The sequence below is a fragment of the Hevea brasiliensis genome, unplaced genomic scaffold (genome assembly GCF_030052815.1).
Source record: "Hevea brasiliensis isolate MT/VB/25A 57/8 unplaced genomic scaffold, ASM3005281v1 Scaf295, whole genome shotgun sequence".
Lineage (NCBI taxonomy): Eukaryota > Viridiplantae > Streptophyta > Magnoliopsida > Malpighiales > Euphorbiaceae > Hevea > Hevea brasiliensis.
The window spans coordinates 35,601-107,689 of record NW_026614801.1 but is presented as its reverse complement, the minus strand read 5'-3'; the positions used below and the strand labels follow the sequence as shown (position 1 = coordinate 107,689).

General features: G+C 32.4%; 1 protein-coding gene across 1 annotated transcript; it reads left to right on the top strand.

Annotated features, from left to right (window-relative positions):
• The first annotated feature begins 16,838 nt into the window (after positions 1-16,838).
• Positions 16,839-47,840, top strand: LOC131176955 (lysine-specific demethylase JMJ26-like). Its single transcript, XM_058141968.1, has 19 exons — positions 16,839-16,958; positions 17,883-18,296; positions 18,526-18,612; positions 18,727-18,845; positions 40,772-40,787; positions 41,046-41,306; positions 43,157-43,235; positions 43,381-43,934; positions 44,068-44,183; positions 44,277-44,376; positions 44,606-44,738; positions 44,831-44,885; positions 44,982-45,675; positions 45,847-46,176; positions 46,531-46,947; positions 47,021-47,093; positions 47,182-47,267; positions 47,384-47,503; positions 47,602-47,840. The coding sequence occupies exons 1-19, from the start codon at positions 16,839-16,841 to the stop codon at positions 47,665-47,667; spliced, it is 3,840 nt and encodes a 1,279-aa protein (XP_057997951.1). The 3' UTR covers positions 47,668-47,840.
• Positions 47,841-72,089: the final 24,249 nt, after the last annotated feature.

The window sequence follows — 72,089 nt, the reverse complement described above, 5'->3', positions numbered from 1 at the left end:
GCCAAGGGACCCACTCTTTCCAGAACCTCATATGGTCCACTGAAACGTGGACTCAGTTTCTCCTTTCTGCCAAATCTCATAATTTTCTTCCAAGGGAAAACCTTGAGGAATACTTTCTTACCCACTGCATATTTAATATTTCTCCTCTTCAGATCGATGTAGGACTCCTGACGGTCTGATGCAGCCTTGAGTCGATCTCTGATCAGTCTGATTTTCTCCTCTGTTTGCTGAACAATCTCTGGCCTAATCATCTTTCTTTCACCTACTTCATCCCAGCACAGGGGAGTTCTGCACTTTCTGCCATACAAAGCTTCATATGGAGGCATATCAATGCTTGATTGGTAGCTGTTGTTATAAGCAAACTCAATCAGAGGCAAGTGTGTGTCCCAACTTCCCTCAAACTCAATCACACAAGCCCGTAGCATGTCCTCCAAGATCTAAATTACCCTCTCAAACTGGCCATCTGTCTGTGGGTGGAATGCCGTGCTGAAGTTCAATCTAGTTCATAGGGCTCTTTGAAGACTACCCCATAATCTAGAAGTGAACCTAAGGTCTCTGTCTGATACAATTGATACTGGCACTTCGTGCAGTCTCACAATCTCTTCTATGTACAATTTGGCCAATTTCTCTAAGCTATAGTCCATCCGGACTGGCAGAAAATGAGCAGACTTGGTTAGTCTGTCCACTATGACCCATACTGCATCATGACTCTTCTGTGTTCTCGAAAGTCCCATCACAAAATCCATAGTTATTTGTTCCCATTTCCATTCAGGCACTGGTAATAGATGTAACAAACCAACTGGTACTTGATGTTCTGCCTTCACTTGCTGATAAGTTAGGCATTTTACGACAAAATCAGCTACATCCCTTTTCATACCCATCCACTAGTAATGCTCCTTTAACCCTCTGTACATTTTAGTGCCACCAGGATGCATAGCAAAAGGAGACCCATGTGTTTCCTTCATAATGATCTGTCTCAAGTCAATGTTATTAGGAACGCACATTCTGCACTGGTGTAGTAGTAGGCCATCTTCTCACACTGAAAATTCAGGTTTCTTGCCCTGTCAGACTTCTCCCACTAGCTTTTGATATTTATGATAATTCTGAGCAGCCATTCTAATCTGATCAATCAACACTGGCTGTATATGCCATGCAATTACTGTCTGCCCCTCATCATTAATCTCTAAGCTAGCATGCAATGCTCTCAACTCATGTACCATAGATAAAGGAGAAACTCTCAGACTTGCCATAGTCTTGTGACTTAAGGCTTCAGCCACCACATTAACTTTCCCTGGCTGATAGTCTATCAGATAATCATAGTCTTTTATCAACTCTAACCATCTCCTCTGTCTCAAATTCAACTCCTTCTAAGTACCAAAATACTTCAAACTCTTATGATCTGTGTAGATGTAACACTTCTCCCCATATAAGTAGTGTCTCCAGATCTTAAGAGCAAATACAATAGCTGCAAGCTCCAAGTCATGTGTCGGATAGTTCCTCTCATGCGGTTTCAGCTGGCGTGATGCATAAGCAATGACATTCCGATCTTGCATCAATACACAGCCTAACCCATTATGAGAAGCGTCACTGTAAAACTGATATTATTTACCCGGTGTAGGTAAAGTAAGGACTAGAGCTTCTATTAAACATCTCTTCAGTTCATCAAAACTCACGGCATTTATCCGTGCACTAAAATTTCACATCCTTCCGAAGCAGCTTGATCAGTGTAGAAGCCAACATAGAGAACCCTTTCACAAAACAGCGGTAGTATCCAGCTAAACCCAGAAAACTGTGAATTTTTGTGACATTCCTGGGTGGCTTCCAATTAAGGACAACTTCTATCTTGCTGGGATCTACCTTAATGCCTTCTGCCGATACTATGTGCCCCAAGAAGGATATTTCCTTTAGCCAAAATTCACACTTTAACGATTTTGCATATAATTGTTTCTCCCCTAAAGTCTGTAGTACAATCCGTAGATGTCTATCATGCTCCTCTGCACTCCTCGAATAGACCAATATATCATCAATGAATACCACCACAAACTGATTGAGGTATGGTCTGAAGATAGTGTTCATCAGATCCATAAATGCAGCTGAAACATTGGTTAACCCGAATGGCATGACCAGGAACTCATAATGGCCATATCGAGTTCTAAAGGCAGTTTTAGGGATACTCTGCTCTTGCACCTTCAGCTGATAATAACCCGATCTCAGGTCAATTTTAGAGAACACAGTTACACCACTTAACTGATCAAACAAGTCATCAATGCGGGGCAATGGATATCTATTCTTTATTATCACCTTATTCAACTGCCGATAGTCAATACATAAATGGAGAGTGCCATCTTTCTTCTTAACAAACAGCCCTAGCTTTCCCCAAGGTGACACACTAGGGCAAATAAAGTCCTTATCAAGCAGCTCTTGCAATTGCACTTTCAATTCTTTCAATTCTGCTGGTGCCATTCTATATGGTGTTATGGAGATTGGGTCCACACTAGGCATGACATCAATCTCAAACTGCACCTCTCTTTCTAGAGGTAACCCTGGCAACTCATCAGAGAACACATCCGAAAAGTCACATACTGTAGGGATGTCCCTCAATGCTAGACTCCCCACTTGGGTGTCTAGCACATGTGCCAAGTATGCTTCACACCCCTTTCTAATAATCTTTATGGCTAGTACAATTAAATGATATTTGATGGCAATAACTACCTCTCCCATGTATTACCACATCACCGCATGCAGGAGACCAAAAGTAACTATTTTCTACCATACCAATCATGGCATGATGCTCAAGCTAACCAATCCATGCCCAAGATGACATCATAATCTCTGAAGGGCATTTCAATCAGATCTGACAGAAAAACATGTTCTTGGATCACCAAAGGACAATCTCTATACATTCTGTTCACCCTGACCTCTTGTCCTGACGGACTTGTTACTAGCACCTCAAAATCCATTTTGGCACACAGAATCGTAAGGGAACTAACAATGCTAGCACTAGCATATGAGTGGGTAGAACTCGGATCAAACAACACAAATACATCTTGATCAAAGATAGAGAATGTACCAATCACAATGTCAGAAGTTTTAGCTTCTTCCAGCTGTCTCATAGTGTAGACTCTAGCCGGAGCATTACCTTGTTCTGACTAGTTTATCGCACTCGATCGCTGAAGTCGCTCGACGCCCGCCTCTACCGTTAATCGGTTGTGAACCTCTAGTAGCAGAACTCTGAATGGATCCTTCTGCAGTGGTAGGAGCTGGCCCAAATCTACGGGCACTGGTGCGGTCCTTGGCCAGATGGCCCGTGCCTCCGCAGTTAAAACAGGCTCTTGAAGCCCAATAACATATCCCACTATGGGTCTTGCCACATGTCTCACAAGGGCGGGGAGGGTGAGAACTCCTAGATGTCTGCTAACCAGACCAAGGGGGTCTCTGCCTAGAAAATCTACCTCTACCAGACCTTCCACCTCTGCCTGATCCCCCAAATTTCTTTCTTTTTCCAAGATTACCATCAAACTTTGATCCACTGCTTTTCCACTTTTCTCTTTTTCTGATTTCTCTGTCTTCTCTGTTTTCTCTTTCATTGGTGCCCCTTCTGACTCAATTCTTTTTAACTCAAGTGCTTGAGAGATGAGCTTAGAGAAGTTATTATGTCTGAATCCAACTACTTGCATCCTTAAACTGGGTTTCAAGCTGGTTTCAAACCTCTTACATCTTTCTCTGCTGGTAGATAGGAGACTCCCTGCATAGTGGCTTAAGCGGGAGAACTCCCTTTCATGACATCGTAGTTTAAAACTATCTTAACTTTTACTAACCATTTATTGACAATTCAAACACATATAATTAAATTCCAACAATTTAGGTCAAAAGCATAATATTTATTTCATTCACAAATTTGCAATAAAAATAAATCACAATTTATTCATCAAAATAAATTGTCAAGATAATTTACAGAAAAATTTTATGTTGTGCACAAACTTTGTGCGAGTCGCCTCTAGGCCTTGACTCGATGTCTCGGGTTCTTTTCCGGTATTTTTTTCAATTGAAACACACAATTTTACAGTGTTTCAGCATTATAACGTATAATAAATTCAATAATAAATTCATAATTATTTATGTCTAGCTCTAATATGCTTAATTTAATGTTCTTTGAAATTTGCATTTCGGAGTTACTATTCATGATACTATTCAAGTCAAATTGTTGACTTTCTTATGCTTAATAGGTATGTGAATTTCAATTTAACCCACATACCACATTTTGGTTGCTTAATTTGTTGATTTTGGTTGCCCCTTCAAATTTTTAGGACTCCTAGGCACAATTTCAAATTTTCAGTTTTTTTATACCCTGTTTTATACTATTCCATTGGCCTGGTTACATTGAGAATTTGGCTAAGTGTCCTTCATAAACGTTGTTTCTTATTGTCTTATCTTTAATTCACTCTTTGAATGACTCCTTTTGGGGTTTCGTAGCCCAAGATATGGCCATTTGAATATGGCTAGCTGGATTGGTCTAACCCAGATTTCTGAGCACCTAATTTGGTTCTGACAGTTTTGGACTACTAATTTTAAGTGGCAAAATGATTGGGTTATGGGTAGAATTTGGGTTGGTGTTCTTCATAGAAGTTGTAGTGCTATGTCATACCTTTCCAATGCCACAAACATTAGGTCATTTGTACCTGTATAGCCTGTTATGGCCAAATGAACAAATACTGTTCATTTGGTCATTTTGGTACAGTGGCAGTGCACTACAATCGGGTTTGACCTAATTGTTCACTATCCTAATGTCATTTTCTGGGCATGGTTCCTAAATGAAAAATGTGCCATTATGTGTCTATTTTCATTCCCAATTGACCTCATACCCATTGGGTTGGTAAATTTTCAGTTTTAGTCTCTGAAACAGACCTAGTGCAAGCTGCCAGAATAGTGACCCTAACCAATCCGAATTGCACTTGGTTTCTACCAATTCAAACATACCACAAATGGTCCCAATTGACCATTTCTCACTTCAATTAGGGTCATTTGTACTAATTGACCATCTCCCCAATTTTTCCCTAATCTTCAAGATGCTTAAGAACCCTAATTACACAATTGTGCAATCTAAAACAATTAAAGTTTATAATCAACTTCTATACACCCAATTCAACTTAACTAACACTTCAATTCCATTAAAATCATGAAATTTCAAAAAACCCTTAATGCTGGCCGAATTTCCTATCTAGTCCCCCATAGTTGTTTTCTTTTGATTTTAAGTTAATTTCTAAGTTAAATGAACAAAAAGCACAAGTATTAAACTAGAATTTCAAATTAAACTACTAACATTAACTTTGATGTTCCACTTCCACAATTTCTTCAATTTCTCCTTTCTTCTTCTTCTTAAATCTTCTTGTCTAGTTGAGATAACAAGGTTTTTGGGGGAAATTTTGAAAAATTAGGGTTAATTTATGGAGATGAAGAGCTTAGATCAAGCTTTAATGGAGGAATTTTAATGGAGATGGGGTGGAGTGTTTCGGCCAAGATTGATAAGGAAGAAGAAATGGTTTTGCTTTTTTAAATTTTTTATGTTTTTATGTGTGTAATAATTGTATTTGACTTAGTAAAAAAATGTGGGAAAATTAAAATTAATTTTGACATCGTATGTGATGTCATCATCATGATGTAATAAGTCCCATTTTATTTTTTTTCTTTTTCTTTAATTTTTAATAGTTCTTTAACCTAATTCCCGATTCCGAAATTTTGGTTTCTCCAATTTTATTGGATAGTTAGGTCAGAAATCACCTCTAGGGGTGAATTGACTAAATTGCCCCTCGTCAGTCTGATCCGTTTTGCAAGTAATTCAAGATTTCTTCCGGATCTCTGACCTAATTATTTGACCTGCTTAACAATTCTTTTCTGTGATTTTCTTTTTTCCACTATGTTCGCAATAATCCTTAGGACCGCGGTGTCACAATTTTCAGTTCAAAATTAGGGTTAGGACTGACCTCGCAGTCACTTCCCGGTAAGGTCACCCATTGCTGTGATCCGGCTCATTTAACTTTTTATGCATTGTTTTTCTTATTTATACTTACCTATCTGGTAATCACCATTAATTTTCATTCAAGGCTTTTCTGGGTGTCTTAAACGTGGTTCTAATCCTCTTAATTGTCCAAACTGACACCGGTCCCCGGAACAGTGAAATATACCAAGCTATGCATATAGGGGTGTTACAGATAAGGGGCTTTTACCTATTGTAGTCTCATGGAGGAAAAGAGGCTTCGACCTAAGATGGAGAAAGGACATAATCCAAGAGAAAGGGATTATTGTCCATTATAGTTGAAGACACCCTTTGTAGTGCAGCAGTTAAAATAATAAATATATTAGATTATGTCTAGAGGAGATTGAGAGGACTAACTAATGTATTTACTATGAGCAGTTTTGTAGTATAGGTTATCTTGGGTGTAATTGGGATGATGGGTATTATAGCTTTGAACTTATAATTGATGGTTTATTATTTATAATAATGGCAGATGGCATGCCCATGGATGTAACCCTATGTTGAGAGGGTGAACCACGTAAATATTAATGTTTTGTGCGTTTACTTTATTTCTTTGTAGTTTACACGCTTCCGTGGTACACAATAATTATTGTCAGAGCATGAGGATGATCTTGGTGAATCTGATTAACGGTAAAGCTGCTGCAACATGTAGAAAGTTGCACATGCAATAATGGTGATGATAGATAGTTGAAATTAAGGTAGGGTTCTTCATGCAAAATCAAGAAAGTTGATGACGCAAAAAATTTTTTGAAGAAAGAAGCAAGTTACACCCAATATGAAGATTGAAGATTTGAAGGGATCAAGTCAAGCATGGAGATTTGATGATATGAAGACACCCAAGAATTCAAGATATGCAATGATTGATGGATTTTGAGTCAAGTTGGAGATTGTTAGAATTATGACTTAAAATCCTAATGGGATTTGGAGAGAGACCTTTTCCTATATAGAGTAGAACTCTTATTTTAGTGTTATTCTTAAATTGAGTAGGACTAATCAAATTAGGATTGAGGGAATTAATACTATAAATAAGAGTATAGTAAAAAGATTATTTAGCTTCATCCATAGAAAGTGGCTTTATCGATTGAAAAGAGTAGCTTTCAGCTCATAGAGTGGGGCTGTCACCCATTGTAGAGATGAGCTTTTCCAATTGCTGAGGATTTGGCTTTACCCATTGATAATGAGCTTTTGCCCATTGCAGTCTCATGAAGGGAAAGAGGCTTCGGCCTAAGATAGAGAAAAACCATAATCCAAGAGGAAGGGATTATTGTCTATTATAGTTGAAGACACTCTTTATAGTGTAGCAGTAAAAATAGTAAATATATAGAGCTATGTCTAGAAAAAATTGAGAAGACTAACTAATGTATTTATTATAAGCAGTTTTGTAGTGTGGATTATTTTGGGTGTAATTGGGATGATGGGTGGTATAGCTTTGAGCTTATAATTGATGATTTATTATTTATGATACTGAAAGATGGTATGCCCATGGATGTAATCCTATGTTGAGAGGGTGAACCATGCAAATATTAGTGCTTTATGTATTTACATTATTTCTTTGTAGTTTACACGCTTCTGAGGTACACAACACAAGTACTAGAGCGGTGCAGCATTTTGGCCCGATGTTCATGGACGCGTTATCATTGCATTTATAATCTCACAGGTGCTTATGATTGGATTATTGAGTACAAAGGAAGCTGCTCAGTCAATACCATTTCTCATTGCCCAGCTAATACTCACTCTATGGTTCAATAATTTCTGCAAAGGCCGCTATGAACCTACATTTAGAAGATATCCATTACAGGTTTGTTGCTATCTTCCAATTGCAAAATTAACAGTCTTTGTTTGTTGGGTTTCAAGAAGCAATGATGAAAGATTCCCTGGAACGTGCAAGGGAGCCAAACCTAAATTTGAAAACCTATCTCCAAAATGCATATATGCATCCAGTTTTCAAAGGTGATGATGACGAGGAGGATGAAGATATAAGTGAAAAATTGGAGACTGAGAGTGTGCTAGTCCCTACAAAATGCCAATCTCGAAGAAATACACCTATGCCTAGCAGAATTAGTGGTGCATCTTCACCATTATCTTTGACAGATGTTATTAAGGAACATCCAGAGCCTTAACAACATGAGACTTCAAATCTCACTATACATTTAGGCACATTGCAACTTACTAGGCCAACGTAGCGACACTGTAGATTAAAGGAAGGAGAAAGAAAAGAGGCCAAGTTACAATCATTCAAATATGCCAACAAGAAATGGAAGCTCTGGATTTTGTGGTAAAGTTATATCTACTCAAGGATGAATATATATTATTTTTAGTGTATGATACAAAGTAGAATTTTTGTTTGCATTTCTCATATTGTTTTGTATTGTACCATTGGAAAAATAACATTTGTATACAATTTTTTTTTTTACTTCAATAGTATCACTGAACTAATTTTATTAATTATTTACAAATTAATCAATACTTACACTGCGTTAGGAGGAGTGTAAGGAGGTAAGGTAAAGTTAAATAAATAATGGTTTACTAGTCTTACCTTATTTGGATGAGACATGAGAAGATAAAGATTGATAATAACTAATATTTAATATATAAAAATATTCCCAACACTCCAATTTAGTTAGTTGAGAAACTGAAAGTTTTGGGCTCTCGGAAACCTCACCTTCCCCATAAAATCTTCCTCCCAAATAAGTTATTATATCTCAACAAAAATTTTATTATATCTTATAACATATTTATAAAAAAATTAGTGAGTGTATTATAATTAATTTAGAAAAGAAAGTAACAAATTCCTCATAAATGGTTTCTCAAATCATGTCAAAGTTTGATGCATTTAATATGAATCTCTTCAATAGAGTTGAACTCGCTTAAAATAAGGAAGGAGAGCTTCTATCCTTATCAACTAAGTATTAACAACTAAGCATAGTCTAGTGATGCAACTTGAAGTTGAACACCCCTTCCCCTGCTACTTTATAATAAATATTAATTTTTAAATAAGTTAATTTCTGTTTAATTCTAGGCTTGAGCATTATTCGGTTCAAATTGAATAAATTGAACTAAACCACCTTAATTCAGTAATTTGGTTCGATTTTTAAGATAATTCGGTTCGGTTTTATATTATAAAAATTTCAGTTATTTTAGTTCAGTTTGGTTTTAAAGAGAAAAAAAAATCAATTAAACCGAACCGAATAGTTTTATTAATTTTTGAATTGATTTATTTTTATGGAAATTTTATGAATTATATGTAATTATATATTTATATATAAATATTGTTTAATTTCATTGATTAGTGGTTATTAGGTTCAAACCGATGTCAAAATCAGATAAAATAACCTGAAAATCAAGTCTAACTTAAAAAATCAATTAAAAATAAAACTGATCGGTTCGAACCGAACATAACCAAAATAGAGTAGTTCGATTTGATTTTTCATCCATTTCGATTCGATTTTTAAACTATATAACTCGTTTTTTATGATTTGATTTTGTTCGGTTTGATTCGATTTGATTTGAACCGAATGCTCATCCCAATTTAATTCTTGAAATCAAAGGAACCGAGAAAAAGATTGCATCACACGGTTTCCAAAAGAGAGTGGGATAACATCATCAAAAGGAGTTGAGGTCGGTTCACGTCTATAACGGAAATTCCCATGCCACTTGTGTGTCTTCACGCACAAGGCACTTTTCTCTCCACTACATAATTACTCTTCTTCGATTTCATTTATCATCGTTCGCTTCTTCAATCTAAATTTTCTATAGAGATTTTTTCCCCGATTAGTTCACGTGTTCGTTTTGGGTTTCTCTGTTTCTTTTGAATTTATATGTTTTTCAAATTATAATTTGTATTTGATAGCTTTGTAAGTCTCTGGTTTTGCTTTATATGTATTCTGTTTGTCTCGATTATTTCTTTTCAATGGGGATGATTTCTTTGTTTTAAATGAGTTCACTGAGTTTATCATTCAACCGCAACTCTTTTGGTCATGGTCTTCGACTATATGGTTATTGTTTTTAATGCGTAATTCATTGGCGTTTAATCTGTTAATTGCTTATTGAATTTATGTTTCCCTATAAATCGTAGTTCATGGTGGAAGAACAATCATGCAATATGAATTTTTATTCTATTTTTGTTTGGTATTTATCTCTCGGTTCTTTCTTGCGGTGAGGATGGATGCTTTTATTTCTAAGCAAGACCGCACAGAGGTGATGGTGATCATAATGTGCAGAAGATGAGAAGAATCTCGAATGTTTCTTGGCTTGCATCGAAGAGACAAGTTCACAAAACCCTTACGAATAGAGTTAATGGCAAGATATGGAAACGGGAAGAGGACGATGATGATGATGAGTGGTCACTCCCAACAAGAACAAAAATTCATCCAATAAAGTGAAATCGACTCGCTTTTGAATTCTCGAAAGGCAATGGAATTCCAAAGAAGCGGCTGAATAAGAGAAGTAGTTTTGTAGTTGTAGACTCGGAGGGTGATTCGAGAAGATGAAGTTTTAGAGCAAGCGTGTATTATGAATATAAGAGCGCAAAAGAGCTAGAACTTCAGATAGTGAGGCGATCAAAAGAAATCACATGTATACAAGGCTAGAAAATGGAGATTTTGCAAATGCTTCTTTAGGTACTTCATCTTCTTCTCCTCGTCCTTCGACGGATATGAAGAGTAATGGCGAGTGCAGGACACGCATAATGAGAAATTTAAAGGTTATTTACCTGGTCATTTTTTTTTATCCGCTATAGTGGAATTATACATGTTCCCTTGACATTGAAAGGAATAGTTTCTTTCTTTATTTACTCGGTAACTAAAGTTGTCGCTTTTTCTTTCTTCAAGCAGGCCAAAATAGAAGCACGCCCAAAGTGTCATCGATGCATGAAAACGAAAGAAAAATTGTTGTCCCTTGCAAGAAGTGTAAAAGCAAAATATATTGTGTCCAATGTATCAAACAATGGTAAATTTTTGGCTACACTATTTGACATTGTTTTAGTATAACAAGCTTAGAAGCTTAATTGGCATATGCATTTTCTGTGTGATGTATGTAGGTATCCACGGATGAGAAGAAGAAATTGCGAACAATGTCCTTATTGTCGTAGAAATTGCAACCGCAATACGTGTTTGCACTCGATGGTTTGATTAAGGTTTGTTTTATTCTGTCCCTCTTCTATCCTATTGATTGTGAGGACATTAATAAAGAAGCAAAAGCTCCATTAGGCTAGTTTTTGAAATTTAGAGTTGGCTTTTAAACTTGTAAGTTGACAAATAAGCATCTTATATTACATTGGCGGTTGGAGCACCTATTCTGAAATGAAATTCGAATGCAAGCATTTCTTCTAACTAGCTCATAATATTGATCACGCCCAGACATCAAAAGGGACATCACCGAGCGGTGAGAAGATTCAGCATCTAAAATATTTGATAAAGTCTCGCTTCCTTTCGGAACAAATCGTGAAGAACAAACTCAAGAGATGCAAATTGAGGCTAGCATTCAAGGTACATCCTCGTTTTCTTTTTAGCTTCGGTATGAGTTTTTATGTTTAAATTCATTTCTGCTAATAAATTATGAATTGTTCTTGTAATCAGTTCCTCTCTGAGATAGCAGAGAACTTGTAATAATGATGAGCGTGTCTATTGGTAAGAATCTCTTATTGTCTTTGAAGGGTGGAAACTATGTGATTTTATTGTTTGAACTTAAAGCTTATTTATTGAATTTTTGGGTCTTAGTGCGAACCATTGTGCGACTTCTATTGTTGACCTCCACCATGTTGCCCAAAATGTGCTTATGAACTGTGTCTCAGTTGTTGTCACGAAATTCGTGAAGGAAGCTTGTCAAGTCGTGCTGAAATGAAGTTTCTGTTAAAATCTGATTCAAAGTTTGACCGAGTATTTCTGTGATTTGTTAGTTTGTTTCCTTTATTTAAGCAAGTTTCTTACTGTTGAGAATAAATAGTAGTCGTGGGATTTGATGCCCAGATTTTTTGCTTTATTTGTTTTATTAAAGCCTATAAATAAAGGCACTTCTTGCTTGTTTTCAATGTAGCATTAAATGAAATAAAGTCTTCTAGTCTTTATGTGCTCTGTTTATCTCTGTTTTTATTCACTTTTTCCAACAATTTTGGTATCAGAGCATGGTTTGATCCTTTGGGCAATAAAGTGAAACGTGAGGTTTGGGTCTATTGGGTATTAAACAAAACACTTTTCTTTGGGGCACTAAAAGGGAAACACGAGAGGAGTGTGAGAGGAAGAGCAAAGATGGCAACAAATGCTTTTTCATCATCTTCACAACCACTCGTACCGATTTTTACAGGAGAAAAGTATGAGTTTTGGAGTATTAAGATGAAAACTCTTTTTAGGTCTCAAGACCTTTGGGATCTAGTTGAATATGGCTTCGTGGATTTAGAAGATCCAGATGAAGAGGCAGAAGAAAGACTGAAAGAAGCTAAAAGGAAGGATGCCAAAGCTTTATTCCTAATTCAACAAGCTGTCCATGAAACAATTTTCTCAAGAATTGCAGCAGCAACAACATCATTAGAGGCTTGGCAAATTTTGAAGAAGGAGTTCCAAGGTTCTACAAAGGTAATGACGGTAAAATTGCAGACTTACCGCCGTGACTTTGAAACTTTGTCTATGAAAAGCAATGAATCTGTTCAAACTTATTTGTCTAGAGTTTCTTCTCTTGTTAATCAAATGAAGTCGTATGGTGAGGATATTTCTGAAGAAACTGTTGTTGCAAAAGTTTTAAGGAGTCTTACTCCAAAGTTTGAACATATTGTTGCTGCTATTGAGGAAGCCCATGATTTATCAAATTATTCATTTGATGAACTAATGAGTTCTTTGCAAGCTCATGAAGATAGGTTGCTCAGGTCACAAGAAAAGAACGAAGAAAAAGCTTTTCAGGTGAAGGGGGAGACGTACGAAAACGGTGCTGGATGTGGTAGTGGCAGAGGTGGTATCCGCGGAAGAGGTCGAGGAAGAGGTGGAGGCGTAACGGATCTAGTGAAGAGAGGCAGAATAAGGTCTTTAAATGTTACTACTGTGACAAGCCAGGTCATAGAGAGGCTAATTGCTGGAAAAAACAGAAGGATGAGAAAAACCAAGCAAGCTTTGCAGAGGAACCAGATGAAGAAAGTAAGCTGTTTATGGCCCTTTTTTGTGAGAAGGAGCAATCTAACGATGTTTGGTTTTTGGACAGCGGTTGTTCTAATCACATGTGTGGAACAAAGTCATTATTTAAGGAGCTCGATGAGTCTGATAAAACAGATGTGATGCTAGGAGACAAGAAGATTCGAGTTGAAGCGGAGGTACCATTAGCATTAAAACTAGTCAAGGTAGTGCTAAGATTTTACAAGATGTGATGTTTGTTCCTGGTTTATCTCATAATCTTCTTAGCATTGGGCAATTAATGATTAGTGGATATTCAATTTTGTTTGATGATGGTTTTTGCATTATTAAAGATAAAAAATCAGGGCAAATCACTGCTAAAGTTCCAATGGCTAAAAATAAAATGTTTCCACTGGAAGTTTCAATGATTGAGAATTATGCTATGGTTGCTAATGTTGATAGTGAGACTCAATTGTGGCATTTACGTTATGGGCACTTAAATATTAATGGGTTAAAGCTGTTGAGTGAAAAAGAAATGGTTTTTGGCTTGCCCAAACTTGAGAGTCTTGTTTTTTGTGAAGGATGTGTTTATGGAAAACAAAGTAGAAAGTCTTTCTGTTGGAAAGGCTTGGAGAGCCTCTAAGTGTCTTGAGTTAGTGCATGCGATTTGTGTGGGCCTATGAATATAGAGTCTCTTGGTGGTAGTCGATATTTTTATTGTTTACAGATGATTGCAGCCGTATGAGTTGGGTTTATTTTCTAGAAAACAAGTCAAGTTTTGATAGATTTAAGAAGTTCAAAGCGGTTGTGGAAAGAGCCGGTGGTTTGTTAATAAAGACATTGAGCAGACAGAGGAGGTGAATTTGTTTCGTGAGTTTTATGTTTTTGTGAGGAAAATGGGATTTGCAGGAACTTCTGACACCATACACACCAGAGCGAGAATGGTGTAGTGAAAGAAAGAACCGAAGGCAGTGGTAGAGATGGCGAAGCATGATTCAAGCAAAAGGCCTTCCTATTTATTTTTGGCGCGTAGTCGCCGCAATAGCGATGTACCTTCTCAATTTGTCTCCTACAAAAGTCTGTTCGTAATCAAACACCCTTTGAGGCTTGGACAGGTAGAAAACCAACGGTAAGCCACTTAAAGGTTTTTGGTTGTATAGCTTATGCTTTGGTCAAAACTTACTCTAGAAAATTTGATGAAAGGTCTGAGAAATATATTTTTGTTGGCTATTCTTCTCAATCCAAAGCATTTAAGCTTTATAATCCTATTAGTGGCAAGCTAACCATCAGCAGGGATGTAGTTTTTAATGAAGATGCAACATGGATTTGGAATGAAGAAAATAAGGAGGGGCATATACAAGTGTTAGAAGATAATATTGAACCACCACTGAATCCAACACCAGCAATTTCCAGCCTTGATACTGTTGGAAGTAGCAATCCATCTGTCCCTACAAGCAATGAATCATCATCTTCAAGTTCATCAAGTGAAACTCCTCCAAGGAAGTACAAATCCTTGCAGGAAATTTATGCTTCTTGTACTTTTGCTTTGCTTGTTTCAGATCCTATTTGCTTTGAAGAAGCTGTAAAAGAGAAAGAATGGTGCAAAGCTATGGAAGAGGAGCTGTTGGCTATCCAGAAAAATCAGACTTGGGATTTGGTAGACTTACCAGAAGGAAAGAATGTTATTGGGCTCAAATGGGTGTTCAAAACCAAGTATCATGCAGATGGGAGCATTCAAAAACACAAGGCGAGGCTGGTTGTAAAGGGTTATTCTCAACAACAAGATGTCGACTTCTATGAAACATTTTCTCCAGTTGCACGCTTTGAAACAGTGAGAACCTTTTTAGCCTTAGCTGCTCAATTAAATTGGCCAATATACCAATTTGATGTTAAATCTGCTTTTTTGAATGGTGACTTGGAGGAAGAAGTTTATGTCTTACAACCTGAAGGTTTTGTAGCTAATGGCAATGAAGATAAAGTGTACAGGTTAAAAAAGGCGCTTTATGGCTTAAAGCAAGCACCACGAGCATGGTACTTCAAAATTGATTCCTATTTTCAGGAGAGTGGATTTAAAAGAAGTGAAAATGAGCCAACACTTTATTTGAAGGAAAATGGTAAAGATGAGTTTTTGGTGGTATGTCTTTATGTTGATGATATGATCTATATGGGTTCTAATGAGTTGATTATTGCTGAGTTTAAATCTTACATGATGAAGAAATTTGAAATGACAGACTTAGGTTTATTGCATTATTTTCTTGGTCTTGAAGTGAAACAAGTTTTTGATGGGATCTTTATTTCACAAAGAAAATATGCAATGGATCTTTTAAAAAAATTCAATATGTTGAACTGCAAAGTAGAAGCTACACCCATGAATGTCAATGAAAAGTTGAGTCGAGATGATAATGCTGAATTTGTGAATGCACCATATTTTAGGAGTCTTGTTGGAGGTTTGAACTATTTGTGTCATACTAGACCAGATATTGCTTTCTCGGTTGGAGTTGTGTCCCGGTTTATGCACAATCCAAGCAAGTTGCATCTTGGAGCTGCAAAGAGAATTTTGAGATATGTAGCAGGAACTGCAGAGTTGGGAATTTGGTACTCCAAGGTATCAAATTTTAGACTGACAGGTTACACTGACAGTGATCATGCAGGTTGTATGGATGATAGAAAAAGCACATCTGGTTTTCTGTTCAATCTTGGGTCAGGTGCAATTTCATGGAGTTCAAAGAAGCAAGAAGTGGTAGCTTTATCATCATCAGAGGCAGAATATATTTCTGCAACAGCATCAGCTAGTCAAGCAGTTTGGCTAAGGAGACTTCTTGCAGATTTCAATCAGAAGCAAGTTGGAGCTACAGAGATCTTTTGTGATAGCATGTCAGCTATTGCAATGACGAAGAATCAAGCCTATCATAGCAGAACAAAACACATCGACATTCGTTATCACTTCATTAGGAATCTTGTTACGGTGAAGACATTGTGTTGAAGTTTTGCAATACAAAAGAACAAGTTCCGATATCTCGACAAAGGCACTTCCGCTGGAAAAACATGAGAACTTCAGAAAACATATGGGAGTTTGTAACTTTGAATCAAGGGGGAGTGTTAAAATCTGATTCAAAGTTTGACCGAGTATTTCTGTGATTTGTTAGTTTGTTTCCTTTATTTAAGCAAGTTTCTTACTGTTGAGAATAAATAACAGTCGTGGGATTTGATGCCCAGATTTTTTGCTTTATTTGTTTTATTAAAGCCTATAAATAAAGGCACTTCTTGCTTGTTTTCCTTGTAGCATTAAATGAAATAAAGTTTTCTAGTCTTTATGTGCTCTGTTTATCTCTGTTTTTATTCACTTTTTCCAACAGTTTCGATACGTAGGCCGAGGCTCTAATTACATGCATGGTGGAGATCCACTGCCTTGTGATTTTGAAAATGCTGAGGATCAAGGTGAACCAACGGTTGTGCTGTGGAATGCCAATGATGATGGAAGAATTTCTTGTGCTCCAAAAGAAATGGGTGGTTGTGGTGATTGTGTATTGGAGCTAAAGCGTATCCTTCCAATGGGATGCATTTCCGAGTTGAAAAAGAAGGCGCGAGATTTAGTAGGTTTTGACACGGAAAGGGCAGATTCGATGTGCAACAATTCTGGCAGGAGAGAGATGTCATGAGCGCAGCCTTCTAGAGAAGGATCCAAGGACAATTACTTGTATTGTCCTGCTATGAATGACATTCAAGAGGTTGAAGAGCTTTTTCACTTTCAAAAGCATTGGGTTAAAGGTGAACCTGTTATAGTTCGCGATGCCCTTGAGGTAACAACTCATTTGAGCTGGGAACCAATGGTAATGTGGCGTGCATTATGCGAAAATGTGGACCGAGAGACAAGAGCTAATATGTCCAAGTGAAGGCCATTGATTGCTTGGCTTCTTGTGAGGTTTGGCGCCATTATCCTACCCGGAATTCTTTTTCCATCCCAAAAATATTGCATCATGCATGTGATCAAAAGATATTCTATTTTCCTTTTACGAGTTACATTAATCTATCCTACGCTGATGTATCTTCTTTGCGTTTTACTCACGAGTGCTGATTTTTAAAATATTCAGGTGGAAATTAGTACCATTCAATTTTTCAAGGGCTATACAGAAGGAAGAAAATATGAAAACTTTTGGCCGAGATGCTGAAGTCAAGGATTGGCCCCATCCGATAAGTTTGAAGACCTTCGCCACGCCATTGTGATGAGTTTATCAGTGCATTGCCATTTCAAGAATATAGTGATCCCAAGGTGTATCCTTAACCTTGCTGTGAAATTTCCACCAGATTTGCTCAAACCAGACATGGGTCCAAAACTTACATCGCATATGGTACAACAGAAGAGCTCGGCAGAGGGACTCTGTAACCAAACTTCATTGTGATATGTCGATGCGGTATGCCTAAAATATCCACCATGTTATTACTACGCCTTGCACCTTGTATTCTAGCATAAGTTGCTTAAGCGTCTCCTATTTTTTCTACCCTTTCCACAAACTCTTTAAATTTGACTTAAACGTTTATATCAAGAATGAGTTTCACATGGGCTCTTCCATTTTCAGCAAATGCTTATATAAGTAATGGGTTTTCAAATCTTCTACATTCTCTCCCCACCAACACCACCCCACACCCCCTCCCTTTCTTTTTAAAGACAGAAAATAGCTGCCCCTTTTCACCCCGTGGTTTACCAACTGTTGGTTAGGAGCTCATACTGATCTTAAATTTGTCCAATAATTTAGGTGAATATTTTGACACATACTGCGGAGGTAGCTTTAAGTGAAGAACAACAGATCGCTATTCAACAAATCAAAAGGAAACATTTGGCACAGGATGAGAAAGAACGTTTGGAGCAAGATAAGCTAGACCATCATTCCATTGAACAACTTGGTGACTGCAGCGGTAGCTGGAAAGAGATGGGTGTATCAAAGATTATTGAGACAGAGAAGCAACCCTCCCAAATCAGTGAAAACTTGAGCTTTCCCATAATCACCGAGAGGAGCTACACTCCTGGTTTGCCCAGTGAAGGTGAAACAGATAATATGTGTGGTGCATTGTGGGACATTTTTAGAAGGGAGGATGTCTCCAAGTTAGAAGAATATTTAAGAAAGCACTCCATGGAATTTAGGCACACTTATCGCTCCCCAAGAAAACAGGTAATTTATAATGACTACTTATTTTTCAGACTAGTCGATTATGATTCACTAATAACTAACCTGTTATAAGCGGTCGTCCCATCCAATTCATGACCAGTGTTTCTACTTAACTTGAGCATAAAAAGAAGTTGAAGGAGGAATTTGGTTAGTATATTAAGAAAGTGAATCTCTCTCTCTATTTCTCTCTTTCTAAAATTATTGTGACACTCGAATTGTTTTACACTTCTAGGTATTGAACCTTGGACATTTGAACAAAGAGTTGGAGAAGCCGTATTTATTCCTCGCTGGTTGCCCACACCAAGTTAGGAATCTCAAGGTAAATATTGAGACTTGCATATTTTTCTTTAAATCCTCCTCTAATGTTTCATGAAATAGTGCCTTCATATGTAGATGGAGATTATATTTAATATCTTTTCCTCCATCTAAACAGTCATGTACAAAAGTTGTCAGAGATTTTGTCTCTCCTGAAATGTCCAGAGTGCCTTCGCTTAACCAAAGAGTTCAGACAACTTCCAAAGAACCACAGTGGCTAGAGAAGACAAACTTGAGGTAACACCTTTCTCGCTATCATTTATTTAGAATCAAGCTTAACCGGTAATGCCATTTTTGAGCCTAAAGGTTGTTTTCCTACATTTTATGCAGTACATCAAGAAGATGATAATCTATGCAATTGCGTATAATTAAAGATTTAGAAGAACTGATACAATGACAAAGATTGAGTTCTACACAAAGTGGCAAATCAAGAACAAAGAAGCCAAAGTTAATTGTTCCCTTTTTTCCAATTTTTAACATTGTTGTTACATTAATTGAAGTTGTTTTGAAGGATGTAAATCATCAATTTAATGTTTAACACAGCATTTTTTTTCCCTTTCTTATTTAGTTTGGCATATAAATGATACATTGGGAATTATTATATGAGCTTTGCTTTGTTTAAAGAGAGTTTCTGGATGGGATAATTTAGAAAATTTCATTCTAATATTCCAACTGCATTATTATCTTACTACTTTTATTGTAATCAATATGATTATGAATTTATTATTTGGATTCGCACTTAGTTTTACTGAATTTTGTTATACATGTTTTTCGGTGTTTACAAAGATAATTACAAACTCTACATGATCAAGAATTTCAATGTACCACATTAATGAAGATTTTATTTTCAAACTTATAAATAGTTTTAAAACCTTCACTTTCTTTCAAATAGTAAAAAATTATAAATATATAAAAATTTTATTTTAAAGAAACTTTATTTTAATAACTTAATTTTATTTTATCTCTTAAAAATATTTTTATCTCTTAAGAATAATAATAAGTGTAGATATACTATTGGCATTATAAAATGAAAAAAGAAGTAAAGTAAAACAAAGTCAAAAATCAATTAGGATAGCCTAATCGATTACCTTTGTCTTAACTAGTGTTATTAAATTTGGTTCAGAGGTTGATCCAGCGAAAAGACTGGGTAAATAGATTACTGGTTCAACCAGTGAGTTAATAATTCAACCAATAAGTCATTAAAAATTAATTAAATATATATAAATTAATTAAATATAACATCTAAAATAAATAAATAAATAAAATTAATTAATTAATTAAATTTTTTATTATTTAAAATAAAACTTTAACATTTATTAAGTTATATTTAATAAATTTTAATAGTAGTTTTAAATTTTATATAAAAGTATTAAGTAATATAATGTGTAACTTTCTTTTTAAAATTTATGAAATATTAAATATATGTTAAAAAATAAATATCTTAAAATAAAAAAAATAACTATCAAGTTAGGTCAATTGATTTTCATTTTAAAGATTTTTTTTATGAGATTTGGAGTTTAATTCTCTATACTAACACTAAAAAAAAGATTTTATTGAATAATTTAGTTAGCTAGGTCAACTAGATAACACGGGTTCAATCACCTAGTCAACCGAGTTACACCATGTTTGGTTCAACCATGAATATATATTTCATTTAAATCATAATAATGCTCACATCACCTCCTATACATGTTTTAATAAGACAATAAGAGAATCATCATTATACGATATTAATTGAATCGTAAGGTTTATTTCACAATGACCTAAAATATAGACTGTTGCAACATTATTAAATTTAATGAAAGGTTGAATAGAAGGCCATATCACAACTCAAAATCAAGTAGACAACTTTACCAAACTCAAAGTTAGTGTAAAAAAAATTTGCAGAAAAGCAATATTAAACAGAATACAGCATGGAAAGGATAGGTTTGCAATGAGGAAGGAAGGATGATTCAATGAAGGTTATGGAATTGGGCAAAGAGGGAAGATTGGTTCTTCCAAAGAGAAAAAGGGTCTCCTTTGTAGGTGGGTCTGTTCTTGAGATAGATGGAGTTTTGGAAAACTTTTAAATGAGTTTTTCTCCTATATAAAATGACTGTTCCCCCACTTCAATGAACAATTAAGGGTGGTATTTATAGGAAAATAAAACTCTAAAATTAAGGATGTGGATCTAAAATGCTTAAATTGGAGGGTTGGGATCTAAAATGTATTAAATTTCATTTTTATTTATTTTTTTGTTATCATTATTTTCTTAATCCTAAATCTAATGGTAAAATTAAAGAGTTAAAAGATCAAATATTTAAATTAAATTAGGACTATTTTGTTTTTATTTCTTTTGATCCAAGGGTCAAGAATTCTTTCTTACAAATTCAATTAATGGTAAAGGTCATAAAAAATATTAATTTTGTCTTTATTTTACTTTAATTAATTTTTGATCTAATGGTAGAAATTAAATCTCTAAAAAAAATTAAGGGCTAAGATTTAATGGTACTAAAATTTATTTTTATTACTTTTAATATAAGGGTCAAAAATAAAATAGATAAAAATTAAAGGCTAAGATTGAAAAGTACAAATTTTGTTTTATTTCTTTTAATCAAATGATCTAAAATTATCCTTATAAAAAGTAAGGGCTAAGATTAAAGTATACATTACTTTGTTTTTATTTCTTTAGCCAATTTTGATTCAATTGTGGAAAATTTGTCCTAAAAAAAGATGAATGGTCAAAAATTAAAGGGTATAAGTTAATTTAACTAATTTCAATCTAATGGTTAAAAAATAAACCCTAATAAATTTTAATGGATGAGATTTAATTGTACCATTTTGTTTTATTCTCCTAAATGTAATTGTTGAGAAACAAAGATAAAACGAAAATCAAGGGTGTGGACTAAAAGTAACACTTTGACTTTTTCTCTTCAAAATTTTCAAATTAGATGAAATTAAATCTTCATAAAATTGATCATCAGAACTTTTCATTTTATTTTAAGAAACTAAAATTAAATTACAAATTATAGTTAACATGAAAGTGGAACCTAATTAAAATAACAAACTTAAATAAGTTAGAAAATTAAAATTGAAATCAAAATTAAAATTGAAAATTAAATTAGAATTAAAGTAAGAGTAAAAATAGCAACTCAATTAAACTTGTGTTTATGCATAAATATTTTTAATTAATTTTATTATTATTATTATTATTATTATTATTATTATTATTATTATTATTATTATTATTATTTAAAAAAGTTCTTATAGGTCCAGAAATATGGTGTCTTAAAAAAATTTTTATTGACCCGGATAAAATATGGTGTCTACAAAAGACATTTAAAAAAAAAATTAAATCACATGGAGAAAAGAAATTTAAAAAATTATCCAATTGTTTTAAGTTTAATTTGGAATAAATCATTTAAAAAAAATTAAATTTTCATGCAATCATAATTAATTTTTATTTATTTAAAAATAATTTTTTTATAAGTAAAAAAAAAATGAATTCTCTTCATCCCCAACATGAGAATTGACAAAAAAAAAATTACATTGAATGTTTATAAAATTCAAGATTCCATGCAATAGGGAGTTAGAATTTTTGTGATTAAAATATATCAAATTTAATTTTAAATTAATTTTTAATACCATTTAACAATGTATTTAAGAAAATATTTTAACATAACAAACCAATACTAATAGTATGAAAAATGTAATGAAAGATAAACTATTAAAAACTTTCCAATGTATTAAATTAGTGGAATGAAAAAATTAGAGTTTTTGAATTTTAAAATCTCAAAAAAATTTATATTCCCTAAAAAAATACTTACTCTTAAATATTTATATTATTTTAAAACACTATATCATATTTTCAAAAACTTCATCCAAATATAGTGTAACACTAACTGACTTCACTAACAATGACAGGTAACCCATTGAAAAGAAATAAAGCCAAAATATACATGACATGGGATGATAGGAGATGAAAAATTATAAGGTGCTCTTGATGCACTAGTTTTTAGTGTATCATATAATCACAAGAAATTAGTTATCTCATGGATCATAGGATATGGGTCTCATCTCATAGTGAGAAAAGGAACATATGCTCCTAGAGCACCTAATAAAACCTGGATAAGGGACATCATTTTATAAAAACAAAGTCAACTTTTATATTGTCAATTATTTATCTAAACTTTTCTATTTTGAGTTTTCTATACTCTGTAGATGAAATGCTCATTTAATTTCATAGTTAATAATAATAAAATCTTTTAAAATTTTAACTTTATAATTTTTCTTTTATAATCTTCTTGATCTCCTATTCAAACACAATTTGATTAGCAGAAAAAACATAGGGGCTCATTTAATTTAGTTTTGACAAACACAATTTCCACTAAAAAAAATGAAAATTACCTATAAGAGAATTGAACTTTACCTTTGCTACTTGTAACCTCGGCAATTGGTATGGTATATCTCCCTCTCCCTTCCCATTCATTCATTCAACAAGAGGAACCTCACAACTCATGACCTTCACTTTTGGAAGAAGGGAGACCTATTGTTTTCTCAATTCTTTTCTTTTGGAAGCCACGCATCCCCTTTTATAGTCCAAAATACATCAATTAAGTCTTTATTGGCTCTACATAAAATGACATGATTAGCCCTTTGAGTATAATTGTAAAATAATTAAGTTGGTGGGCTTCTTAGAAGGCTATGTTTTAATGGGGTGAGCAAAGGGTAATTAATGAAAGAGGAAGGAGTGGAAGAGTAAAAAAGTGAATTAATAAAAAGGTATAAAAAAGTAATGTATAATTTTTTATATTTGGAAAGATGTGAAGAAATTGTAAATTTAATAGTGCAATAAATTAAATAGTCATAGCTCTCATATGCCCTCTTTAATAAAAATTAAGATTTGAGGGGTAAAAGAGGGTATGATTTACCTTTGTTTACTCTTACCCTACATTAATTTATCATTTCTTACCTTTATTTACCTATTCTTCTTCCTCATCTAAACAAAATCTAAGTAACTATTAAGTAGCTTTTAACTTGAAAGTTGGAACAAACAAATTATAATTAAATCAAAATCAAAATTTTTAAAAAAAAGTAAAGAATGAAATTTAACTCTAACTGCCTCTATAAATTCTCTCTTTCCTCTCTCTTCTTCTTTCCCTTGCAAGCTATTTGAGGTAGCCACCGATGAGTATTTTAAGCGATAGTTGGCCCTCTCCTTTTCCTTTTTTATTTTTTTTTATTTATTTTATATTTCTCTCAACAATCTCCAGATCTTTATCATTTGAATAAATTTATATTTGTCTTTAGTCTATTTTTTCTTTTTTATCATGAAATTTTGGTGTTATGCTTTGTTATTTAAATAGGAGTGCAATGACAAGAAGTATATATTTTCTCTTCATAAAATATTAGATTTAATGGTTTTCAAATTGGGCTCTTAGAAAACTATGGAGTTGAACTATGATAGATTACCACCAAATGAAGCGTATTTCCACAAATGGCCAAATAATTAACTTAAATACTCTGTTAGCATAATCAAGTTTTTCGATTCAAGATAATAGCTAAAATAATAATCTATTAAGAACAAATAAGAGTGGGATATAGAAGATGACCTCTTGATTTTTATTTTATCATTTGATGAAAGTCTCATTAACATAAGATAATACAAATATTCAATTATTCATTAGTATTTACTAATATGATAAATTAAGTGTAATTAAACTTTATTTAAAAAAAACCTATTTAATTATGATAAGAAAAGTAATTTGAAACCATTATTTAATTAGTTTAAAACTTAATAATTAAAAATATTAAATTTAATTTCCAAATAAAATTTGATTAACCTATTTAACTAATATTTTATTAATATTTCAAGTAGTAATATGAATTCTAGATAACCTTTCTAATATAAGTGCTTATTCTACAATAAAATAGTATTATAGTAAATTGTCTTAGGATGAGAGTTGTTATAATGATGTTAGATGGCATATAATAAAAGGATTACCATATTGATTTAGGAATAATTATAAAAAAATGGAACTAAAAAGCCAATTTTATTTGAAATTTTAATAATTTAAAATATTATAATTTAAATATTGGACCCTAGTGTTGATCATCAGTCTTCACTCTTCATCATACATGTTAAAGCCCATCAAGAAAATGGATGACGACAACAAGAACAATAGCCAGAGCCAAACATTATCAGCAAGAGGGATTTCTTCTCACAAACTCTTCTTCACCTCTTTCTATTACACGCGTTCAAAATGAATGCACCAGCTTTCTATTACTGGTATAAAGAAATTTAGACTATTGAACCAGAAAATTATAAATGGACCCAGTGGATCTTTCTTCAGCTACTGAAGAGATGATTGGCATAGCAGGTGCAAGATTATCTCTAATCCACCATCATATCCTTTCATTTCTTTCTCAAATCTGAATTTGATGATCTGCTCTTGGCACAGTTTTGGGAAACCAAAAGATGCAAGGCCATAAACATAGAGCTCGCAAAACTTCAAACGATTTAAGCCTGCTTGGCATTAAGTTTTAGAGTCAAACTGTTTTCAATAAAAGCATCATTTTAAACGCCGTCGAGAAAACTAGTTTGAAAAAAGCTATTTTGTTAATTTAGTGTTCTTATGACTAAAACTGATAAAATTTAATTTTTAATTATTTTTAAATATTCTCTAACCAGTATATTTAAAAAAGTGATTTTCTTAATGTTAGCTTTTAACAACAAATACAAATGTGCCTTTAGCAATTTTGACAAACAAAGTTAGAGTTCAATATCATGAATCTCAAAAATATCAGCAGTTCTCTCTCTCCAAAAGCCCACTTGAACTATTAGCCATTTTAAGGCTAAGGCCCAACATTATAGAAAGGAAATAGTTATAAAAATTACTGATTACACTACGAGGCCTGATATCATTTTTGGTGTGACGTATTTCTCTTTTTCTATGTTTCTATTGTTATTTATTTGATGAAAATTTTAAGATCATTGTCCTGGATCGAGAATTATTTATCTTCCGAGTAATTTTTTAATTTTGAAAAATTAAAAATTTTCATAATATTATTCTTTTTGAAACTTGTTATTTATGTGACCTATGAAAAAGATTAAATTATTGAATATTAATAAAAGAATAAGATGAATTATCAAGCTTTGTTAATAAATATCATTAAAGATTCAAAGTCTTTGATCAAAGAAATCAACAATCCACGCTATAATTTAAATTGTCAAATAATCTATTTATATACGGCAAAAAAAAAAATAAAAGGAGAGAATAAAACCCCAACAAAGGTGAGAATAGGACTTTAATATTGGAAAGAAAAATCTTTAGATCTGTTCTTAATGGATATAAATATGAGCAGAAAAACTCATATACATAAATAGAATTGAGAATTTATTGAAAAAAAATTAATAAAAAATAATAAAATAAAATAATTGATATATGGATAGCCATAAGTGGAAAATTTACCCATGACCATTCAAGGAAGAGATCTGAAAGAAAAAAGCAAAAAATAACTTATCCTAAAAATAACTTATCCTAATTTAACTTTTTTAAAAATATTTCTATATATTAATTTATGAATTATCAAAGGTAAATCATATATTAAATTAAAGTTTATTGTATAGAAAATGAAACTTAGCAACTTCACGATCTAAAACAATTTTAATTAAGAGAATAAAATTATTTGAAGTTTAATAAATTAATATTTATAGTTATTTATGATGCCAGTAATAATTTTTAAATAATGATATTTAAATTTCAATTAACTCATACTTTATGATTTTTTTTTTGTAATTAATGATTATAAATTATTACAAAGATCAACCAACTAATATTTTTTTAAGCAAGGATCAACACACTAATATTAGAAACTGCAAAAATAGAAAATCTTAATAATGGTTTTTTTTAAAGAGAAGAAAAAAAATATTTTATTAATTAGATCTAACCTATTATATTTTTATATAGATGAAGTTAATAACTCATTAAAAAATAATATAAAGAATTTAAAATATTCAATATTATTAATAAAGTATGTAAATTAGTCAATAAGCGGGCTTGCTCCATCCTTTGACTTTATAATCTTTTTATGAGCTTGTCAAATAACCTTCAAATTTTGATCTTTTATTGAATGAAAGATCTGTACTGCATAAACATATAATAACTCCATTAAAAGAGAAAAAAACACCACAAAAACTCAAAATCTATCAATAAAAATAAATATGAAGATTTATTCACTTAAAAACTATCAATAATGATAAATCTGAGACGATATATCCAAAAACTATTACAAACATGTGCACATATGGGATTTGTGAGAAAGGGAAAAAAAAAAGAGAAAGAGAAAGGATTGCCAACAATGAAAACACTCACCAGTGGCTGTCCAAAGAGGAAATCAAAGAAAACAAAAAGATAAAAAAAAAGTGAGGGAAAAAAAATTGATCATTTAACAAATAAGAAAAACATAACAAACTAATAATGAACCTTCTTTCCTGTCTTCTTAATTATCATCTACATCTCTCTTGCTTTCTTGAGGCTTTGAAAAAGCTGCAGTATCCAATCACACATAAACTCTTTTATACAAATTAAGATGATTTAATGGAAGAAGGGTTGGAACATTATCCAAAAAGAAAACAAAATTCTAATTTTTAACACTAAGTGATATATCTTAGAAGGCCCACATTTTGCCTATATTATTCTAATCTATGGCGCTTAGATTATTGCATAAGGAGTCAAGTTATCTCTGTCAACCATTTAAATTTTTTACATTTGATCTATGATGCTTAGATTATTGCGTAAATAGTTGAAGTTATCTCTGTCAACCATTTAAATTTTTAACACAGTGATAAATGTTCGATCTTAAAATTGAAATTAAAATTAAAGTCATAAATTTAAAATTTTAAACTTTTAGTACAAGAATAAATACTGATCCTATACAATAATTTCCCTAGAGAAGCTTAACTCTAAACAAATCATATATGGTAATCAAAGCATGAACGTATAAGCTTTCTTGCAATTAATTTTTTTTTCACTATTTCTATGTATAGTTGCTCATATTGAATAATGGTACGACCATTTTAAATTTATTAGATTAAATATTCTATGTATAGTTGCTCATCATTTTCATTGATGATTCTTAGTCGTCGAATTCCTAAAACAATTGGTGTGGATATTCCAATGAAGGCAACTTCCTTCTTAACGTAACCTCCTTCTTAACGTACATAATGTTTGATGGATGGTCTGGAATAGCAGAAGTTTTAATTTTGAAAACACTAATAATATTCCACCTGAAGATCTTCCTGGTTAAGATTGAAAAGGATAGGGAAGAGGCAACGGATCCAAGAAGCATTGGTTTCATTACTGGAGAACCTCGTGTACAATTCTATTTTCTATTAGGTCTTGTATATGCAATAGTGACACCAACTCTCCTTCCATTCATAATAATTTTCTTTGCCTTTGCGTACATCATGTTTCACATCGTAAAGACTTAATGTAATATTCATTCTAAATGACAATTTTCTATTGCATGGGGTCAATAGCTTCAACAATTAATAGAGTATGGCCATGTGATTCAAGTTCAACTTAGAACTTTTAGGTCAAAATTCAAAGAGTTTGGATGGCTTTTAGTCTTGCTCTTCTAATGATTCTTTTTGAAATATTTTCAAGTAGTAATGCTGTAGTTTGGATGGAAGAGCTTATTGGAGATACGCATGACAATTAAGTTATTGCCATTAGATGTTACCTTTGTTTCACACAAGAGCTTTGAAAAAACACGTCAAACTGGTAAGAACAAAACTGATCGGATAAATTTCAATAACTGTCCCTGAACTTATATAGTTGTAACACTACAGTCCTTTAACTTTAAAATGTAATATAAAACCCCCTAAAATTTTAAATTTTGCACAGTAAAATCCTTCTGACTTTCAATTACTAATTTATCAGTTAGAAACTGATGTGAATAGCTCCCAAGATGAAACTTAGTCAATATTTATCTCTCCTCCCTTATGCAAAGTGTAAAATTATTCTCTTTACATATAAAAAATTATTCTATCTATGGAGAGAAAAAGGATTCAATTTACACATGGCTTGAGAGAGGAGAGAGAAAAGAGAAATACTGACTGAGCTCCATGCTGAAACTGTCCAGGTTAGCGTCTTACTTAAAAATTGGTAATTTGAGGTTAGAGAGATTTTACTGTGCAAAATTTAAAAGTTGATGGGGTTTTATGTTACATTTTTAAGTTTAGGGACTTTAGTGTTACAATTAGATAAGTTCAAGGATAGTTATTAAAATTTATTCATTTATATAATGAAATTTATTCTAATAATTCGTTGAAGATTAGAAATTTAAAATAAAAAAAAAACATGATAGAAGTTGTTAGCAGCATCTTTTCAATTTAATTGAAGATAATCTTTTATCTCCTTTAAACTTTTTATATGAGGCATCTCCAACATTTACTACCAAGATGTTAGAATTATGACTCAAAATCTTAGAGAGATTTGAAGAGAGACATTTTCCTATATAGAGTAGAACTCTTATGTTAGTGTTACTCCTAAATTGAGTAGGACTCCTAGTCAGATTAAAATTGAGGGAATTAACACTATAAATAAGAGAATGGTAAAAAAGTTATTTGGCTTCACCCGTAGAGAGTGACTTAACCAATTGAAGAGAGTGGCTTGCCCATTGAGAGTGGCTTTCAGTCGATGGAGTGGGGCTGTCACACATTGTAGAGAGGGGCTTTGCCAATTGCTGAGGATTTGGCTTTGCCCATTGATAATGTCACACCTTATCACTCTGTAAGGCATAACATGATTCCGTAGTATACCTAACGAATTACCAACTCCGTCTATCGATAACCCATTAAACACACTACAAGGGATTTTAAAATAATTTTCATACTTTTTGAAAGTGGTGAGCTTTTTCAGCAGGTATTAAAAACAATTACTTGAAGTTTAAAGATTTGATAAAATTTTTGTCCATTTTTATTTTTCCGTAAATTTTGGAAAAATTTCAGCAGAGTGCCGGTGTATTTGAGAAAACCAAAAATTTTACCTGTAGAAAACACTTCCAATATAACACTTCATCAACTCACAATCACCATTATAACTCAAATCAGCACAATTTTCTCCCAACTCTACAATTCAAGTCAATTTTCAACTCAATTATTTTAAAAAATAATGCTAAATAAATTCATTCACAATCCATTAAAGAAAAATTAATTTACATACATCAGATTAAATTTACAGCAGAAAATCCAAAATAATATTATTACAATTTCAGATAACTACTCATGACAACTTTACAAATGTACATACAGTCAATTACATCAAAATAAATATGTACAATAAGGGAATAAAATTATACCTGACAAAAGGTCCAGAAGTAGCTCTGAAATCCTCAGCAGCTCACTCTGCTGCTCTACTAGTCTCTCTATCTACGACAGCAATAAACAGCCATCGCTGAGTACTATGACTCAGTGGTGCACAACATGCTAAAATAATATCTTATGCATAAATCAATTCACGTTTGTTCACATATGGTACTGAAAATGAAAAATAAATACAAAACATAATTTATAATTTTAGTCAAAACAGTCTCATTTCGAAAGTCCCAAAACAGATTTCATAAAAACACACAATTATATCATGCCATTAGTACAATGTTCATCTCAATAACCGGAGGCTTATGAGGAATCTCAAGGCTAGCTAGCTCAATCTATGGGTACCCATTCAATTTCTTCCTCTACTGGCACACACCTCAACACTTCAGCCAGAGAGGGAATTCAAAATTTAAAACTAATTCTTCCCACTAGGCATGCTAGTGAGGCATTAAGATATATGGTCATGACACTGTGGTTTCAAAACTATCTTAATATTTTACTAACTATTTATTGACAATTCAAACACATACAATTAAATTCTAACAATTTAGGTCAAAAGCATAATATTTATTTCATTCACAAATTTTCAATAAAAATAAATCACAATTTATTCATCAAAACAAATTGTCAAGAGAATTTACAGAAAATTTTTATGTTGTGCACAAACCTTGTGCGAGTCGCCTCTAGGCCTTGACTCGATGTCTCGGGTTCTTTTTCGGTATTCATTTCAATTAAAACATACAATTTTATAGTATTTCAGTATCATAACGTATAATAAATTCACAATTACTTATGTCTAGCTCTAATATGCTTAATTTAACGTTCTTTGAATTTTGCATTTTGCAGTTACTATTCACGATACTATTCAAGTCAAATTGTTGACTTTCTTACGCTTAATAGGTATGAGAATTTCAATTTCATCTACATACCACATTTTAGTTGCTTAATTTATTGATTTTGGTTGCCCCTTCAATTTTTTTGGTCTCCTAGGCATAATTTTACATTTTTAGTTTTTTTATGTCCTATTTTGCACTATTCCATTGGCCTGGTTACAGTGAGAATTTGGCTAAGTGTCCTTCATAAAAGTTGTTCCTTATTGTCTTATCTTTAATTCACTTTTTGAATCACTCCATTTAGAGTTTTGTAGCCCAAGATATGGCTATTTGAACATGGCTTGCCGGATTGGTCTAACCCAGATTTCTGGGCACCTAATTTGGTTATGTCAGTTTTGGATTACTAAAATTAAGTAGCAAAATGACTGGGTTATGGGCAGAATTTGGGTTGGTGTTCTTCATGGAAGTTGTAGTGCTATCTCATACCTTTCCAATGCCATAAAAATCAGGTTATTTGTACCTGTATAGCCCAAGTTATAGCCAAATGAATAAACATTGTTCATTTGGTCATTTTGGTACAGTGGCAGTGCACTACACCTACGTTTGACCTAATTGTTCACTATCCTAATGTCCTTTTCTAGGCGTGGTTCCCAAATGAAAAATGTGTCATTATGTGTCTATTTTCATTCCCAATTGACCTCATACAAATTGGGTTAGTAAATTTTCAGTTTTAGTCCCTGAAAAGGACCTAAGTTAAGCTGCCAGAATAGTGACCCTAACCAATCTGAATTGCACTTGGTTTCTACCAATTCAAACATACCATAAATGGTCCCAATTGACCATTTCTCACTTCAATTAGGTCATTTGTACCAATTAACCATTTCTCCAATCTTTCCCTAATCTTCAAGATGCTTAAGAACCCTAATTACACAATTGTGCAATCTAATACAATTAAAGTTTATAATCAACTTCTATACACCCAATTCAACTTAACTAACACTTCAATTCAATCAAAATCATGAAATTTCAATACCCCTTAATACTGGCCGAATTTCCTGTATAGTCCCCCATAATTGTTTTCTTTTGATTTTAAGTTAATTTCTAGGTTAAGTGAACTAAAAGCACAAGTATTAAACCAGAATTTCAAATTAAACTACTAATCTCAACTTTGATGTTCCACTTCCACAATTCCTTCAATTTCTCCTTTCTTCTTCTTTTTAAATCTTCTTGTCTAGTTGAGATAACAAGGTTTTTGGGGGAAATTTTGAGAATTTAGGGTTAATTTATAGAGATGAAGAGCTTAGATCAAGCTTTAATGGAGGAATTTTAATGGAGGTGGGGTGGAGTGTTTCGGCCAAGATTGATAAGGAAGAAGAAATGGTTTTTCTTTTCTAAATTTTTTATGCTTTTATGTGTGAAATAATTGTATTTAACTTAGTCAAAAAAAATGGGAAAATTAAAATTAATTTTGACATCATATGTGATGTCATCATCATGATGTAATAAGTCCCATTTTTATTCTTTTTCTTTTTCTTTAATTTTTCAATAGTTCTTTAATTTAATTCTCGATTCTGAAATTTTCGTTTCTCCGATTTTATTGGACAGTTAGGTCAGAAATCACCTCTAGGGGTGAATTGACGAAATTGTCCCTCGCTGGTCTGATCCAGTTTGCAAGTAATTCAAGATTTCTTCCGGATCTCTGACCTAATTATTTGACCTGCTTAACAATTTTTTTCTATGATTTTCTCTTTTTCACTGTGTTCGCAATAGTCCTTAGGACCTTGGTGTCATAATTTCCCATTCAAAATTAGGGTTAGGATCGACTCACGCCACTTCCCTGAAGGTCACCCATCGTTGTGATCCTCCTCTCATTTAATTTTTTATGCATTATTTTTCTTGTTTATACTTATCTATCTGGTAATCACAATTAATTTTCATTCAAGGCTTTTCTAGGTGTCTTAAACATGGTTCTAATCCTCTTAATTGTCCGGACTGACACCGATCACCGAAACAGTGAAATATACCAGGCTATGCATATAGTGGTGTTATAATTCCACCCCCTTAAAATAAATTTCGTCTCAAAATTTTACCTAGTATCAATCTCTCGAATTGTGGTGCTGTCTCTCATGTCCTCCTCTCGCTCCCAAGTAGCTTCTCGGCCCGAATGATGGTTCTACAGCACTTTAACCAATGGTATCTGCTTGTTCCGTAGTTGCTTCACCTCATATGCTAGAGTTTCAATAGGTTCCTTATATGTGAGGTCTGGATTCAACTCAATCTCTTCTGCTGGTAGTACATGAGATGGTTCTGATCTATACCTCCTCAACATGGACACATGGAAGACATTATGTATCTTCTCTAACTCGAGGTAGTGCTAGCAGATGCCAAGGGACCCACTCTTTCCGTAACCTCATATGGTCCAATGAAACGTGGACTCGCTTTCTCCTTTCTCGCCAAATCTCATAATTTTCTTCCAAGGGAAAACCTTGAGGAATACTTTCTTACCCATCGCATATTTAATATTTCTCCTCTTGATCGATGTAGGACTTCGACGGTCCGATGCAGCCTTGAGTCGATCTCTCGATCACCGATTTTCTCCTCTGTTTGCTGAACAATCTCTGGCCCAATCATCTTTCTTTCACCTACTTCATCCCAGCACAGGGGAGTTCTGCACTTTCTGCCATACAAAGCTTCATATGGAGGCATATCAATGCTTGATTGGTAGCTGTTGTTATAAGCAAACTCAATCAGAGGCAAGTGTGTGTCCCAACTGCCCTCAAACTCAATCACACAAGCCCGTAGCATGTCTTCCAAGATCTAAATTATCCTCTCAAACTGGCCATCTGTCTGTGGGTGGAATGCTGTGCTGAAGTTCAATCTAGTTCATAGGGCTCTTTGAAGACTACCCCATAATCTAGAAGTGAACCTAAGGTCTCTGTCTGATACAATTGATACTGGCACTTCGTGCAGTCTCACAATCTCTTCTATGTACAATTTGGCCAATTTCTCTAAGCTATAGTCCATCCGGACTGGCAGAAAATGAGCAGACTTGGTTAGTCTGTCCACTATGACCCATACTGCATCATGACTCTTCTGTGTCCTCGAAAGTCTCATCACAAAATCCATAGTTATTTGTTCCCATTTCCATTCAGGCACTGGTAATAGATGTAACAAACCAACTGGTACTTGATGTTCTGCCTTCACTTGCTGATAAGTTAGGCATTTTACGACAAAATCAGCTACATCCCTTTTCATACCCATCCACTAGTAATGCTCCTTTAACCCTCTGTACATTTTAGTGCCACCAGGATGCATAGCAAAAGGAGACCCATGTGTTTCCTTCATAATGATCTGTCTCAAGTCAATGTTATTAGGAACGCACATTCTGCACTGGTGTAGTAGTAGGCCATCTTCTCGCACTGAAAATTCAGGTTTCTTGCCCTGTCAGACTTCTCCCACTAGCTTTTGATATTTATGATAATTCTGAGCAGCCATTCTAATCTGATCAATCAACACTGGCTGTATATGCCATGCAATTACTGTCTGCCCCTCATCATTAATCTCTAAGCTAGCATGCAATGCTCTCAACTCATGTACCATAGACAAAGGAGAAACTCTCAGACTTGCCATAGTCTTGTGACTTAAGGCTTCAGCCACCACATTAACTTTCCCTGGCTGATAGTCTATCAGATAATCATAGTCTTTTATCAACTCTAACCATCTCCTCTGTCTCAAATTCAACTCCTTCTAAGTACCAAAATACTTCAAACTCTTATGATCTGTGTAGATGTAACACTTCTCCCCATATAAGTAGTGTCTCCAGATCTTAAGAGCAAATACAATAGCTGCAAGCTCCAAGTCATGTGTCGGATAGTTCCTCTCATGCGGTTTCAGCTGGCGTGATGCATAAGCAATGACATTCCGATCTTGCATCAATACACAGCCTAACCCATTATGAGAAGCGTCACTGTAAACTGTATATTATTTACCCGGTGTAGGTAAAGTAAGGACTAGAGCTTCTGTCAAACATCTCTTCAGTTCATCAAAACTCTGCTGGCATTTATCCATCCACTAAAATTTCACATCCTTCCGAAGCAGCTTGATCAGTGTAGAAGCCAACATAGAGAACCCTTTCACAAAACGGCGGTAGTATCCAGCTAAACCCAGAAAACTGTGAATTTTTGTGACATTCCTGGGTGGCTTCCAATTAAGGACAACTTCTATCTTGCTGGGATCTACCTTAATGCCTTCTGCCGATACTATGTGCCCCAAGAAGGATATTTCCTTTAGCCAAAATTCACACTTTAACGATTTTGCATATAATTGTTTCTCCCCTAAAGTCTGTAGTACAATCCGTAGATGTCTATCATGCTCCTCTGCACTCCTCGAATAGACCAATATATCATCAATGAATACCACCACAAACTGATTGAGGTATGGTCTGAAGATAGTGTTCATCAGATCCATAAATGCAGCTGAAGCATTGGTTAACCCGAATGGCATGACCAGAACTCATAATGGCCATATCGAGTTCTAAAGGCGCTTTAGGATACTCGCTTGCACCTTCAGCTGATAATAACCCGATCTCAGGTCAATTTTAGAGAACACAGTTACACCACTTAACTGATCAAACAAGTCATCAATGCGAGGCAATGGATATCTATTCTTTATTATCACCTTATTCAACTGCCGATAGTCAATACATAAATGGAGAGTGCCATCTTTCTTCTTAACAAACAGCCCTAGCTTTCCCCAAGGTGACACACTAGGGCAAATAAAGTCCTTATCAAGCAGCTCTTGCAATTGCACTTTCAATTCTTTCAATTCTGCTGGTGCCATTCTATATGGTGTTATGGAGATTGGGTCCACACTAGGCATGGCATCAATCTCAAACTGCACCTCTCTTTCTAGAGGTAACCCTGGCAACTCATCAGAGAACACATCCGAAAAGTCACATACTGTAGGGATGTCCCTCAATGCTAGACTCCCCACTTGGGTGTCTAGCACATGTGCCAAGTATGCTTCACACCCCTTTCTAATAATCTTTCTGGCTAGTACAGCCGAAATGATATTTGATGGCAATAACTACCTCTCCCCATGTATTACCACATCACCGTACAGAGGGAGACCAAAAGTGACTGTTTTCAGTCTACAGTAATCATGGCATGATGCCTGGCTAACCAATCCATGCCCAAGATGACATCATAATCTCTGAAGGGTATTTCAATCAGATCTGACAGAAAAACATGTTCTTGGATCACCAAAGGACAATCTCTATACATTCTGCTCACTCGACCTCTTGTCCTCGACTTTGACTTGTTACTAGCCCCTCAAAATACATTTTGGCACACAGAATCGTAAGGGAACTAACAATGCTAGCACTAACATATGAGTGGGTAGAACTCGGATCAAACAACACAAATACATCTTGATCAAAGATAGAGAATGTACCGATCACAATGTCAGAAGTTTTAGCTTCTTCCAGCTGTCTCATAGTGTAGATTCTAGCCGGAGCATTACCTTGTTCTTACTAGTTTATCGCACTCGATCGCTCAAGTGTCGCTCGACGCCGCCTCTACCGTTAATCGGTTGTGAACCTCTAGTAGCGTAACTCAATGGATCCTTCGCAGCGGTAGGAGCCGCCCAAATCTACGGGCACTGGTGCGGTCCTTGGCCAGATGGCCCGTGCCTCCGCAGTTAAAACAGGCTCTTGAAGCCCAATAACATATCCCACTATGGGTCTTGCCACATGTCTCACAAGGGCGGGGAGGGTGAGAACTCCTAGATGTCTCACGACTGCACCAAGGGGGTCTCGCCAGAAAATCTACCTCTACTGCACCTTCCACCTCCGCTCGATCCCCAAATTTCTTTCTTTTCCAAGATTGCCATCAAACTTTGATCCACCGCTTTCCACTTTTCTCTTTTTCTCGATTTCTCTGCCTTCTCTGTTTTCTCTTTCATTGGTGCCCCTTCTGACTCAATTCTTTTTAACTCAAGTGCTTGAGAGATGAGCTTAGAGATGTTATTATGTCTGAATCCAACTACTTGCATCCTTAAACTGGGTTTCAAGCTGGTTTCAAACCTCTTACATCTTTCTCTGCTGGTAGATAGGAGACTCCCTGCATAGTGGCTTAAGCTGAGAACTCCCTTTCATGACACTGTAGTTTCAAAACTATCTTAACATTTTACTAACCATTTATTGACAATTCAAACACATATAATTAAATTCCAACAATTTAGGTCAAAAGCATAATATTTATTTCATTCACAAATTTGCAATAAAAATAAATCACAATTTATTCATCAAAATAAATTGTCAAGATAATTTACAGAAAAATTTTATGTTGTGCACAAACTTTGTGCGAGTCGCCTCTAGGCCTTGACTCGATGTCTCGGGTTCTTTTCCGGTATTTTTTTCAATTGAAACACACAATTTTACAGTGTTTCAGCATTATAACGTATAATAAATTCAATAATAAATTCATAATTATTTATGTCTAGCTCTAATATGCTTAATTTAATGTTCTTTGAAATTTGCATTTCGGAGTTACTATTCATGATACTATTCAAGTCAAATTGTTGACTTTCTTATGCTTAATAGGTATGTGAATTTCAATTTAACCCACATACCACATTTTGTTGCTTAATTTGTTGATTTTGGTTGCCCCTTCAAATTTTTAGGACTCCTAGGCACAATTTCAAATTTTCAGTTTTTTTATACCCTGTTTTATACTATTCCATTGGCCTGGTTACATTGAGAATTTGGCTAAGTGTCCTTCATAAACGTTGTTTCTTATTGTCTTATCTTTAATTCACTCTTTGAATGACTCCTTTTGGGGTTTCGTAGCCCAAGATATGGCCATTTGAATATGGCTAGCTGGATTGGTCTAACCCAGATTTCTGAGCACCTAATTTGGTTCTGACAGTTTTGGACTACTAATTTTAAGTGGCAAAATGATTGGGTTATGGGTAGAATTTGGGTTGGTGTTCTTCATAGAAGTTGTAGTGCTATGTCATACCTTTCCAATGCCACAAACATTAGGTCATTTGTACCTGTATAGCCCAAGTTATGGCCAAATGAACAAATACTGTTCATTTGGTCATTTTGGTACAGTGGCAGTGCACTACAATCGGGTTTGACCTAATTGTTCACTATCCTAATGTCATTTTCTGGGCATGGTTCCTAAATGAAAAATGTGCCATTATGTGTCTATTTTCATTCCCAATTGACCTCATACCCATTGGGTTGGTAAATTTTTAGTTTTAGTCTCTCAAATGCACCTAGTGCAAGCTGCTAAAATAGTGACCCTAACCAATCCGAATTGCACTTGGTTTCTACCAATTCAAACATACCACAAATGGTCCCAATTGACCATTTCTCACTTCAATTAGGGTCATTTGTACTAATTGACCATCTCCCCAATTTTTCCCTAATCTTCAAGATGCTTAAGAACCCTAATTACACAATTGTGCAATCTAAAACAATTAAAGTTTATAATCAACTTCTATACACCCAATTCAACTTAACTAACACTTCAATTCCATTAAAATCGTGAAATTTCAATACCCCCTTAATGCTGGCCGAATTTCCTATCTAGTCCCCCATAGTTGTTTTCTTTTGATTTTAAGTTAATTTCTAAGTTAAATGAACTAAAAGCACAAGTATTAAACTAGAATTTCAAATTAAACTACTAACATTAACTTTGATGTTCCACTTCCACAATTTCTTCAATTTCTCCTTTCTTCTTCTTCTTAAATCTTCTTGTCTAGTTGAGATAACAAGGTTTTTGGGGGAAATTTTGAAAAATTAGGGTTAATTTATGGAGATGAAGAGCTTAGATCAAGCTTTAATGGAGGAATTTTAATGGAGATGGGGTGGAGTGTTTCGGCCAAGATTGATAAGGAAGAAGAAATGGTTTTGCTTTTTTAAATTTTTTATGTTTTTATGTGTGTAATAATTGTATTTGACTTAGTAAAAAAATGTGGGAAAATTAAAATTAATTTTGACATCGTATGTGATGTCATCATCATGATGTAATAAGTCCCATTTTATTTTTTTTTCTTTTTCTTTAATTTTTAATAGTTCTTTAACTTAATTCCAGATTCCGAAATTTTGGTTTCTCCAATTTTATTGGATAGTTAGGTCAGAAATCACCTCTAGGGGTGAATTGACTAAATTGCCTCTCGTCAGTCTGATCCGTTTTGCAAGTAATTCAAGATTTCTTCCGGATCTCTGACCTAATTATTTGACCTGCTTAACAATTCTTTTCTGTGATTTTCTTTTTTCCACTATGTTCGCAATAATCCTTAGGACCGCGGTGTCATAATTTTCAGTTCAAAATTAGGGTTAGGACTGACCTCGCAGTCACTTCCCGGTAAGGTCACCCATTGCTGTGATCCTCGGCTCATTTAACTTTTTATGCATTGTTTTTCTTATTTATACTTACCTATCTGGTAATCACCATTAATTTTCATTCAAGGCTTTTCTGGGTGTCTTAAACGTGGTTCTAATCCTCTTAATTGTCCAAACTGACACCGATCCCCGGAACAGTGAAATATACCAAGCTATGCATATAGGGGTGTTACAGATAAGGGGCTTTTACCTATTGTAGTCTCATGGAGGAAAAGAGGCTTCGACCTAAGATGGAGAAAGGACATAATCCAAGAGAAAGGGATTATTGTCCATTATAGTTGAAGACACCCTTTGTAGTGCAGCAGTTAAAATAGTAAATATATTAGATTATGTCTAGAGGAGATTGAGAGGACTAACTAATGTATTTACTATGAGCAGTTTTGTAGTATAGGTTATCTTGGGTGTAATTGGGATGATGGGTATTATAGCTTTGAACTTATAATTGATGGTTTATTATTTATAATAATGGCAGATGGCATGCCCATGGATGTAACCCTATGTTGAGAGGGTGAACCACGTAAATATTAATGTTTTGTGCGTTTACTTTATTTCTTTGTAGTTTACACGCTTCCGTGGTACACAATAATTATTGTCAGAGCATGAGGATGATCTTGGTGAATCTGATTAACGGTAAAGCTGCTGCAACATGTAGAAAGTTGCACATGCAATAATGGTGATGATAGATAGTTGAAATTAAGGTAGGGTTCTTCATGCAAAATCAAGAAAGTTGATGACGCAAAAAATTTTTTGAAGAAAGAAGCAAGTTACGCCCAATATGAAGATTGAAGATTTGAAGGGATCAAGTCAAGCATGGAGATTTGATGATATGAAGACACCCAAGAATTCAAGATATGCAATGATTGATGGATTTTGAGTCAAGTTGGAGATTGTTAGAATTATGACTTAAAATCCTAATGGGATTTGGAGAGAGACCTTTTCCTATATAGAGTAGAACTCTTATTTTAGTGTTATTCCTAAATTGAGTAGGACTAATCAAATTAGGATTGAGGGAATTAACACTATAAATAAGAGTATAGTAAAAAGATTATTTAGCTTCATCCATAGAAAGTGGCTTTATCGATTGAAAAGAGTAGCTTTCAGCTCATAGAGTGGGGCTGTCACCCATTGTAGAGATGGGCTTTTCCAATTGCTGAGGATTTGGCTTTACCCATTGATAAGGAGCTTTTGCCCATTGCAGTCTCATGAAGGGAAAGAGGCTTCGGCCTAAGATAGAGAAAAAGCATAATCCAAGAGGAAGGGATTATTGTCTATTATAGTTGAAGACACTCTTTATAGTGTAGCAGTAAAAATAGTAATTATATCAAGCTATGTCTAGAAAAAATTGAGAAGACTAACTAATGTATTTATTATAAGTAGTTTTGTAGTGTGGATTATTTTGGGTGTAATTGGGATGATGGGTGGTATAGCTTTGAGCTTATAATTGATGATTTATTATTTATGATACTGAAAGATGGTATGCCCATGGATGTAATCCTATGTTGAGAGGGTGAACCATGCAAATATTAGTGCTTTATGTATTTACATTATTTCTTTGTAGTTTACACGCTTCTGAGGTACACAACACGAGTACTAGAGCGGTGCAGCATTTTGGCCCGATGTTCATGGACGCGTTATCATTGCATTTATAATCTCACAAGTGCTTATGATTGGATTATTGAGTACAAAGGAAGTTGCTCAGTCAATACCATTTCTCATTGCCCAGCTAATACTCACTATATGGTTCAATAATTTCTGCAAAGGCCGCTATGAACCTACATTTAGAAGATATCCATTACAGGTTTGTTGCTATCTTCCAATTGCAAAATTAACAGTCTTTGTTTGTTGGGTTTCAAGAAGCAATGATGAAAGATTCCCTGGAACGTGCAAGGGAGCCAAACCTAAATTTGAAAACCTATCTCCAAAATGCATATATGCATCCAGTTTTCAAAGGTGATGATGACGAGGAGGATGAAGATATAAGTGAAAAATTGGAGACTGAGAGTGTGCTAGTCCCTACAAAATGCCAATCTCGAAGAAATACACCTATGCCTAGCAGAATTAGTGGTGCATCTTCACCATTATCTTTGACAGATGTTATTAAGGAACATCCAGAGCCTTAACAACATGAGACTTCAAATCTCACTATACATTTAGGCACATTGCAACTTACTAGGCCAACGTAGCGACACTGTAGATTAAAGGAAGGAGAAAGAAAAGAGGCCAAGTTACAATCATTCAAATATGCCAACAAGAAATGGAAGCTCTGGATTTTGTGGTAAAGTTATATCTACTCAAGGATGAATATATATTATTTTTAGTGTATGATACAAAGTAGATTTTTTGTTTGCATTTCTCATATTGGTTTGTATTGTACCATTGGAAAAATAACATTTGTATACAATTTTTTTTTTTACTTCAATAGTATCACTGAACTAATTTTATTAATTATTTACAAATTAATCAATACTTACACTGTGTTAGGAGGAGTGTAAGGAGGTAAGGTAAGGTTAAATAAATAATGGTTTACTAGTCTTACCTTATTTGGATGAGACATGAGAAGATAAAGATTGATAATAACTAATATTTAATATATAAAAATATTCCCAACACTCCAATTTAGTTAGTTGAGAAACTGAAAGTTTTGGGCTCTCAAAAACCTCACCTTCCCCATAAAATCTTCCTCCCAAATAAGTTATTATATCTCAACAAAAATTTTATTATATCTTATAACATATTTATAAAAAAATTAGTGAGTGTATTATAATTAATTTAGAAAAGAAAGTAACAAATTCCTCATAAATGGTTTCTCAAATCATGTCAAAGTTTGATGCATTTAATATGAATCTCTTCAATAGAGTTGAACTCTGCTTAAAATAAGGAAGGAGAGCTTCTATCCTTATCAACTAAGTATTAACAACTAAGCATAGTCTAGTGATGCAACTTGAAGTTGAACACCCCTTCCCCTGCTACTTTATAATAAATATTAATTTTTAAATAAGTTAATTTCTGTTTAATTCTAGGCTTGAGCATTATTCGGTTCAAATTGAATAAATTGAACTAAACCACCTTAATTCAGTAATTTGGTTCGATTTTTAAGATAATTCGGTTCGGTTTTATATTATAAAAATTTCAGTTATTTTAGTTCAGTTTGGTTTTAAAGAGAAAAAAAAATCAATTAAACCGAACCGAATAGTTTTATTAATTTTTGAATTGATTTATTTTTATGGAAAATTTATGAATTATATGTAATTATATATTTATATATAAATATTGTTTAATTTCATTGATTAATGGTTATTAGGTTCAAACCGATGTCAAAATCAGATAAAATAACCTGAAAATCAAGTCTAACTTAAAAAATCAATTAAAAATAAAACTGATCGGTTTGAACCGAACATAACCAAAATAGAGTAGTTCGATTTGATTTTTCATCCATTTCGATTCGATTTTTAAACTATATAACTCGTTTTTTATGATTTGATTTTGTTCGGTTTGATTCGATTTGATTTGAACCGAATGCTCATCCCAATTTAATTCTTGAAATCAAAGGAACCGAGAAAAAGATTGCATCACACGGTTTCCAAAAGAGAGTGGGATAACATCATCAAAACGAGTTGAGGTCGGTTCAGGTCTATAACGGGAAATTCCCATGCCATTTGTATGTCTTCACGCACAAGGCACTTTTCTCTCCACGACATATTTACTCTTCTTCGATTTCATTTATCATCGTTCGCTTCTTCAATCTAAATTTTCTATAGAGATTTTTTTTCCCTGATTAGTTCACAGGTTCGTTTTTGGGTTTCTCTGTTTCTTTTGAATTTATATGTTTTTCAAATTATAATTTGTATTTGATAGCTTTGTAAGTCTCTGGTTTTTGCTTTATATGTATTCTGTTTGTCTTGATTATTTCTTTTTCAATGGGGATGATTTTTGTTTGTTTTAGCTGAGTTCACCTGAGTTTATCATTCAACCGCAGCTCTTTTGGTCATGGTCTTCGACTATATGGTTATTGTTTTTAATGCGTAATTCATTGGCGTTTAATCTGTTAATTGCTTATTGAATTTCTGTTTCCCTATAAATCGTAGTTCATGGTGGAAGAACAATCATGCAATATGAATTTTTTATTCTATTTTTGTTTCGGTATTTATCTCTGGTTCTTTCTTGCAGTGAGGATGGATGCTTTTATTTCTAAGCAAGACCGGCACAGAGGTGATGGTGATCATAATGTGCAGAAGATGAGAAGAATCTCGAATGTTTCTTGGCTTGCATCGAAGAGACAAGTTCACAAAACCCTTAAGAATAGAGTTAATGGCAAGATATGGAAACGGGAAGAGGACGATGATGATGATGAGTGGTCACTCCCAACAAGAACAAAAAATTCATCCAAGAAAGTGAAACTGACTCCTGCTTTTGAATTCTCGAAAGGCAATGGAATTCCAAAGAAGCGGCTGAATAAGAGAAGTAGTTTTGTAGTTGTAGACTTGGAGGGTGATTCAGAAGATGAAGTTTTAGAGCAAGCGTGTATTATGAATATAAGAGCGCGCAAAAGAGCTAGAACTTCAGATAGTGAGGCAGTCAAAAGAAATCACATGTATACAAGGCTAGAAAATGGAGATTTTGCAAATGCTTCTTTAGGTACTTCATCTTCTTCTCCCTCGTCAGCTTCAGATATGAAGAGTAATGGCAGTAGCAGCAGGACACGTACAATGAGAAATTTGAAGGTTATTTACCTCTGGTCATTTTTTTTTATCTGCTATAGTGGAATTATACATGTTCCCTTGACATTGAAAGGAATAGTTTCTTTCTTTATTTACTCTGGTAACTAAAGTTGTCAGTTTTTCTTTCTTCAAGCAGGCCAAAATAGAAGCACGCCCAAAGTGTCATCAGTGCATGAAAAACGAAAGAAAAATTGTTGTCCCTTGCAAGAAGTGTAAAAGCAAAATATATTGTGTCCAATGTATCAAACAATGGTAAATTTTTTGGCTACACTATTTGACATTGTTTTAGTATAACAAGCTTAGAAGCTTAATTGGCATATGCATTTTCTGCTGTGATGTATGTAGGTATCCACAGATGACAGAAGAAGAAATTGCAGAACAATGTCCTTATTGTCGTAGAAATTGCAACTGCAATGCGTGTTTGCACTCCAGTGGTTTGATTAAGGTTTGTTTTTATTCTGTCCCTCTTCTATCCTATTGATTGTGAGGACATTAATAAAGAAGCAAAAGCTCCATTAGGCTAGTTTTTTGAAATTTAGAGTTGGCTTTTTAAACTTGTAAGTTGACAAATAAGCATCTTATATTACATTGGCAGTTGGAGCACCCTGTTACAGAACTGAAATTCTGAATGCAAGCATTTCTTCTAACTAGCTCATAATATTGATCACGTCCAGACATCAAAAAGGGACATCACCGACAGTGAGAAGATTCAGCATCTAAAATATTTGATAAAGTCTCTGCTTCCCTTTCTGGAACAAATCTGTGAAGAACAAACTCAAGAGATGCAAATTGAGGCTAGCATTCAAGGTACATCCTCGTTTTCTTTTTAGCTTCAGGTATGAGTTTTTATGTTTAAATTCATTTCCTGCTAATAAATTATGAATTGTTCTTGTAATCAGGTTCCTCCCCTGAGATAGCAGAGAACTTCTGTAATAATGATGAGCGTGTCTATTGGTAAGAATCTCTTATTGTGCTGAAGGGTGGAAACTATGTGATTTTATTGTTTGAACTTAAAGCTTATTTATTGAATTTTTTTGGGTCTTGGTGCAGCAACCATTGTGCGACTTCTATTGTTGACCTCCACCGCAGCTGCCCAAAATGTGCTTATGAACTGTGTCTCAGTTGTTGTCACGAAATTCGTGAAGGAAGCTTGTCAAGTCGTGCTGAAATGAAGTTTCGATACGTAGACCGAGGCTCTGATTACATGCATGGTGGAGATCCAGTGCCTTGTGATTTTGAAAATGCTGAGGATCAAGGTGAACCAACGGTTGTGCTGTGGAATGCCAATGATGATGGAAGTATTTCTTGTTTTCCAAAAGAAATGGCTGGTTGTGGTGATTGTGTACTGGAGCTAAAGCGTATCCTTCCAATGGGATGCATTTCAGAGTTGAAAAAGAAGGCGCGAGATTTAGTAGGTTTTGACACGGAAAGGGCAGATTCGATGTGCAACAATTCTGAAGCAGGGAGAGAGATGCTGCGGAGCGCAGCTTCTAGAGAAGGATCCAAGGACAATTACTTGTATTGTCCTGCTATGAATGACATTCAAGAGGTTGAAGAGCTTTTTCACTTTCAAAAGCATTGGGTTAAAGGTGAACCTGTTATAGTTCGCGATGCCCTTGAGGTAACAACTCATTTGAGCTGGGAACCAATGGTAATGTGGCGTGCATTATGCGAAAATGTGGACCGAGAGACAAGAGCTAATATGTCTGAAGTGAAGGCCATTGATTGCCTGGCTTCTTGTGAGGTTTGGCGCCATTATCCTACCTGGAATTCTTTTTCCATCCCAAAAATATTGCATCATGCATGTGATCAAAAAGATATTCTATTTTCCTTTTACGAGTTACATTAATCTATCCTACGCTGATGTATCTTCTTTGTAGTTTTACTCACGAGTGCTGATTTTTAAAATATTCAGGTGGAAATTAGTACCATTCAATTTTTCAAGGGCTATACAGAAGGAAGAAGATATGAAAACTTTTGGCCTGAGATGCTGAAGCTGAAGGATTGGCCCCCATCTGATAAGTTTGAAGACCTTCTGCCACGCCATTGTGATGAGTTTATCAGTGCATTGCCATTTCAAGAATATAGTGATCCCAAGGCTGGTATCCTTAACCTTGCTGTGAAATTTCCACCAGATTTGCTCAAACCAGACATGGGTCCGAAAACTTACATCGCATATGGTACAACAGAAGAGCTCGGCAGAGGGGACTCTGTAACCAAACTTCATTGTGATATGTCAGATGCGGTATGCCTAAAATATCCACCATGTTATTACTACGCCTTGCACCTTGTATTCTAGCATAAGTTGCTTAAGAGTCTCCTATTTTTTTCTACCCTTTCCACAAACTCTTTAAATTTGACTTAAACGTTTATGTCAAGAATGAGTTTCACATGGGCTCTTCCATTTTCAGCAAATGCTTATATAAGTAATGGGTTTTCAAATCTTCTACATTCTCTCCCCCACCAACACCAACACCACCCCACACCCCCCCTCCCTTTCTTTTTAAAGACGAGAAAATAGCTGCCCCTTTTCACCCCGTGGTTTACCAACTGTTGGTTAGGGAGCTCATACTGATCTTAAATTTGTCCAATAATTTAGGTGAATATTTTGACACATACTGCGGAGGTAGCTTTAAGTGAAGAACAACAGACTGCTATTCAACAGCTCAAAAGGAAACATTTGGCACAGGATGAGAAAGAACGTTTGGAGCAAGATAAGCTAGACCATCATTCCATTGAACAACTTGGTGACTGCAGCGGTAGCTGGAAAGAGATGGGTGTATCAAAGATTATTGAGACAGAGAAGCAACCCTCCCAAATCAGTGAACAACTTGAGCTTTCCCATAATCAGCCGAGAGGAGCTACACTCCCTGGTTTGCCCAGTGAAGGTGAAACAGATAATATGTGTGGTGCATTGTGGGACATTTTTAGAAGGGAGGATGTCTCCAAGTTAGAAGAATATTTAAGAAAGCACTCCATGGAATTTAGGCACACTTACTGCTCCCCAGTAAAACAGGTAATTTATACTCACTACTTATTTTTCAGACTAGTCGATTATGATTCACTAATAACTAACCTGTTATAAGCAGGTCGTCCATCCAATTCATGACCAGTGTTTCTACTTAACTTCGGAGCATAAAAAGAAGTTGAAGGAGGAATTTGGTTAGTATATTAAGAAAGCTGAATCTCTCTCTCTCTATTTCTCTCTTTCTAAAATTATTGTGACACTCGAATTGTTTTACACTTCTAGGTATTGAACCTTGGACATTTGAACAAAGAGTTGGAGAAGCCGTATTTATTCCTGCTGGTTGCCCACACCAAGTTAGGAATCTCAAGGTAAATATTGAGACTTGCATATTTTTCTTTTAAATCCTCCTCTAATGTTTCATGAAATAGTGCCTTCATATGTAGATGGAGATTATATTTAATATCTTTTTCCTCCATCTAAACAGTCATGTACAAAAGTTGCCATAGATTTTGTCTCTCCTGAAAATGTCCAGGAGTGCCTTCGCTTAACCAAAGAGTTCAGACAACTTCCAAAGAACCACAGGGCTAGAGAAGACAAACTTGAGGTAACACCTTTCTGCTATCATTTATTTAGAATCAAGCGAACGCTGGTAATGCCATTTTTGAGCCTAAAGGTTGTTTTCCTACATTTTTTGTGGTACAGATCAAGAAGATGATAATCTATGCAATTGCAGAAGCAATTAAAGATTTAGAAGAACTGATACAATGACAGCATTGAGTTCTACACAAAGTGGCAACTGAAGAACAAAGAAGCCAAAGTTAATTGTTCCCTTTTTTTCCAATTTTTTAACATTGTTGTTACATTAATTGAAGTTGTTTTGAAGGATGTAAATCATCAATTTAATGTTTAACACAGGCGATTTTTTTTCCCTTTCTTATTTAGTTTGGCATATAAATGATACATTGGGAATTATATTATATGAGCTTTGCTTTGTTTAAAGAGAGTTTCTGGATGGGATAATTTAGAAAATTTCATTCTAATATTCCAACTGCATTATTATCTTACTACTTTTATTGTAATCAATATGATTATGAATTTATTATTTGGATTCGCACTTAGTTTTACTGAATTTTGTTATACATGTTTTTCGGTGTTTACAAAGATAATTACAAACTATACATGATCAAGAATTTCAATGTACCACATTAATGAAGATTTTATTTTCAAAACTTATAAATAGTTTTAAAACCTTCACTTTCTTTCAAATAGTAAAAAATTATAAATATATAAAAATTTTATTTTAAAGAAACTTTATTTTAATAACTTAATTTTATTTTATCTCTTAAAAATATTTTTATCACTTAAGAATAATAATAAGTGTAGATATACTATTGACATTATAAAATGAAAAAAGAAGTAAAGTAAAACAAAGTCAAAAATCAATTAGGATAGCCTAATCGATTACCTTTGTCTTAACCAGTGTTATTAAATTTGGTTCAGAGGTTGATCCAGCGAAAAGACTGGGTAAATAGATTACTGGTTCACCCAGTGAGTTAATAATTCAACCAATAAGTCATTAAAAATTAATTAAATATATATAAATTAATTAAATATAACATCTAAAATAAATAAATAAATAAAATTAATTAATTAATTAAATTTTTTATTATTTAAAATAAAACTTTAACATTTATTAAGTTATATTTAATAAATTTTAATAGTAGTTTTAAATTTTATATAAAAGTATTAAGTAATATAATGTGTAACTTTCTTTTTAAAATTTATGAAATATTAAATATATGTTAAAAAATAAATATCTTAAAATAAAAAAAATAACTATCAAGTTAGGTCAATTGATTTTCATTTTAAAGATTTTTTTTATGAGATTTGGAGTTTAATTCTCTATACTAACACTAAAAAAAAGATTTTATTGAATAATTTAGTTAGCTAGGTCAACTAGATAACACGGGTTCAATCACCTAGTCAACCGAGTTACACCATGTTTGGTTCAACCATGAATATATATTTCATTTAAATCATAATAATGCTCACATCGCCTCCTATACATGTTTTAATAAGACAATAAGAGAATCATCATTATACGATATTAATTGAATCAAGTAAGGTTTATTTCCGTCAATGACCTAAAATATAGACTGTTGCAACATTATTAAATTTAATGAAAGGTTGAATAGAAGGCCATATCACAACTCAAAATCAAGTAGACAACTTTACCAAACTCAAAGTTAGTGTAAAAAAAATTTGCAGAAAAGCAATATTAAACAGAATACAGCATGGAAAGGATAGGTTTGCAATGAGGAAGGAAGGATGATTCAATGAAGGTTATGGAATTGGGCAAAGAGGGAAGATTGGTTCTTCCAAAGAGAAAAAGGGTCTCCTTTGTAGGTGGGTCTGTTCTTGAGATAGATGGAGTTTTGGAAAACTTTTAAATGAGCTTTTCTCCTAAAAAAAATGACGGTTCCCCCACTTCAATGAACAATTAAGGGTGGTATTTATAGGAAAATAAAACTCTAAAATTAAGGATGTGGATCTAAAATGCTTAAATTGGAGGGTTGGGATCTAAAATGTATTAAATTTCATTTTTATTTATTTTTTTGTTATCATTATTTTCTTAATCCTAAATCTAATGGTAAAATTAAAGAGTTAAAAGATCAAATATTTAAATTAAATTAGGACTATTTTGTTTTTATTTCTTTTGATCCAAGGGTCAAGAATTCTTTCTTACAAATTCAATTAATGGTAAAGGTCAAAAAAAATATTAATTTTGTCTTTATTTTACTTTAATTAATTTTTGATCTAATGGTAGAAATTAAATCTCTAAAAAAAATTAAGGGCTAAGATTTAATGGTACTAAAATTTATTTTTATTACTTTTAATATAAGGGTCAAAAATAAAATAGATAAAAATTAAAGGCTAAGATTGAAAAGTACAAATTTTGTTTTATTTCTTTTTAATCAAATGATCTAAAATTATCCTTATAAAAAGTAAGGGCTAAGATTAAAGTATACATTACTTTGTTTTTATTTCTTTAGCCAATTTTGATTCAATTGTGGAAAATTTGTCCTAAAAAAAGATGAATGGTCAAAAATTAAAGGGTATAAGTTAATTTAACTAATTTCAATCTAATGGTTAAAAAATAAACCCTAATAAATTTTAATGGATGAGATTTAATTGTACCATTTTGTTTTATTCTCCTAAATGTAATTGTTGAGAAACAAAGATAAAACGAAAATCAAGGGTGTGGACTAAAAGTAACACTTTGACTTTTTTTCTTCAAAATTTTCAAATTAGATGAAATTAAATCTTCATAAAATTGATCATCAGAACTTTTCATTTTATTTTAAGAAACTAAAATTAAATTACAAATTATAGTTAACATGAAAGTGGAACCTAATTAAAATAACAAACTTAAATAAGTTAGAAAATTAAAATTGAAATCAAAATTAAAATTGAAAATTAAATTAGAATTAAAGTAAGAGTAAAAATAGCAACTCAATTAAACTTGTGTTTATGCATAAATATTTTTAATTAATATTATTATTATTATTATTATTATTATTATTTAAAAAAGTTCTTATAGGTCCAGAAATATGGTGTCTTAAAAAAATTTTTATTGACCCGGATAAAATATGGTGTCTACAAAAGACATTTAAAAAAAAAATTAAATCACATGGAGAAAAGAAATTTAAAAAATTATCCAATTGTTTTAAGTTTAATTTGGAATAAATCATTTAAAAAAAATTAAATTTTCATGCAATCATACTTAATTTTTATTTATTTAAAAATAATTTTTTTATAAGTAAAAAAAAAAATGAATTCTCTTCATCCCCAACATGAGAATTGACAAAAAAAAAAAAATTACATTGAATGTTTATAAAATTCAAGATTCCATGCAATAGGGAGTTAGAATTTTTGTGATTAAAATATATCAAATTTAATTTTAAATTAATTTTTAATACCATTTAACAATGTATTTAAGAAAATATTTTAACATAACAAACCAATACTAATAGTATGAAAAATGTAATGAAAGATAAACTATTAAAAACTTTCCGATGTATTAAATTAGTGGAATGAAAAAATTAGAGTTTTTGAATTTTAAAATCTCAAAAAAATTTATATTCCCTAAAAAAATACTTACTCTTAAATATTTATATTATTTTAAAACACTATATCATATTTTCAAAAACTTCATCCAAATATAGTGTAACACTAACTGACTTCACTAACAATGACAGGTAAACCATTGAAAAGAAATAAAGCCAAAATATACATGACATGGGATGATAGGAGATGAAAAATTATAAGGTGCTCTTGATGCACTAGTTTTTAGTGTATCATGTAATCACAAGAATTTAGTTATCTCATGGATCATGGGATATGGGTCTCATCTCATAGTGAGAAAAGGAACATATGCTCCTAGAGCACCTAATAAAACCTGGATAAGGGACATCCTTTTATAAAAACAAAGTCAACTTTTATATTGTCAATTATTTATCTAAACTTTTCTATTTTGAGTTTTCTATACTCTGTAGATGAAATGCTCATTTAATTTCATAGTTAATAATAATAAAATCTTTTAAAATTTTAACTTTATAATTTTTCTTTTATAATCTTCTTGATCCCCTATTCAAACACAATTTGATTAGCAGAAAAAACATAGTGGCTCATTTAATTTAGTTTTGACAAACACAATTTCCACTAAAAAAAAAAATGAAAATTACCTATAGGAGAATTGAACTTTACCTTTGCTACTTGTAACCTTGGCAATTGGTATGGTATATCTCCCTCTCCCTTCCCATTCATTCATTCAACAAGAGGAACCTCACAACTCATGACCTTCACTTTTGGAAGAAGGGAGACCTATTGTTTTCTCAATTCTTTTCTTTTGGAAGCCACGCATCCCCTTTTATAGTCCAAAATACATCAACTAAGTCTTTATTGGCTCTACATAAAATGACATGATTAGCCCTTTGAGTATAATTGTAAAATAATTAAGTTCGTGGGCTTCTTAGAAGGCTATGTTTTAATGGGGTGAGCAAAGGGTAATTAATGAAAGGGGAAGGAGTGGAAGAGTAAAAAAAATTATAATAAAATAATTTTCATATTCGTAAAGAAGTGAATTAATAAAAAGGTACAAAAAAGTAATGTATAATTTTTTATATTTGGAAAGATGTGAAGAAATTGTAAATTTAATAGTGCAATAAATTAAATAGTCATAGCTCTCATATGCCCTCTTTAATAAAAATTAAGATTTGAGGGGTAAAGGAGGGTATGATTTATCTTTGTTTACTCTTACCCTACATTAATTTATCATTTCTTACCTTTATTTACCTATTCTTCATCCTCATCTAAACAAAATCTAAGTAACTATTAAGTAGCTTTTAACTTGAAAGTTGGAACAAACAAATTATAATTAAATCAAAATCAAAATTTTTAAAAAAATGTAAAGAATGAAATTTAACTCTAACTGCCTCTATAAATTCTCTCTTTCCTCTCTCTTCTTCTTTCCCTTGCAAGCTATTTGAGGTAGCCACCGATGACTATTTTAATCGATAGTTGCCCCTCACCTTTTCTTTTTTTATTTTTTTATATTTATTTTATATTTCTCTCAACAATCTCCAGATCTTTATCATTTTAGAATAAATTTATATTTGTCTTTAGTCTATTTTTTCTTTTTTATCATGAAATTTTGGTGTTATGCTTTGTTATTTAAATAGGAGTGCAATGACAAGAAGTATATATTTTCTCTTCATAAAATATTAGATTTAATGGTTTTCAAATTGGGCTCTTAGAAAAACTATGGAGTTGAACTATGATAGATTACCACCAAATGAAGCGTATTTCCCGTCAAATGGCCAAATAATTAACTTAAATACTCTGTTAGCATAATCAAGTTTTTCGATTCAAGATAATAGCTAAAATAATAATCTATTAAGAACAAATAAGAGTGGGATATAGAAGATGACCTCTTGATTTTTATTTTATCATTTGATGAAAGTCTCATTAACATAAGATAATACAAATATTCAATTATTCATTAGTATTTACTAATATGATAAATTAAGTGTAATTAAACTTTATTTAAAAAAAAAAATTTAATTATGATAAGAAAAGTAATTTGAAACCATTATTTAATTAGTTTAAAACTTAATAATTAAAAATATTAAATTTAATTTCCAAATAAAATTTGATTAACCTATTTAACTAATATTTTATTAATATTTCAAGTAGTAATATGAATTCTAGATAACCTTTCTAATATAAGTGCTTATTCTACAATAAAATAGTATTATAGTAAATTGTCTTAGGATGAGAGTTGTTATAATGATGTTAGATGGCATATAATAAAAGGATTACCATATTGATTTAGGAATAATTATAAAAAAATGGAACTAACAAGCCAATTTTATTTGAAATTTTAATAATTTAAAATATTATAATTTAAATATTGGACCCCTAATGTTGATCATCAGTCTTCACTCTTCATCATACATGTTAAAGCCCATCAAGAAAATGGATGACGACAACAAGAACAATAGCCAGAGCCAAACATTATCAGCAAGAGGGATTTCTTCTCACAAACTCTTCTTCACCTCTTTCTATTACACGCGTTCAAAATGAATGCACCAGCTTTCTATTACTGGGATCAAGAAATTTCGACTATTGAACCAGAATATTATAAATGGACCCAGTGGATCTTTCTTCAGCTACTGAAGAGATGATTGGCATAGCAGGTGCAAGATTATCTCTAATCCACCATCATATCCTTTCATTTCTTTCTCAAATCTGAATTTGATGATCTGCTCTTGGCACAGTTTTGGGAAACCAAAAGATGCAAGGCCATAAAAATAGAGCTCGGCAAAACTTCAAACGATTTAAGCCCTGTTTGGCATTAAGTTTTAGAGTCTGAAACTGTTTTTCTGAATAAAAGCATCATTTTAAACGCTGTCGAGAAAAGTAGTTTGAAAAAAGCTGTTTTGTTATTTTAGTGTTCTTATGACTAAAACTGATAAAATTTAATTTTTAATTATTTTTAAATACTCTCTAACCAGTATATTTAAAAAAGTGATTTTCTTAACAGCAGTTTTAACAACAGTGCCAAACAGGCCTTTAGCTATTTTGACAAACAAAGTTAGAGTTCAATATCATGAATCTCAAAAATATCAGCAGTTCTCTCTCTCCAAAAGCCCACTTGAACTATTAGCCATTTTAAGGCTAAGGCCCAACATTATAGAAAGGAAATAGTTATAAAAATTACTGATTACACTACGAGGCCTGATATCATTTTTTGGTGTGACGTATTTCTCTTTTTCTATGTTTCTATTGTTATTTATTTGATGAAAATTTTAAGATCATTGTCCTGGATCGAGAATTATTTATCTTCCGAGTAATTTTTTAATTTTGAAAAATTAAAAATTTTCATAATATTATTCTTTTTGAAACTTGTTATTTATGTGACCTATGAAAAAGATTAAATTATTGAATATTAATAAAAGAATAAGATGAATTATCAAGCTTTGTTAATAAATATCATTAAAGATTCAAAGTCTTTGATCAAAGAAATCAACAATCCACGCTATAATTTAAATTGTCAAATAATCTATTTATATACGGCAAAAAAAATAAAATAAAAGGAGAGAATAAAACCCCAACAAAGGTGAGAATATGACTTTAATATTGGAAAGAACAATCTTTAGATCTGTTATTAATGGATATAAATATGAGCAGAAAAACTCATATACATAAATAGAATTGAGAATTTATTGAAAACAATTAATAAAAAATAATAAAATAAAATAATTGATATATGGATAGCCATAAGTGGAAAATTTACCCGTGACCATTCAAGGAAGAGATCTGAAAGAAAAAAGCAAAAAATAACTTATCCTAATTTAACTTTTTTAAAAATATTTGTATATATTAATTTATGAATTATCAAAGGTAAATCATATATTAAATTAAAGTTTATTGTATAGAAAATGAAACTTAGCAACTTCACGATCTAAAACAATTTTAATTAAGAGAATAAAATTATTTGAAGTTTAATAAATTAATGTTTATAGCTATTTATGATGCCAGTAATAATTTTTAAATAATGATATTTAAATTTCAATTAACTCATACTTTATGATTTTTTTTTATAATAAATGATTATAAAATCTTACAAAGATCAACCAACTAATATTTTTTTAAGCAAGGATCAACACACTAATATTAGAAACTGCAAAAATAGAAAATCTTAATAATGGTTTTTTTTAAAGAGAAGAAAAAAAAATATTTTATTAATTAGATCTAACCTATTATATTTTTATATAGATGAAGTTAATAACTCATTAAAAAATAATATAAAGAATTTAAAATATTCAATATTATTAATAAAGTATGTAAATTAGTCAATAAGCGGGCTTGCTCCATCTTTTGACTTTATAATCTTTTTATGAGCTTGTCAAATAACCTTCAAATTTTGATCTTTTATTGAATGAAAGATCTGTACCTCGTACAACATATAATAACTCCATTAAAAGAGAAAAAAAAAAAACACTACAAAAACTCAAAATCTATCAATAAAAATAAATATGAAGATTTATTCACTTAAAATCTATCATTAATGATAAATCTGAGAAGATATATCCAAAAACTATTCCAAACATGTGCACATATGGGATTTATGAGAAAGGGAAAAAAAAAAAAGAGAAAGAGAAAGGATTGCCAACAATGAAAACACTCACCAGTGGCTGTCCAAAGAGGAAATCAAAGAAAACAAAAAGATAAAAAAAAAAGTGAGGGAAAAAAAATTGATCATTTAACAAATAAGCAAAACATAACAAACTAATAATGAACCTTCTTTCCTGTCTTCTTAATTATCATCTACAGCTCTCTTGCTTTCTTGAGGCTTTGAAAAAGCTGCAGTATCCAATCACACATAAACTCTTTTATACAAATTAAGATGAGTTAATGGAATGAGGGTGGGAACAATCTCAAATAAGAAAAAAAAAATTCTAATTTTTAACACTAAGTGAGATAGCTTAGTAGGCCAACATTTTGCCTAGATTCTTCTAATCTATGGCGCTTAGATTATTGCATAAGGAGCTGAAGTTATCTCTGTCAACCATTTAAATTTTTTACATTTGATCTATGATGCTTAGATTATTGCGTAAAGAGTTGAAGTTATCTCTGTCAACCATTTAAATTTTTAACACAGTGATAAATGTTCGATCTTAAAATTGAAATTAAAATTAAAGTCATAAATTTAAAATTTTAAACTTTTAGTACAGTAATAAATACTCGATCCTATACAATAATTTCCCTAGAGAAGCTTAACTCTAAACAAATCATATATGGTAATCAAAGCATGAACGTATAAGCTTTCTTGCAATTAATTTTTTTTTCACTATTTCTATGTATAGTTGCTCATATTGAATAATGGTACGACCATTTTAAATTTATTAGATTAAATATTCTATGTATAGTTGCTCATCATTTTCATTGATGATTCTTAGTCGTCGAATTCCTAAAACAATTGGTGTGGCTATTCCAATGAAGGCAACTTCCTTCTTAACGTAACCTCCTTCTTAACGTACATAATGTTTGATGGATGGTCTGGAATAGCAGAAGTTTTAATTTTGAAAACACTAATAATATTCCACCTGAAGATCTTCCTGGTTAAGACTGAAAAGGATAGGGAAGAGGTAACAGATCCAAGAAGCATTGGTTTCAATACTGGAGAACCTCGTGTACAATTCTATTTTCTATTAGGTCTGGTATATGCAATAGTGACACCAACTCTCCTTCCATTCATAATAATTTTCTTTGCCTTTGCGTACATCATGTTTCGTCATCAGGTAAAGACTTAATGTAATATTCATTCTAAATGACAATTTTCTATTGCATGGGGTCAATAGCTTCATCAATTAATTGAGTATGGCCATGTGATTCAAGTTCAACTTAGAACTTTTAGGTCAAAATTCAGCAGGTTTGGATGGCTTTTAGCTGCTGTTCTTCTAATGATTCTTTTTGAAATATTTTCAAGTAGTAATGCTGTAGTTTGGATGGAAGAGCTTATTGGAGATACGCATGACAATTAAGTTATTGCCATTAGATGTTACCTTTGTTTCACACAAGAGCTTTGAAAAAACACGTCAAACAAGTAAGAACAAAACTGATCGGATAAATTTTAATAACTGTCCCTGAACTTATATAGTTGTAACACTACAGTCCTTTAACTTTAAAATGTAATATAAAACCCCCTAAAATTTTAAATTTTGCACAGTAAAATCCTTCTGACTTTCAATTACTAATTTATCAGTTAGAAACTGATGTGAATAGCTCCCGCATGACACTTAGTCAATATTTATCTCTCCTCCCTTATGCAAAGTGTAAAATTATTCTCTTTACATATAAAAAATTATTCTATCTATGGAGAGAAAAAGGATTCAATTTACACATGACTTGAGAGAGAAAAGAGAAATACTGACTAAGCTCCATGCTGAAACTATCCAGGTCAGCGTCTTACTTAAAAATTGGTAATTTGAGGTTAGAGAGATTTTACTGTGCAAAATTTAAAAGTTGATGGGGTTTTATGTTACATTTTTAAGTTTAGGGACTTTAGTGTTACAATTAGATAAGTTCAAGGATAGTTATTAAAATTTATTCATTTATATAATGAAATTTATTCTAATAATTCGTTGAAGATTAGAAATTTAAAATAAAAAAAAAAACATGATAGAAGTTGTTAGCAGCATCTTTTCAATTTAATTGAAGATAATCTTTTATCTCCTTTAAACTTTTTATATGAGGCATCTCCAACATTTACAACCAAGATGTTAGAATTATGACTCAAAATCTTAGAGAGATTTGAAGAGAGACATTTTCCTATATAGAGTAGAACTCTTATGTTAGTGTTACTCCTAAATTGAGTAGGACTCCTAGTCAGATTAAAATTGAGGGAATTAACACTATAAATAAGAGAATGGTAAAAAAGTTATTTGGCTTCACCCGTAGAGAGTGACTTAACCAATTGAAGAGAGTGGCTTGCCCATTGAGAGTGGCTTTCAGTCGATGGAGTGGGGCTGTCACACATTGTAGAGAGGGGCTTTGCCAATTGCTGAGGATTTGGCTTTGCCCATTGATAATGTCACACCTTATCACTCTGTAAGGCATAACATGATTCCGTAGTATACCTAACGAATTACCAACTCCGTCTATCGATAACCCATTAAACACACTATAAGGGATTTTAAAATAATTTTCATACTTTTTGAAAGTGGTGAGCTTTTTCAGCAGGTATTAAAAACAATTACTTGAAGTTTAAAGATTTGATAAAATTTTTGTCCATTTTTATTTTTCCGTAAATTTTAGAAAAATTTTAGCAGAGTGCCGATGTATTTGAGAAAACCGAAAATTTTACCTGTAGAAAACACTTCCAATATAACACTTCATCAACTCACAACCACCATTATAACTCAAATCAGCACAATTTTCTCCAAACTCCACAATTCAAGTCAATTTTCAACTCAATTATTTTCAAAAATAATGCTAAATAAATTCATTCACAATCCATTAAAGAAAAATTAATTTACATACATCAGATTAAATTTACAGCAGAAAATCCAAAATAATATTATTACAATTTCTGTACAACTACTCATGACAACTTTATAAATGTACATACAGTCAATTACATCAAAATAAATATGTACAATAAGGGAATAAAATTACACTTGACAAAAGGTCCAGAAGTAGCTCTGAAATCCTCAGCAGCTCACTCTGCTGCTCTACTAGTCTCTCTATCTACGATAGTAATAAACAGCTATCGATGAGTACTATGACTTAGTGGTGCACAACATGCTAAAATAAAATCTTATGCATAAATCAATTCACGTTTGTTCACATATGGTACTGAAAATGAAAAATAAATACAAAACATAATTTATAATTTTTGTCAAAACAGTCTCATTTCGAAAGTCCCAAAAGAGATTTCATAAAAACACACAATTATATCGTGCCATTAGTACAATGTTCATCTCAATAACCGGAGGCTTATGAGGAATATCAAGGCTAGCTAGCTCAATTTATGGGTACCCATTCAATTTCTTCCTCTACTGGCACACACCTCAACACCTCACAGTCACTTCCCGGTAAGGTCACCCTTCGTTGTGATCCTCCGCTCATTTAATTTTTTATGCATTGTTTTTCTTGTTTATACTTATCTATCTGGTAATCACCATTAATTTTCATTCAAGGCTTTTCTAGGTGTCTTAAACATGGTTCTAATCCTCTTAATTGTCCGGACTGACACCGATCGCCGAAACAGTGAAATATATCAGGCTATGCATATAGTGGTGTTATAATTCTACCCCCTTAAAATAAATTTTGTCTCAAAATTTTACCTGGTATCAATCTCTGAACAGCTGTGGGTGCTGTCTCCTCATGTCCTCCTCTCGTTCCCAAGTAGCTTCCTGGCCTGAATGATGGTTCTACAACACTTTAACTAATGGTATCTGCTTGTTCCGTAGCTGCTTCACCTCATATGCTAGAATTTCAATAGGTTCCTTATATGTGAGGTCTGGATTCAACTCAATCTCTTCTGCTGGTAGTACATGAGATGGTTCTAATCTATACCTCCTCAACATGGACACATGGAAGACATTATGTATCTTCTCTAACTCTGGAGGTAGTGCTAGTCGATATGCCAAGGGACCCACTCTTTCCAGAACCTCATATGGTCCAATGAAACGTGGACTCAGTTTCTCCTTTCTGCCAAATCTCATAATTTTCTTCCAAGGGAAAACCTTGAGGAATACTTTCTTACCCACTGCATATTTAATATTTCTCCTCTTCAGATCGATGTAGGACTCCTGACGGTCTGATGCAGCCTTGAGTCGATCTCTGATCAGTCTGATTTTCTCCTCTGTTTGCTGAATAATCTCTGGCCTAATCATCTTTCTTTCATCTACTTCATCCCATCACAGGGGAGTTCTGCACTTTCTGCCATACAAAGCTTCATATGGAGGCATATCAATGCTTGATTGGTAGCTGTTGTTATAAGCAAACATGAGAATTGAAAAAAAAAAAAATATATAATTACATTGAATGTTTATAAAATTCAAGATTCCATGCAATAGGGAGTTAGAATTTTTATGATTAAAATATATCAAATTTAATTTTAAATTAATTTAAAAATGTATTTAAGAAAATATTTTAACATAACAAACCAATACTAATGGTATGAAAAATGTAATGAAAGATAAACTATTAAAAACTTTTCGATCTACTAAATTAGTGGAATGAAAAAATTAGAGTTTTTGAATTTTAAAATCTCAAAAAAATTTATATTCGTTAAAAAAATACTTACTCTTAAATATTTATATTATTTTAAAACCCTATATCATATTTTCAAAAACTTCATCCAAATATAATGTAACACTAACTCACTTCACTAACGATGATAGGTAAATCATTGAAAAGAAAGAAAGCCAAAATATACATGACATGGGATGATAGGAGATGAAAAATTATAAGGTGCTCTTGATGCACTAGTTTTTAGTGTATCATAAAATCACAAGAATTTAGTTATCTCATGGATTATGGGATATGGTCCCATCTCATAGTGAGAAAAGGAACATATGCTTCTAGAGCACCTAATAAAACTTGGATAAGAGACATCCTTTTATAAAAACAAAGTCAACTTTTATATTGTCAATTATTTATCTAAATTTTTCTATTTTGAGTTTTCTATACTCTGTAGATGAAATGCTCATTTAATTTCATAGTTAATAATAATAATAATAAAATCTTTTAAAAATTTAACTTTATAATTTTTCTTGTATAATCTTCTTGATTCTCCTATTCAAACACAATTTGATTAGCAGAAAAAACATAGGGGCTTATTTAATTTAGTTTTGACAAACACAATTTCCACTAAAAAAAATGAAAATTATCTATAAGAGAATTGAACTTTACCTTTGCTACTTGAAACCTTGGCAATTGGTATGGTATATCTCCCTCTCCCTCTCCCTTCCTATTCATTCATTCAACAAGAGGTACCTCACAACTCATGACCTTCACTTTTGGAAGAAGGGAGACCTATTGTTTTCTCAATTCTTTTCTTTTGGAAGCCACACATCCCCTTTTATAGTCCAAAATACATCAACTAAGTCTTTGTTGGCTCTACATAAAATGACATGATTAGCCCTTTGAGTATAATTGTAAAATAATTAAGTTCGTGGGCTTCTTAGAAGGCTATGTTTTAATGGGGTGAGAAAAGGGTAATTAATGAAAGGGGAAGGAGTGGAAGAGTAAAAAAGATTATAATAAAATAATTTTCATATTCGTAAAGAAGTGAATTAATGGAAAGGTACAGAAAAGTAATGTATATTTTTTATATTTGGAAAGATGTAAAGAAATTGTAAATTTAAGAGTGCAATAAATAAAATAGTTATAGGTCTCATATCCCCTCTTTAATAAAAATTAAGATTTGAGGGGTAAGGGAGGGTATGATTTACCTTTGTTTACTCTTACCCTACATTACTTTATCATTTCTTACCTTTATTTACCTATTCTTCATCCTCATCTACACAAAGTCTAAGTAACTATTAAGTAGCTTTTAACTTGAAAGTTGGAACAAACAAATTATAATTAAATCAAAATCAAAATTTTTAAGAAAATGTAAAGAATGATATTTAACTCTATAACTGCCTCTATAAATTCTCTCCTTCCTCTCTCTTCTTCTTTCCCTTGCAAGCTATTTGAGGTAGCCACGGATGAGTATTTTGACCAGATAGTTGCCCCTCACCTTTTCTTTTTTGTATTTTTTTTATATTTATTTTATATTTCTCTCAACAATCTCTAGATCTTTATCATTTCAAAATAAATTTATATTTGTCTTTAGTCTATTTTTTCTTTTTTATCATGAAATTTTAGTGTTATGCTTTGTTATTTAAATAGGAGTGCAATGACATATATATTTTCTCTTCATGAAATATTAGAATTTAATGGTTTTCAAATTGGGCTCTTAGAAAAACTATGGAGTTGAACTATGATAGGTTACCACCAAATAAAGCGTATTTCCCGTCAAATGACCAAATAATCAACTTAAACACTCAGTTAGCATAATCAAGTTTTTCAATTCAAGATAATAGCTAACATAATAATCTATTAAGAACAAATAAGAGTGGGATATAGAAGATGACCTCTTGACTTTTATTTTATCATTTGATGAAAGTCTCATTAACATAAGATAATACAGATATTCAATTATTCATTTGTATTTACTAATATGATAAATTAAGTGTAATTAAACTTTATTTAAAAAAAAACCTATTTAATTATGATAAGAAAAGTAATTTGAAACCATTATTTAATTAGTTTAAAACTTAATAATTAAAAATATTAAATTTAATTTCCAAATAAAATTTGATTAACATATTTAACTAATATTTTATTAATATTTTAAATAGTAATATGAATTCTAGATAACCTTTCGAATATAAGTGCTTATTCTACATTAAAATAGTATTATAGTAAATTGTCTTATAAAATAGTATTATAGCAAATTGTCTTAGGATGAGAGTTGTTATAATGATGTTAGATGGCATATAATAAAAGGATTACCATATTGATTTAGGAATAATTATAAAAAAAATGGAACTAACAAGCCAATTTTATTTGAAATTTTAATAATTTAAAATATTATAATTTAAATATTGGACCCCTAATGTTGATCATCAGTCTTCACTCTTCATCATACATGTTAAAGCCCATCAAGAAAATGGATGACGAAAACAAGAACAATAGCCAGAGCCAAACATTATCAGCAAGAGGGATTTCTTCTCACAAACTCTTCTTCACCTCTTTCTATTACACACGTTCAAAATGAATGCACCAACTTTCTGTTACTGGGATCAAGAAATTTCGACTACTGAACCAGAATATTATAAATGGACGCAGTGGATCTTTCTTCAGCTACTGAAGAGATGATTGGCTTAGCAGGTGCAGGATTATCTCTAATCCACCATCATATCCTTTCATTTCTTTCTCAAATCTGAATTTGATGATCTGCTCTTGGCACAGTTTTGGGAAACTAAAAGATGCAAGGCTATAAAAATAGAGCCTAGCAAAACTTCAAACGTTTTAAGTCTTGTTTGGCATTGAGTTTTAGAGTCTGAAACTATTTTTTCTGAATAAAAGCATCATTTTAGACGCTGTTAAGAAAAGTAATTTGGAAAAAGTTATTTTGTTATTTTAGTGTTCTTATGATTAAAATTGATAAATTTTAATTTTTAATTTTTTTTAAATACTTTCTAACCAGTATATTTAAAAAAATGATTTTTTTAACAGCAGTTTCAATAAAAATGCCAAACAGGCCTTTAGCTATTTTGACAAACGAAGTTAGAGTTCAATATCACGAAGCTCAATAATATCAGCAGTTCTCTCTCTCTCCAAAAGCCCACTTGAACTATTAGCCATTTTAAGGCTAAGGCCCAACATTATGGAAAGGAAAGAGTTACAAAAATTACTGATTATACTACGAGGCCTGATATCATTTTTGGTGCGACGTATTTCTCTTTTTCTATGTTTCTATTGTTATTTATTTGATGAAAATTTTGAGATCATTGTCCTGGATCGAGAATTATTTATCTTCCAAGTAATTTTTTAATTTTGAAAAATTAAAAATTTTCATAATATTATCCTTTTGAAACTTGTTATCTATGTGACCTATGAAAAAGATTAAATCATTGAATATTAATAAAAGAATAAGATGAATTATCAAGCTTTGTTAATAAATGATCATTAAAGATTCAAAGTCTTTGATCAAAGAAATCAACAATCCATGCTATAATTTAAATTGTCAAATAATCTATTTATATACGGCAAAAAAAAAAATAAAAAGAGAGAATAAAACCCCAACAAATGGGAGAAATAGGACTTTAATATTGAAAAGAAACTTTAGATCTGTTCTTAATGGACATAAATATGAGCAGAAAAACTCATATACATAAATAGAATTGAGAATTTATTGAAAAAAATTAATAAAATATAATAAAATAAAATAAAATAAAATAATTGATATATGGATAGCCATAAGTGGAAAATTTACCCGTGACCATTCAAGGAAGAGCTCTGAAAGAAAAAAGCAAAAAATAACTTATCCTAATTTAACTTTTTTAAAAATATTTGTATGTATTAATTTATGAATTATCAAAGGTAAATCATATATTAAATTAAAGTTTATTGTATAGAAAATGAAATTTAGCAACTTCACGATCTAAAACAATTTTAATTAAGAGAATAAAATTATTTGAAGTTTAATAAATTAATGTTTGTAGCTATTTATGATGCCAGTAATAATTTTCAAATAATGATATTTAAACTTCAATTAACTCATACTTTATGATTTTTTTTTATAATTAATGATTATAAATTCTTACAAAGATCAACCAACTAATATTTTTTTTAAGCAAGGATCAACACACTAATATTAGAAACTGCAAAAATAGAAAATCTTAATAATGGTTCTTTTTTTTAAAGAGATGAAAAAAAATATTTCATTAATTAGATCTAACCTATTATATTTTTATATAGATGAAGTTAATAACTCATTAAAAAATAATATAAAGAATTTAGAATATTCAATATTGTTAATAAAGTACGTAAATTAGTCAATAAGCAGGCACGCTTCATCCTTTGACTCTATAATCTTTTTATGAGCCCATCAAATAACCTTCAAATTTTGATCTTTTATTGAATGAAAGATCTGTACCTCGTACAACATATAATAACTCCATTAAAAGAGAAAAAAAAAAACACCACGAAAACTCAAAATCTATTAATAAAAATAACTATGAAGATTTATTCACTTAAAATCTATCATTAATGATAAATATGAGAAGATATATCCAAAAACTATTCCAAACATATACACATATGGGATTTATGAGAAGGGTAAAAAAAAAAAAAGAAAGAGAAAGGATTGCCAACAATGAAAACACTCACCAGTGGCTGTCCAAAGAGGAAATCAAAGAAAACAAAAAGATAAAAAAAAATGTGAGGGAAAAAAAATTGATCATTTAACAAATAAGCAAAACAAAACAGACTGATAATGAACCTTCTTTCCTGTCTTCTTAATTATTATCTACAGCTCTCTTGCTTTCTTGAGGCTTTGAAAAAGCTGCAGTATCCAATCACACATAAACTCTTTTATACAAATTAAGATGAATTACTGGAATGAGGGTGGGAACAATCTCAAATAAGAAAAATAAATTATAATTTTTAGCACTAAGTGAGATAGCTTAATAGGCCAACATTTTTTCTAGATTCTTTTGATCTATGGCGCTTAGATTATTGCGTAAGGAGCTGAAGTTATCTCTGTCAACCATTTAAATTTTTGACATTTGATCTATGATGCTTAGATTATTGCGTAAAGAGTTGAAGTTATCTCTGTCAACCATTTAAATTTTTGACACAGTGATAAATGCTCGATCTTAAAATTGAAATCAAAATTAAAGTCATAAATTCAAATTTTTAAACTTTTAGTACAGTAATAAATACTCGATCCTATACAATAATTTCCCTATAGAAGCTTAACTCTAAACAAATCATATATGGTAATCAAAGCATGAACGTATAAGCTTTCTTGCAATTATTTTTTTTTTCACTATTTCTATGTATAGTTGCTCATATTGAATAATGGTACAACCATTTTAAATTTATTAGAGTAAATATCCTATGTATAGTTGCTCATCATTTTCATTGATGATTCTTAGTCGTCGAATTCCTAAAACAATTGGTGTGGCTATTCCAATTAAGGCAACTTCCTTCTTAACGTACATAATGTTTGATGGATGGTCTGGAATAGCAGAAGTTTTAATTTTGAAAATACTAATAATATTCCACCTGAAGATCTTCCTGGTTATTACTGAAAAGGATAGGGAAGAGGCCACGGATCCAAGAAGCATTGGTTTCAATACTGGAGAACCTCATGTACAATTCTATTTTCTATCAGGTCTTGTATATGCAACAGTGACACCAGCTCTCCTTCCATTCATAATAATTTTCTTTGCCTTTGCGTACATCGTGTTTCGTCATCAGGTAAAGACTTAATGTAATATTCAATCTAAATGACAATTTTCTATTGCATGGAGTTAATAGCTCCATCAATTAATTGAGTATGGCCATGTGATTCAAGTTCAACTTAGAATTTTTAGGTCAAAATTCAGCACGTTTGGATGGCTTTTAGCTACTGATGTTCTTCTAATGATTCTTTTTGAAATATTTTCAAGTAGTAATGTTGTAGTTTGGATGGAAGAGGTTATTGGAGATACGTGTGACATTGAAGTTATTGCCATTAGATGTTACCTTTGTTTCACAGAAAAGCTTTGAAAAAACACGTCAAACTAGTAGGAAAAAAACTGATCTGATAAATTTCAACAATTGTCCCTGAACTTATATAGTTGTAACACTACAGTCCTTTAACTTTCAAATGTAACATAAAACCCCCTAAACTTTTAAATTTTGCACAGTAAAATCCCTTTGACTTTCAATTACTAATTTTTCAGTTAAAAACTGATGTAAATAGCTCCCACATGACACTTAGTCAATATTTATCTCTCTTCTCTTATACAAAGTGTAAAATTATTCTCTGTATACATGAAAAATTATTCTATCTATAAAGAGAAAAAGAATTCAATTTACACATGGCTTGAGAGAGAAAAGAGAAATATTGACTAAGCTCCATGCTGAAACTGTTCAGGTCAGCGTCTAACTGAAAAATTGGTAATTTGAGGTTAGAGAGATTTTACTGTATAAAATTTAAAAGTTGATGGGGTTTTATGTTACATTTTTAAGTTTAAGGACTTTAGTGTTACAATTAGATAAGTTCATGGACAGTTGTCAAAATTTATTCATTTATATAATGAAATTTATTCTAATAATTCATTGAAGATTATAAATTTAAAATTAAAAAAAAAAAAACATGATAGAAGTTGTTAGCAGCATCTTTTCAATTTAATTGAAGATAATCTTTTATCTCCTTTAAACTTTTTATATGAGGCATCTCCAACATTTACAACCAAGATGTTAGAATTAAGATTCAACCAAGATGTTAGAATTATGATTCAAAATCTTAGTGAGATTTGAAGAGAGACATTTTCCTATATAGAGTAGAACTCTTATATTAGTGTTACTCCTAAATTGAGTAGGACTCCTAATCATATTAAAATTGAGGGAATTACCACTATAAATAGGAGAATGGTAAAAAAGTTATTTGGCTTCACCTGTAGAGAGTGACTTGACCAATTGAAGAGAGTGGCTTCGCCCACGGAGAGTGACTTTGCCCATGGAGAGTGGCTTTCAGTCTATGGAGTGGGGCTGTCACCCATTGTAGAGAGGGGCTTTGCCAATTATTGAGGATTTGGCTTTGCCCATTGATAATGTCACGCCTTACCCCTCTATAAGGCATAATATGATCCTGTAGTATACCTAATGAATTACCAACTCCGTCTACCAATAACCCATTAAATACACTACGAGAGATTTTAAAATAATTTTCTTACTTTTTAAAAGTGGTAAGCTTTTCTAGCAGGTATTCAAAACATTTACTTGAAGTTTAAAGATTTGATAAAATTTTTGTCTATTTTTATTTTTTCGCAAATTATGAAAAAATTTCGGCAGAGTACCGGCTGTATTTGAGAAAATCGAAAATTTTACCTATAGAAAACACTTCCAATATAACACTTCATCAACTCACAACCACCATTATAACTCAAATCAGCACAATTTTCTCCAAACTCTATAATTCAAGTCAATTTTCAACTCAATTATTTTCAAAAATAATGCTAAATAATCCATTAAAGAAAATTTAATTTACATACATCAGTTTAAATTTACAGCAAAAAATTCAAAATAATATTATTACAATTTCTGTATAACTGCTCATGACCACTTTACAAATGTACATATAGTCAATTATATCAAAATAAACATGTACAATCATGGTATAAAATTATACCCAACAAAAGGTCCAAAAGTAGCTCTGAAATCCTCGGCAGCTTACTCCGTTGCTCTACTAGTCTCTTTATCTGCGACAGCAATAAACAATCATCGTTGAGTACTACGACTCAGTGGTGCACAACATGCTAAAATAAAATCTTATGCATAAATCAATTCACGTTTGTTCACATATGGTATTGAAAATGAAAAACAAATACAAAACACAATTTATAATTTTAGTCAAAACAGTCTCATATCGAAAGTCCCAAAACAGATTTCATAAAAACACACAGTTATATCATGCCATCAGTACAATGTTCATCTCAATAGGTAGAGGCTTATGAGGAATCTCAAGGCTAGCTAGCTCAATCTATGGGTACCCATTCAATTTCTTCCTCTACTGGCACACACCTCAATACTTCAGCCAGAGAGGGAATTCAAAATTCAAAACTAATTCCTCCCACTAGGCATGCTAGTGAGGCATTAAGATATGTGTTCATGACATTGTGGTTTTAAAACTATCTTAACATTTTACTAACCATTTATTGACAATTCAAACAGATACAATTAATTTTCAACAATTTAGGTCAAAAGCATAATGTTCATTTCATTCACAAATTTGCAATAAAAATAAATCACAATTTATTCATCAAAACAAATTGTCAAGAGAATTTACAGAAAAATTTTATGTTGTACACAAACCTTGTGCTAATCACCTCTAGGCCTTGACTCGATGTCTCGGGTTCATTTTCAGTATTCTTTTCAACTGAAACATATAATTTTACAGCGTTTCAGTATCATAATGTATAATAAATTCACAATTACTTATGTCTAGTTCTAATATGCTTAATTTAACGTTCTTTGAATTTTACATTTTGGGATTACTATTCACGATACTATTCAAGTCAAATTGTTGACTTGCTTATGCTTAATAGGTATGAGAATTTCAATTTCACCCACATACCACATTTTGGTTGCTTAATTTGTTGATTTTGGTTGCCCCTTCAATTTTTTAAGTCTCCTAGGCACAATTTCAAATTTTCAGTTTTTTTATGCCCTATTTTGTACTGTTCCATTAGCCTGATTACAGTGAGAATTTGGCTAAGTGTCCTTCATAAAAGTTGTTCCTTATTGTCTTATTTTTAATTCACTTTTTGAATCATTCCATTTGGAATTTTGTAGCCCAAGATATGGCCATTTGAACATAGCTGGCCGGATTGGTCTAACCCAGATTTCTGGGCACTTAATTTAGTTCTTGCAGTTTTGGACTACTAAATTCAAGTGGCAAAATGACTGGGTTATGGGCAGAATTTAGGTTAATGTTCTTCATGGAAGTTGTAGTGCTATGTCATACATTTCCAATGCCATAAAAATCAGGTCATTTGTACCTGTATATCCCAAGTTATGGCTAAAAGAATAAATACTATTCATTTGGTCATTTTGGTACAGTGGCAGTGTACTACACCCGGGTTTGACCTAATTGTTCACTATCCTAATGTCATTTTTTGAGCATGGTTCCTGAATGAAAAATGTGCCATTATGTGTCTATTTTCATTCTCAATTGACCTCACACCAATTGAGTTGGTAAATTTTCAGTTTTAATCCCTGAAAGAGATTTAGGTGAGGCTACTAGAATAATGACCCTAACCAATTCGAATTACACTTGGTTTCTACTAATTCAAACATACCACAAATGGTCCCAATTGACCATTTCTCACTCCAGTTAGGGTCATTTTTATCAATTGACTGTTTCCTCAATTTTTTTCCTAATCTTCAAGATGCTTAAGAACCTTAATTACACAATTGTGCAATCTAATACAATTAAAGTTTATAATCAACTTCTATACACCCAATTCAACTTAGCTAACACTTCAATTCCATCAAAATGATGAAATTTCAATACCCCTTAATGCTGGCCGAATTTCCTATCTAGTCCCTCATAATTATTTTCTTTTGATTTTAAGTTAATTTCTAGGTTAAGTGAACTAAAAGCACAAGTATTAAACTATAATTTCAAATTAAACTACTAACCTCAACTTTGATGTTCCACTTCCACAATTCCTGCAATTTCTCCTCTCTTCTTCTTCTTAAATCTTCTTATCTAGTTGAGATAACCAGGTTTTTGGGGAAAATTTTGAGAATTTAGGGTTAATTTATGGAGATGAAGAGCTTAGATCAAGCTTTAATGGAGGAATTTTAATGGAGGTGGGGTGGAGTGTTTCGCCCATGATTGATAAGGAAGAAGAAATGGTCTTGCTTTTCTAAATTTTTTATGTTATTATGTGTGTAATAATTGTATTTGACTTAGTCAAAAAATATGGGAAAATTAAAATTAATTTTGACATCATATGTGATATCATCATCATGATGTAATAAGTTCCATTTTTATTCTTTTTCTTTTTTTTTTTTAATTTTTTAATATTTCTTTAATTTAATTCCCGATTTCGAAATTTTCGTTTCTCTGATTTTATTGGGCAGTTAGGTCATAAATCACCTCTAGGGGTAAATTGACTAAATTGTCCCTCGCCGGTCTGATCCGGTTTACATGTAATTCAAGATTTCTTTTGGATCCCTAACCTAATTATTTGACCTGCTTAACAATTCTTTTATGTGATTTTCTTTTTTCCACTGTGTTCGCAATAGTCTTTAGGACCGCGGTGTCATAATTTTCTGTTCAAAATTAGGGTTAGGACTGACCTCGCAGTCACTTCCTAGTAAGGTCATCCATCGCTGTGATCCTCGGCTCATTTAACTTTTATGCATTGTTTTTCTTATTTATACTTACTTATCTGGTAATTACCATTAATTTTCATTCAAGGCTTTTCTAGGTGTCTTAAATATGGTTCTAATCCTCTTAATTGTCTAGACCAACACTGGTCACTAAAATAGTGAAATATACCAGGCTATGCGTATAGGGGTGTTATAATTCTCCCCCCTTTAAAATAAATTTCGTCTCAAAATTTTACCTGGTATCAATCTCTGAATAGCTGTGGGTGCTGTCTCCTCATGTCCTCCTCTTGTTCCCAAGTAGCTTCTTGGCCTGAATGATGGTTCCATAGCACTTTAACCAATGGTATCTGCTTGTTCCGTAGCTGCTTTACCTCATATGCCATAATTTCAATAGGTTCTTCCTCATATGTGAGGTTTGGATTTAACTCAATCTCTTCTACTAGTAGTACATGAGATGGGTCTGACCTATACCTCCTCGACATAGACACATGAAAGATATTATGTATCTTCTCTAACTCTGGAGGTAATGCTAGTCGGTATGCTAAGGGACCCACTCTTTCCAGAACCCCATATGTTCCAATGAAACGTGGACTCAGTTTCTCCTTTCTGCCAAATCTCATAATTTTCTTCCAAGGGAAAACCTTGAGGAATACTTTCTCACCCACTGCATATTCAATATCTCTCCTTTTCAGATCGATGTAGGACTTCTGACGGTCTGATGTAGCCTTGAGTCGATCTCTGATCATTCTGATTTTCTCCTCTGTTTGCTGAACAATCTCTGGCTCAATCATCTTTCTTTCACCTACTTCATCCCAACACAAGGGAGTTCTGCACTTTCTGCCATACAAAGCTTCATATGGAGGCATCCCAATGCTTGATTGGTAGCTATTGTTATAAGCAAACTTAATCAGAGGCAAGTGTGTGTCCTAACTGCCCTCAAACTCAATCACACAAGCCCGTAGCATGTCCTCCAAGATCTGAATTACCCTCTCAGACTGGCCATTTGTCTGTGGGTGAAATGTCGTGCTGAAGTTCAATCTAGTTCCTAGGGCTCTTTGAAGACTACCCCAGAATCTAGAAGTGAACCTAGGGTCTCTGTCTAATATAATTGATACTGGCACTCCGTGCAGTCTCACAATCTCTTCTATGTACAATTTGGACAATTTTTCTAAGCTATAGTCCATCCGGACTGGCAAAAAATGAGCAGACTTGGTTAGCCTGTCCACTATGACCCATACTCCATCATGACTTTTCTGTGTCCTCGGAAGTCCCATCACAAAATCCATAGTTATTTGTTCCCATTTCCATTCAGGCACTGGTAATGGATGTAACAAACCAGCTGGTACTTGATGTTCTGCCTTCACTTGCTGATAAGTTAGGCATTCAGAGACAAAATCAGCTACATCCTTTTCATACCCATCCACCAGTAATGCTCCTTTAACCCTCTG

Coding starts and splice junctions, on each gene's coding strand:
- LOC131176955 (XM_058141968.1), top strand. CDS start 16,839: ATGAATGACATTCAAGAGGTTGAAGAGCTTTTTCACTTTCAAAAGCAT. Junction 43,935..44,067: donor GTACAATGAGAAATTTGAAG/GTTATTTACCTC, acceptor TTCTTCAAGCAG/GCCAAAATAGAAGCACGCCC. Junction 45,676..45,846: donor ATTGCCTGGCTTCTTGTGAG/GTTTGGCGCCAT, acceptor TAAAATATTCAG/GTGGAAATTAGTACCATTCA.